Raw genomic sequence first — 72089 nt, 5'->3', positions numbered from 1 at the left:
CGCTTACATTACCATTAAAGATAGAGATGAAAACCTATTTGTGGCGTATAACGGGTGTATGTGCTCAGGGGCGTTTTTTTAAACAGTATTAATTGTATCGTGTGGGATTTTACTTGCAATTTACGAAGTAGGACGGAAATCACACTACCAGGGTTTTGGATTTTAAATATTCTGGACTGAAACATCTTCACAGAAAAAAATTATTGCGCATTTGACGGAACAACGAAGCAACAAAGCCAATGTATTTTAAAATCTAAAAACGCATATTCATCAGTTTGTATAACAACTGCAAAACTCATGAGAAAACATCAAAAAAATTAAGAAAAACAACATGTCTATCATATGTAATGAAATCACTAATATTTTCATAGACGGCACAGTTAATTATTCGATACAAGGGTGTAAAACTGTAACGACATTCCTCTTGTGTTTGCGTTACTTCCACTTTTTATCAAAATGTGGGATCTACGTATTGATGTGAGCACTCCCGAAGACAAACTCTCCAGGCCGCGGTAGATTATACTGACTTTGAATGTGCACTGCATACTGCTGTTATAAAGATTTCATGCTGCTACAATCCGTTGTTGCAGGTTTCATTATTTGCTCGAAAAAGTAACTATTTATTTTTTCCGGAATCGTTCTATTTTCTCGGGAAAAAAAGGTATTTATTTTCGGAAACGTAGACTTTTTTTGCGGATACGTAATTTTTTCCCGGAAAAGTAATGCCATTTGTGGAAACGTAAATCGCCGTAAAATTGTGTAACATTAGAGTACAAACATAAAAGTTATTGTTACGTATCATTTATTTGTTAAGAAATTTTATATCATTAATATGATCAAATGTAAAATTTAACTTAATTCTACAGATTATCGTGCATAGTTATACTTCATTAAACAGGAGATCGTGTACTGTTATTTTTTATTCTACATATGATAGAGGTTCGATATTACTGATATTCAAATGTAGGAATTTGTGCTTTTGTTTTGTTTTGTTTTTTTTTATTTTTTATTCTATTTTTTTTTTTTTTTCTGTATAAATCTTCTAAATAGATGTCATAACAAAAAAGAAAACGATATATATTTGTTATAAATTCAAAGCTAAAAAATTAAAGTCTAAATTAAAAAAAACCAATAGAACCAATCTCATTGAAATTTCCAACTCAGGTTATAAATTACATGACACATCAAAAGGACATAGTTATTTCGAAATGCACTTTGGTCCGAATAAATCAAAAGAATTTGACATTTTGATGACAATGATTATTTTATATATTCTGTATGATGTAAAATATTTAGATATAGGAAGATGTGGTATGAGTGCCAATGAGACAACTCTCTATCCAAATTACAATTTATAAAAGTAAACCATTATAGATCAAGGTACGGCATTCAACATGGAGTCTTGGCTCACACCGAACAGCAAGCTATAAAGAGCCCCAAAAACTACTAGTGTTAAACCATTCAAACGTGTAAAACCAACGGTCTAAACTATATATATATATATATCTGTTATAATACCGTGGTAACTAAGAACGGGTCAAATCGTCAAAAGAACAAGAGACGCTAAACGAAATATGCCAACTAATAATCTTAACACCATTTATAGAATTTATTGGGCATCTTTTATGTCTTAATCACAGTTATAATAATACAAAGAACCGTTGGTGGTAGGGCACGATTAACATCAATTAACTCATAACCTGCATTTTTATTGAAACTATCTTAAATCGTTTAAATTCGGTATATATAGAATCTGCTTATACATTTTCAAAAATTAGAAAAGGCAACCTATCATACGTAGATCACCCTCCCTTAGAGTACAAACAAGAAAGATATTGTTACTTTACATCTATGTGTGAAGGAATTAGATATCATTTTAGTTTGTTACCCCGATTTTGTTTTTTGTCCATGGATTTATGAGTTTGAACAGCGGTATACTACTGTTGCCTTTATTCATGTATTTGATCGGAGCGCAAAATGTATAATTATACTTCATTCTACAGATTATCTTAGATATGTATAATCTGTTCTACAAAAGATCATCAGATATTTTATATTCTAATATGACGTGCTTCTTTCGCTTTGTAAACAACACCGTGATAAAATTCTCGATATATCTATACTTAGCGCAGACTCCAAGATGTACACAAATGGCTGTTTAAATATGCCTCCCACGTAAATCCACATGTATCGTTACCTATGTGTAAACGGTTGTGGATTTCGTTGTATTAACAGTTACAATTGAATAAAACCCTACAGAACATTTATTCTGATTCTGACGCATAACAAAAAGAATTTACACATTAGAGAACGGAAAAATGGACCAAAACAAAATAAATTAAAATTCCGCGAAATTCCAGTAATGATTTTGGCGCATTAACGTCATTTCAAAACATGACGTCATACGTATGAAAACGTCAAAGCTGTAGGTTTTTCTATTGCGTTTACCTTCTAAACTCGGATACAATTGCATTAAAATAAATTATTGAGGTAGGTGTTGCTTGTTTTCTGTTCTATTGCATTATTCGCACATTTACTGATTTCAGCAAGTCAACATGGCGGCTCCTTGGTTACAACATGTCAACAGTGAATTTGACGGTAGCTTACGATAAAAAATGTAAATTTAAAATTGCAAATGTTTGGTTTACTGAGAAGTAACAAAAGGAATCACATTTTTTTTCTAGCGGTTAGTTAAGAAATCATTCATGCAGGTTTATTACATTTGTTTTACATTTATCGAACAGTGGGTAAAATAGAACAGCCACACACACGGTGTATACCCACCATCGCTTCAGGTTTTTAATGATCGTATTTGTCCTATTAGAATCGAAATAATTCATGGAAGCCATAGATTTGTTGTAAATTTACACATGGCCTGGGCCGTGATATTCGTTAATTTTATCCCTCGCTAACGCTCAGGATAAAATTCGAATATCACGGCCCAGGCCATGTGTAAATTTCCAACAAATCTATGGCTTCAATGAATTATTTCTTAAATATACTTAATTCTACAGATGATAGAGGTTCGAAATTTGAAAGTCAAATTGTGTGCTTTTGTTTGGTTTTTTTTTTTTCTTGTATATATCTTCTGAAAAGATGTCAAAAAGAAATGAAAAAACGATAAATTTGTCATAAAGTAAAAGCTTAGAATTCTTAAAATATAAATACAAAAACAATAGAAGCAATATCTTTGAAATTACCAACTCTGGTTATAAATTACATTACACATCAAAAGGGCCAGGTTCTCTCCAAATATACTTTGATCAGAATAAGTTTAATTTGACATTTTGAAGACAATGATTATTTTATATATTGTGTATAGTGTAAAATATATCTGTCATTATATCGTGGTGACCAAGCTCGGGTCAAATCGTTAAAAGATCACAAGACACTAAACGAAATATCCCCACTAATAAACTTGACATTCTGTATTATTAGGCATCTATTTTTGCCTTAATGACAGTTATAATGATAAATAGAACCGTTGGCGGTAGGGCACCATTAGTGTCCATTAACTCAAAACCTGCAATTTCTTGAAAATTATCTTGGTATATATGGAATCTGCTTATAAATGTTTAAAAATTTAAAAAAAGGCATACTCTTCTTATTCAGATCACCCTACCTTAGAGTACAAACATCAAAGAAATTGTTGCTTTACATCTGTATGTGAAGTATTTGATATCATTTATAAGATCGCAGCGTCAAATGTATAATTATACTTATTTCTACAGATTATCGCTCTGTTTTAGTTTATTCTATAGAAGATCATGTATACTTTTATACAAATTGTGAAAAGATGTCACAAATAAAAGAAAACGATATATTTCAAGCTTTTATAAATTCAAAGCTTTAAAATTATTATACAGATAAAAAAAAAACATTAGAAACAATATCATTGAAATTTCAAACTGCAGTTATAAATTACATGACACATCAAAAGGACAAAGTTCTTTCCAAATGTACTTTGATCAAAATAATGTTAAGCAATTTGACATTTTGATGATAATGATTTTTTTTTATTTCTTCTATATGATGTAAAATATGTATCTGTTCTATTACTGTGATGACAAAGCCCGGGTCTAATCGTTATAAGAACACGAGACACTAAACGAAATATGCCAACCAATAATCATGACACCATTTATTGAATTTATTGGGCTACTTTTATATCTTAAACAGTTATCTATGACAGTTATAATAATACAAAGAAAGGTTAGCGGTAAGGCACGATTAGTGCCCATTAACTTAATACAGGCTATTTCTTGAAAATCATTTAAATTGTTTTACTTCGGTATATATATTTGTTATTTAATCACCTTATAAAGTTTGATATCTTTTCAGAAGATACATATAAGAAAAAGTAGAACTGATACAAAAGCACAAAACCTGACTTTTAAATTTCGAACCTCTATCATCTGTAGATTAAATATAATTATAAATGATCTTCTGTAGAATTAAGTAAAACTATGAGCGATAATTAGATGTGGAAGTCACCGATTACCTATCGAGACGGGAAGGTGGAATAGCATATCAAGAAATAAAAGGTTGTGCCATCTTTGCGAATCAAGAGACGTAGGTGATGAATATCTTTATGTTATGTCATGTAATGCTTTAAATCAAGAAAGAAAGAGGTTGTTACCATACTATTGTACTCTTCGTCCAAATATTTATAAATATCAACAATTGATGAGCTGTAATAATTATATTGTTCTTGAAAAACTTCGTAGATTTATAAAAATTATAAATGTGAGGGTCACTCCTTCTGGTTAGTTTGTAATTTAATGTTTATGTTTGTATTGTTCACATGTGCTTCAATATTTAATGTAATTGTTTATATATTCTCTGCAACTATGTAATTTGTAGTTTATGAGAAATAAAATTCATTCATTCATAATCTGTGAAACTTAATATAATTATACATTTGACGCTCCGATCATATAAATGATATCAAATTTCTTCACAATTAGATGTAAGGTAACACATTTTTCATGTTTGTACTCTAAGGTAAAACGATCTAAATATGATAGGTATGCCTATTTCTAATTTTTCAAAATTGATGGTCAGATTCCTTAAACTAATCAATTAGAATACACCGGAAGTTAAACAATTTGAAATAATTTCCAAGAGAAGATAAAATTGAGAAAGGAAATGGGGAATGTGTCAAAGCGAAGAGCAGGTTTTAAGTTAATGGGCAGTAATCTTGTCCTACCTCTAAAAGTTCTTTGTATTATAATCACTGTCATAAAGACATAAGAGGTGTCCAATAAATCAATAAATATTGTAAGGATTATTAGTTGGCATATTTCGTTTAGTGTGTTGTGTTCTTTTGTCCAATGACCCGAGCTTGGACGGTCATCACGATATTATAACAGATAAATATTTTACATCATACAGAATAAATAAAACAACCATTGTTGTCAAAAAGTCAAATTCTTTAACATTATTGTGATCAAAGTGGCATTTGGAATTTGGAAAGAACTTTTTTTCCTTTTGATGTGTCATGTAATTTATAACTGGAGTTTGTAATTTCAATGATATTCATTCTATTGGTGTTTTTTTTTATTGAGATGATAAATTTATAGCTTTGAATTTATAACAAATATACCGGGTTTTTTTTATTTTGATAACTTTTCAGAAGATACTTAAAAACCTGAAACAAAAGCACACAACCTGACTTTTAAATATCGAACCTCTATCATCAAAAGCTCCAGTAAATCAAATTTTATCTAGGATGGGAGAGGACTTGTTATCTGAAAGACAGAAAAAACACAAAATCCTTCAACATGATTTTTTTTATATCAATGTCATGATTCAGGAACTTTTCAATATTCCCAACTATAGCATCCGACAAACGAACGAAACAGTTTTTCGGGTTTTTTTTAGTGAGAACAACATTTTATCAAATCACATTTATATTTTTAATATAAAAATAAGGAGATGTGATATGATTGTCAAAGTTCAAAAAATAAATGGATTTAAGCAATCATAGTCGGCTATAAAAGGTCCCGACATGAAAAATAAGAATCAATACCTTTCGAAATTAGCTGACGGTATAATTCATAATAAAACAATTTACTAAAACATATATGACAGACATGAACCAACGACAACCACTGAACTACGGGCTCTTGACTTGGAACAGATACATAAAGAAATTGGCAGGGTTAAAAAGTATTTGTGCGCTCATTTCTACCTAAAACTAGCACTGCACAAGAACAAACTACAAAAAATTATGTTGAATGATCGGATCATCATTTAATACTATCATTGACGATATCAGACCAGGTGCGGATCCCCGCCTTTCTGAAAAAAAGGGGGAGTCCAAACCACGGAACACAATGAAACGTCCACAAAATTCAAAAAAATCGAAAAATATGGGGGTTTCAACCACCAAAACTCCCTCTCCCCGCATACCGGATACGCTAATGCAGGCTGCATCCATTCAAATAAAAGCTTCAAACATCAGTAACACTTTTGAGTGTGTAATTTAGGTTATAAAAAAATTGATAACAATACCAAATAACTAACTGTAAGTTATTAAATCGTAACAGAAAAAGGAGAGAAAAATCATGCCAGACATATATTGTATTGGATTGCAGTAGTTTTAATAAATATGTATATGACAAAAGTATCATGGAAAACAGAAACTGATCATAAATGTGGCAGAAAAGATAGTAGTAAGCATTATCTACTTAAGAGTTATAATTAGTCATATGCCACTAGAAACTATTACAGCAAAATGCAATGAGTGTGTAGGTAAAGGTAATACCTTTGACTAGCTTGCTTGTTAGCTGGACCGTGAAGTCATTACAAGTTTAAGTAGGTTACTTTCTTAGTAGTCTATTTGTCCAAACGGTTAAAAGAAAAGCTCCAAGCGATTGTACAGAAGGGCTCCGAGTGATATTACAGTAAACTTGCAAGCGATTGTACAGTCAATAAAAATATCCGACATGGCCAAAATGAATATATTTGAATTTCTACTAAGACAATGGCTTTGAAACTTTCAGACAGGTAAGACTATATATCAGAAAAGGTACATGTGAAAATTCAGGTAGCAAACATTGATTTTTCGATGTTTATTTGACATTTTTGATCGGTGTTGTGTGACAATTTTGATTGATTTACACGGAGCTCCACCATTCTAATGAAAACGTTTGGATGCATATATCTTTCTTATTATTTTATTGGTTCATATTTACATAAAGAATGTTTTAGCTATCAAAACATGAAACAGAAACGTTTTATAGTAGCATAACAGTTCATCAAAGTTTCCATCAAGCAACTTGTTATTTTGCAAATGTCGGAGCCCCGCTTGACAGTCTCCCGAATGACCAAATTATTAGAAAACCGTACAGTTCCCTTCCCACACTGTGACCACAGTATTATAACAAATACATATTTTACATCAAGCAGAATATATAAAATAATCATTGTCCACCAAATGTCAAATTCTTTTAAACTATTCTGATCAAAGTACATTTAGAAAGAACTTTGTCCTTTTGATGTCATGTAATTTATAATCTGAATTGGGACTTCACTGATATTGAATCTATTGGTTTTTTTTTAATTTAGATTATAGTTTTATAGCTTTGAAATTATGACAAATATATCGGTTTTTTGGGGGTTTTTTTTAAATCTTTTCAGAAGAAAACAAAACAAAAAATAAACGAAATAAAACAAAGAGACAATCTGACTTTTAAATTTAAAACCTCTATCATCTGTAGAATTAATTATAATTATAAATGATCTTCTGTAGAATTAAGTACAACTATGGGCTATAATCAGTAGAAATAAGTATGATTATACATTTGACGCTTCAATCATATTAATAATATCAAATTCCTTCACAAATAGATGTAAGGTAACAATGTCTTTTATGTTTGTACTCTAAGGTAACACGATCTTATTATGATAGGCATATAACCCTGAATTATGTATTCTGCATGATGTAAGATATGTATCATCTGAAGACCGTGATGACAAAGTCCAGGTCAAATCGTTAAAAGAACACGAGACGCTCAACAAAATACGCCAACCAATAATCAAATACAAAAGAAGATGTGGTATGATTGCCAATAAACAACTCTCTACAAGAGACAAAATGACACTGAATTTACAGCTACAGGTTACCATGTGGCCTTCAACAATGAGCAAAGCCAATACCGCATCGTCAGAAATAAAAAGCCCCGAAATCACAAATGTAAAACAACTCAAACGAGAAAACTAACGGCCTAATTAATGAATAATAACAAATAATGAACACAGCAAACAACGACAACCACTGAATTACAGGCTTCTGACGTGAGACAGGAACATTCATACAGAATGTGGTGGGATTAAACATGTTAGCGGGTTCCCAACCATACCCTAACCTGGGACAGTGGTGTTACAGTAAAACATAATAACAAACTATTAAAATCAGTTGAAAAAAAGCTTAACTCATCAGATTGATACGAATAGAAACACATACTACAAACACACGTGGATGTGACCGGGAACTTGTACAAGCCAACAACAAAAGGACACTAAGTACAGATCTGAGAGTACTGGCAGTTGCTGACAGCTAGTTCAAAGCAAAAAATAACAAATATAAAATCATGCATCTAAAACTAAATGATAACATGACAACATTTATTGAATTTATTAGACAACTTTGTTTGTCTTACAGACAGTTATATGGGGACTACGTCCCCAATTACGATAGAAAAATCAATAAAAAAAAAAATAATTAAAAAGTCGGGAAAATTTTCCCGAATTTGTCATTCTACTAATGAACTCAAAATCGTTAACTTTTTTTTCAGATCTACTTCCTGTTCCGGTTGTGTTGCTTCCTGTTCCGCTCTTGTTTGCATGAGACTTTGAATAAAATGTATATTTATCAACATATCAACACATAAAGGAAGGAATTCAACATCCAATCATTTTTAATAATTGTTTGATATGAAAAAAAAACGGTACCTGATAACAGCGTTTCTTTTTTTACATTGGATATGACGTCATAACTTAAATAACGTCACAACTAAATCCCTAACAACAGAACCAATATCGGAAATGTTACGGTATTTCCGTTTCTTTTATCAATATGTTTGAATAAAAAAAAATATTTATATAGACTTCGTCCCCATTCACAGGTAATGCCTGCCTCATATTAATAATAATACAAAGAACGGCAAGCAGTTCGGCAAGATTAGTGCCCATTAACCTTAAACCTGTTGTTTGTGGGAAATTGTTAAGTTCGGTGAATGTAACTTCATTATGAAATTTCCTGATTTTTCCCCAACATACGATAAGACGTTGGCAATTCAATGAACAAAATAGTTTTCTGGATTTGCGGCCTCCCGAGAAAATCGCCATACGACATCAGACAATTTACCACTATCGGGTCGATACAACAATTTATTGACCACAACAACAGATTATAATGAGATACATGTACTTATAAGGTACTATAATATAAGTACAAAAAAGATTTATTGATAGAAAGAAATTATCTCTCTGAAAATATTTGGCCAAATTCTTTAATTTTGACAGGTATGATATACAGGAAGTTAGTATTTGTTATCTTATTATTTAAGTGTAAAAAGGCTTGCAGACAAAAGTAATTCTTGTCAATAACAGGTCATTTTGGAAAATTTCTTTTCCTCTGAATATATATAATGGCCATTTCGAGTCAAACTCAGAAAATACAGTAATTGTTTTCTTTAATAAGCTTGAAATCATTTGAAGAAATGTAATCCTCGTGTATAGCTATATTACTTTTCCGAGATTTAATTTTCTTTTGATGCTTTTTTTTGTTTTATCACATTTGTCAACGTTTGAATTGAGTTTTGGCCTCGAGGACCGGTGATCAGACATAAATTGTCAAAATGTTAGTCGGGTGTTATAAAATGCGGATTAAACATTACTGAATGACTGAAATTGACACTATATAAGTCTGAAGATCACCATAACGGATTGATTGAACGATACGATGTGTCCTTGTCCCGCCTGATTATCGACATTTTTGTCAATTTTGAAGTGACCATGCTCTTAAGTTGGCTTATCTCTAATTTTGAGATTGTCACATTTTTTCTGGGTTTAAATTTGCATGGCTGATGAGGCATAAATATCAGGAGACGCTTACCATGTCGACGAATCTTGTCTTTTATTCCATCAGGTTTAGTTTGTTTCTTTTTTTGTATTTTCTTGTCGATTAACGAATGAAAACAAACAAAAAAAACATTTGTTAGATGTGTTTGAGATTTTGATTTTATTATTTTCTGAATGACTTTCCGTTTTGAATTTTCTTTCGAGTTCGCGATCGGTATTTTTGTTTTACTTTTTTCTTTTTCTTTTAAGACCTGTATTGACCAACGAAAGAATAATACTTCATTTATCAAATAGTGAAGAATGTACAGAAAGAAGGCTAATGCAAAGTTTTAACGCAGACATAAACTTTCATCACATTTATTTAGAATTCTCCCAACAGTAGAAAGTCCTGAAATGTAACAAATATGCATTATACATGTATGTATTACCAATGCTATTTCAACTGATCGGACGGAGTTTACGTTGTAATTTACATAAGTACAGTCGATGGCCGTTATAACTATACGCGAACCGGTTAAACCCCGCCCAGTCAGGTGAAATAAATCAAGTAATACTTAGGTGCAAAGACGTATCCAATTGTGAATGAAATTGTGAGTTAAGTCAAATATTTAACTGCAAGTAATTACTAAAGATAAGTTGTCTTAAAAGTCATAATTCATTTTTTACAAATTACCGGTATGGCAATAGTTTTTGCAACTATGATTCATATTTTACATCATGTAAGGGACAAATCAAACATTGCTTATAATAAATTTTCTTACTGTCCAAAACGAGTCATTCATTATAAAGTTGTTTACGTTATTAATGTTTCCTTGATTTTGTCCCAAAATACAACGTTGCCTTGTTCATCGTTAGGATATTCAATTTAAGATTGTTTTTGAACCAGTTCTAACATCACCAGAGGGAGTTCATTCGGACGAATCTGTTCAAGGAACATGCGAAATATGATGTTTTGACCTCCTCTCGAATAAATACTCTCCATTCTGGCCATATTAAATTCAAACATACAATAATACGAATCCAGAAATGATCTTGTTATTATTCAAACAGTTTTTCTACTTTCGTGTATTGTATTAGTGATATTTTGTGTAATGTCTTCTCACGGAAAGAAATCTCTTTGATGAATACATAACTTAAGACTCTGCTTTTGTTCGAGATGTTGTATTATGTTTCCAATTATAAAATCCTTTTCCTCGTCCCAGTAAGAAATGAAAGCGTCGAATATATCGTGGTCATCGTCTTTGATTGGTCTATATCGCTTGTAATTACTTCAGGTCATATGATATATGTGTCGATGTCTCCATCGATAACGATATACTAATCCACATACCAGAACAACGCGGCCCACAGCAAAGCCAGAAGAAATACACGGAATTAAAATAGTATACGATGCACATTCCTTTTCAAGCTGCAATGCAATTTGTTGCAACGGATATGTCACAAATACAGAACTATGCATCCAATTACATCTGTATGTTTGAATGCCTATAAAATGTTTTGACCTCCTCTTGAATAAATACTCTCCATTCTTGCCATATTTAATTCAAACATACAATAATACGAATCCAGAAAGGATCTTGTTATTATGTAAACAGTTTTTCTACTTTCGTGTATTGCATTTGTAATATTTTGTGTAATGTCTACTCCTGGAAGGAAATCTCTCTGATGAATGCATAACTTAAGACTCTTCGTTTGTTCCAGGTTTGGAATAATATCTTTAAATAAAAAATCCTGTTCTTCGTCGGAATAGGATATGAGAGCATCAAATGTATAGTGACCATCGTCCAGAATCGGCTTGTATCGCTTGTATTTTCTTCTGGTCATATGGTATATGTACCGCAGTCTCCATCGATATCGATATGCTACCCCTCCGACCAAAACAACTCAGGCTAAAGCTATACCAGAAGTAATACATGCAATTAAAATGGTACATGAAGCACATTCCTTTTGAAGTTGCAAAACAATTGGTCTCAATGGAAATATCATTATTACAGAATTATTCATCCAGTTACATCTGTATGTGTAAATGCCAATAAAGATATGACGATTTTCAAGCATCCACTTAATAAAAGGGAGCTTATTGCAATCACATTGTAAGTCATTTTTTGAAAGATCGATTTTTAGACCGGAGCTCCTTGCAATATTTGAGATGTTATTCGTCCATTCTTTTGATAACACTTGTATATTGTTGTATGAAATGTCTAACATTTGTAATGTTGGTAATTTTGACATATCAAACATGATGTCAGATAATATATTGTGACTGAGATTTATTGTTTGAAGCTTCGGATGTTCACGAAATATTTACAAATGAAGTTGGTGAATTACATTAAACGATAAATCTACATATTCAAGCCTTTTCGCTAATTGCTTTGAATATCTATGCGTAGCTAAAAATTTACCTAGACCATTATTTTGTTATTTCAGTTCCATTAAATTAAGCATTTCGAACTGAAATTTGTTCAAGTTATTGAATGATAAATCAAAACTCTCGAGTGTATGTGGTAGAGGGTATTTCCCTATAACATTTACAAAACTGTTGTATCCCATTTATTATTCTTTTATACCAGATTTGGTGAAATATTGAAAACATTTCGATTGCAAATTAACTGCTTTTTGTCATAATAAATTTCTGAATTGGTGCAGATTTTTTGAAGTTTTTTACAATTGAAAATATTTTATTCATGGTGAAATTAATGCATGAAATATTTAGTACTTTCAAACCAGTTGTTTATTACAAGTGATATCCAGCACCTAGATATATAAATGAATTGCAGATGTTTCATAAAATTGAGAATGGAAATGGGGAATGTACCAAAGAGACAACAACCCGACCATAGAAACGGCAGAAGGTCACCAACAGGTCTTCAATGTAGCGAGAAATTCCCGTACCCGAAGGCTTCCTTCAGCTGGCATGTTCATAAATGTTATTCCACTGAAAAGAGAGATATTACAGTAGCCTGATATAAGTGATTTAAGATTAGTTAATTTGGAAAATCCATCAAATATATTTTCGCGATCTGGTGACTCATCAGTATATATTTCAATAATTTGCAGTTGCGTAAGGTCTGTGACGACATTATTACAAGCCAAAAATCCGTCCCAGTCGATATATTTTGCATTCAAATGTGTTAAGGATTTTAAAGGGACAAAAATTCCTGGTGGAAATGATTACCATTGAAGTGATAAGTTGTTGTGTTCTAATATCAATTTCTGCAGATTGACAGAATCTGTAAATAAAGGCAACAGTAGTATACTTAGCCGTACTTGGCACAACCTTTTGGAATTTTGGATCCTCAATGCTCTTCAACTTTGTTATTGTTTGGCTTTATAAATATTTTGATATGATCGTCACTGATGAGTCTTATGTAGACGAAACGCGCGTCTGGCGTACTAAATTATAATCTTGGTACCTTTGATAACTATTTACACCACTGGGTCGATGCCACTGCTGGTGGACGTTTCGTCCCCGATGGTATCACCAGCCCAGTAGTCAACACTTCGGTGTTGACATGAATATCAATAATGTGGTCATTTTTTATAAATTTCCTGTTAACAAAAGTTTAAATGTTTCGAAAAACTAAGAATTTTTTTTATTCCAGGCATAGATTTCCTTAGCCGTATTTGGCACAACTTTTTGAAATTTTGGATCCTCAATGCTCTTCAACTTTGTAATTGTTTGGCTTTATAAATATTTTGATATGAGCGTCACTGATGAGTCTTATGTAGACGAAACGTGCGTCTGGCGTACTAAATTATAATCCTGGTACCTTTGATAACTATATATACCGCTGTTCAAAACTCGTAAATCCATGGACAAAAAACAAAATCGGGGTAACAAACTAAAACTGAGGAAAACGCATTAAATATAAGAGGAGAACAACGACACAACATTAAAATGTAACACACACAGAAACGGACTAAGCATTAGACAAAATCCGATGAAAATAACAAATATAACATATAGACCAAATACATGAATTTTGGATAGAAAAGTACCGTGACACGTCTTATAGTAATGTGAATTCACACTCAAATACATGTTCCATTCGCTCCAGTTTATTCCACGACAAATCCAATTCTAGCAGGTGATTAAGATTGTGGAAACTACCATTCGATCATAGAATGATCCGATTTGACTTCAGATTCAGGAAATTTATATTCGACGGCAGATTTGGGATTGTTGAAATATTGTTATTTGATCAATTTACGTATTGCCCATCTGTTATATTAAATCAAATACACCGTCTATCAAAATGGCAGCGCAGTGGTGTTGTATCGTATGCATATACAGTATTGAACAGCATACAGCATAATATTAAGGTTATCATGGTTCTAAATAGTTGAAGTTAAAGTTAATCCACACTTTAAACAAGTAACTTAAAAGATATTAGGCAAGGCAATATGACAATAACCTGAATGTTCTGCATTATATATGTAGTGAGCAACTGACTGCATCATCAGGACACTGTCTTATTTTCAACTGGCAAAAAACTGTGTTGTACCTATATGTATATATAGTAAATGTATTGTTAATATATGTGTTAAAAGAAATACTTTCTACAGAATATTTTTTTCATTTTCTCATTCATTGATCTTCAATAGACATGTCAATTCGGTGAATATTATCAATGTAGTATCAAGCGATACTCGAGTACTCTCTGGGCAAAATATCTTCAAAATTGAAATCAAAACTACATACTACATGTTTTTTTGGTTCTTAGATAATTAACGTTTTACCCTCTCCATTTTTATCTTGTGACCTACCGAATTAGACTATTTACCGGGTTTGTAATAACATGAGCAACACGACGGGTTCCACATTTGGAACAAGATCTGATTATCCTTTCGGAGCACCTGAGATCACCCCGAGTTTTTGGTTGGGTTTGTGTTTGTGTTGCTTAGTCTTGAGTTTTCTATGTTGTGTCTTGTGTATTATTATTTAGATATAGGGAGATGTGGTATGATTGCGAATGAGACAACTCTCCATCCAAGTCACAATTTATAAAAGAAAACCATTATAGGTCAAGGTACGTTGTACAACACAGAGCATTGGCTCACATCGAACAGCGATCTATATAAAGGGCCCAAACAAAAATAACTAGTGTAAAACCATTCAAACGGGAAAAACAACGGTCTAATCCATTTAAAAAAACGAGAAACGAAAAACACTAATGAACCACATCAACAAACTAATAAACATCAGATTCCTGACTTAGGAAATGTGCAAACAATTCCAGCGGGATTAACATGGTACCAAACCTTCTCCCTTATCTGAAACAAAAGTGTAACATCACAACATAAAAGACACACTGGAATGGATTAGTTCAATCAAATCTGTTTGTCTTTTTCTTTTTAAGCTATGGTGTTGTCGGTTGTTCTGTGGTGTTTTTTTTTAGATCTATGAGTTTGGTTGTCCCTCTGGTATTGTTCGCCCCTCTTTTGTGATGGATCATTATAGTCGTAGAAACTATCTATAATAATTAATAGTTCAATCACTACATGTTGCTTAATTTCCTGAATGTATATTGTTATGTTAATTTAAATGAAGTGACTATAGTCCCAATGGAAGGGATGTTTTTATAATGATTGGATTTGAAACTAAATGTTTTTGTTATTCAAAAAACAACATGTCACTATAAAACACAATATACAAGATTAAACAACAGTAATAAACTTTACGACAACACATTAACAAAGGGGTCTGAATGGCTGTATTAACATTGTTGGTTTCCGGATCAATATTTCGATTTCGTTAGGTGCAGATTTCGAAAGCAGCTTACTATATGCGATATGGACTTTGCTCATTGTTGAAGGCCGTATAGTGACCTATAGCTGTTAATTTCTGTGTCATTTGGTCTTTTGTGGAGAGTTGTCTCATTGGCGATCATACCACATGTTCTTTTTTGTATTTATGACAATTTTGTACATTGACAAGTCATTGTCAAACAAACAAAAGTGAGAAGTTAAATTGTTTAATTGAAATGAAGATTGGAAGAATAAAATGTACATAAATAATACATGTAAAAATCAGCAGCTCATTTTAAATGTTGTAAATGTTAAAATACTTACTATAAGCTGCCTCTCGTTTCGATATCAATTACAAAATATTAAACTTTATGTTACTGTACTTTGGCTGTTAGGTTTTGTATAAGGCAAAAGTCCATGAGAAAATTTGTTTTATTTTCTTTTCTAGAATGAGGTACTTATGAAAAATATATATGCATGAGAAAATGCTATCTATATGTATTTCATATTGATCCAATAATTAAAAAAATATAATTTATATATATAAGAACGTTTGAAAAAGTTTGTATAGTCATGCATTATTACTTACAGCTTCGACATGTGTGTGAAGAAGTTAAAATTTTAAAAATAATTAGGTGTAGGGTAAAAACAAATACGATACAGCATGACACGGTCTTTATCACCCTGTGTCTAGAATACCCTAAACGGAGAATAACAGTAATGTCATCCATACAAAAATCATTGAAGTATTAACGAGTATTGAAAATCGGAACTGTGTTTTGGTTATTTGGTTTATCGACTGAACTAGTAGCTCTGCACCGTGATGCAAAGCAAAAACATAAAATATTTGACCAGCACCACTTTGGCAGCGACTTGATTTTTATTCTGTGTAGTGTGTTGTAGACTGTTTCGTCGCTTTTCTGTTTGATCATGATGTGTGGGATTTTTAGGAGTTTTTTATTTGTGTTTTAGTCAAAATAGTGTAAAGTTATTTTATATGGATTATTGAGGCAAAAAAATGTTATTCTGTTCTCTATGTCAGGTTTAGGTAACAAATAAATCCAATTCAATGCTATATTTCATTTTGAGTTTAATCGATATAAAAAATTAAAGGAGGTGTTTGTCAGATAGAAAATTAAATCATAGATAATAATTACACACATGCGCTTGAATACATCCTCGGTCGGGTCATGGTGTCATGGTAGCCTTGAGTGTAGGGTTTGATTGGATCAATTCAAATCCAGGTCTAAAGACTGGACAATTTTTTTATGTTCATTCTCCTCTAAGCACACGTCATTTAAAAGTAAGAAGTAATTTTATTGAAATAAAGTTCAGACATTGGACTATTATCAAATGAACATATACATAAATTTGTTTACACAATTGAACAAAATATTAAGGAACAATATATTGAACAGAAAAATTGACACTGATTCCACGGCTGGATATGCCCTGAATCAGAATAGTCTGTCAAAGTACGGTCATATGTCTTTTCTTTATTTTTTATTCCTTAATTTTATAAACCATAGATTATTGAAAACAGTCAATTCATACATTTAATTGTGAAATTAAAAATACACCTTTTCAAATACACTATGGATTTAATATGAAAAGGGTAATGCTTATCGAAGATTTCGAATCACAGTTAGGCAAACATTGGAAAGAGACAACTAAAACTTACTTGAAATAAGTTTTAAAATGGATTATCTTAAGGATGTACTTAGGTGAGGTTTTGGAATTTGTGTCAAATGTTCGGACTCCTTGGTGTTTTTTCATACAAAACAATGTAAAATATTTTGCCCCATAACACCCATTTATTTTTTCATATAAGACTTAATAGCTCATGAAAGGTCTATTACCAAAATTTTAGAAGATTTTTAATTTTCGTTCTTTTGTTTTGAGACCTTATAATACCAATGCAAATATAAGGTAAAAGTCCGAGTCAGCCTTTTCCCGCCATATTTTAAATCTCAAATATCTCGAAAAGGAGGTCCATGACCTATCAATATTTTTTGCTTATTTTTATCCTTAATTGATGCTCTACCAGATAATGGTATTAATTTTAACTTCTTAATTTATTAATTTTTACCTAACCTCACCTAAGTACATCCTTAATATTTTAATTTCAAGTTATTTTTTATTAAGGATGAACACCTCTAAGTAGCCAAAAATTTCTAGAATTAAACTTTTTTTGTAAACCTGATTTTTGAGTTTATAACACTATAAAAAAATAATTGGTGAAGAAAACTCATAGGTTGGTGCACTTCTTTTTTTGCTACGGCCCTTTGAAAGTACCCAATTTTGATGATTTTCCCATTTTTCATCTAATTTTACCAGTTTTGGGGCTTTTGTCGTGAAAAAATCGCAGTTCTACAATTAAAATATTTTTCATACTTTTAATAAAGAGTCAAATTTACAATTCTGTAAATTTTGTAAATTTGTGATTTTTCTGTTTTAAGAACAAAATGCATATTATTTTAACTTCTTTGTTATAAATGAATGAAAAAATACATATTTAAGAAATATGGAAAGAAAAAGTGATATGGGATGTACATGTTTCTGGTTAAATCATTTCGTGTGTCCCTCACCCATTCAAAATTTTTAAAATTTATTACTCATAAACTACTTATTGTAAATACACAATTTTTTCACAGAGTTAAGTTTGATTATAACATTTTTGAAATTTATTTCTATTTTCCACTTGTATCGCATGTTTTGGAAATAATTCTAGAACGAGACTGACACGTCAGAATAATACATCCTAAAACAAAGCTTTTAAATACAAATACAATACTTTAAATCAAATAGCGAGGCTGGTTTTGTGCTATGAAGCGGACGACAAATCGAACGCAGCTAACATTCAATTTTTTAAATGTTCAATAAGAGAATATTCCTATTTATAATTCTAAACTGTTTATGTTTTTAAAGTCTCCTTGATTTTGTCCCAAAATACAACGTTGCCTTGTTCATCGTTAGGATATTCAATATAAGATTGTTTTTGAACTAGTTCTAACATAACTAGAGGGAGTTCACTTGGACGAATTTGTTCAAGGAACACGAGAAATAGAATGTTTTGACCTCCTCTCGAATAAATGCTTTCCATTCTTGCCATATTAAATTCAAACATACAATAATACGAATCCAGAAATGATCTTGTTATAATGCAAACAGTTTTTCTACTTTCGTGTATTGCATTTGTAATATTTTGTGTAATGTCTTCTCCTGGAAGGAAATCTCTCTGGTGAATGCATAACTTAAGACTCTCCTTTTGTTCGAGGTTTCGAATAACGTCTTTGAATAAGAAATCCTGTTCCTCGTCGGAATAGGAAATGAAAGCATCAAATGTATAGTGACCATCATTCAGAATCGGCCTATATCGCTTATATTTACTTCTGGTCATATGGTATATGTATCGCAGTCTCCATCGATATCGATATCCTAATCCACCGACCAGAACAACGCAGGCAAAAGCTATACCGGATGTTATACATGCAATTAAAACAGTATACGATGCACATTCCTTTTCAAGCTGCAAAACAATTGGTCTTAACGGATATATCGTTATTACAGAATTATTCATCCAATTACATCTGTATGTTTCAATTCCGATAAAGATATGACGATTTTCAAACATCCACTGAATAAAAGGGAGCTTATTGCAACTACATTGTACGTCATTTTTGGAAAGGTCAACTTTTAGGTCAGAACCTTTTACAATGTTTGAGATGGAATTCATCGACTCTTCAGAGAACGCTTGTATATTGTTGTGTGAAAGGTTTAACATTTCCAACGTTGGGAGTGTGGAGATATCAAACGAGATGTCCGATAATATATTGTGACTAAGGCTTATCGTTTTAAGCTTCGGATGATTATGAAATATTGAAAAATGTAAACTTTGAATTTGATTAAACGATAAATCGACATATTCAAGACGTTTGGCTGACTGTTTTGAATATCTATTTGAAGCTAAAAATTTACAAAGACCATTATTTTGTAATTTCAATTGCATTAAGTTTGGCATTTCAAACTGGAATTTGTTCAAATTGTTGTATGATAAGTCAAAAATCTCAAGTGTTGGTGGTAGAAAGTATTTCCCTATAACATAAACAAAACTGTTGCCTCCCATTTGTAATTCTTTAATACCAGAATTTTTTAAACAATTAAAAAAATCATCCCATTCCAAACTAACTGTGTCTCTTAATGTATAAGTCATAACCAGTTTCTGAATCGGTGTAGATCGGAAATTTTCTACCATTTTAGATATATCATATATATCGAAATTAATATGTGAAATGTTAAGTACTTTTAACTGTTTTTGGTCCCTAAAACTGCCGTGATGTACCTCTGATATGCTACACCTAGATATATCAATGAATTGCAAATATTTCATGTTCTCAAATGTGTATGAAGCCAAATAAGTGAAATCACAGTAGCCTGTTCTAAATGATTTCAGATTAGTTAATTTGGAAAACCCTTTATCTATATTTGGGCAATCTGGTGATTCGTCAACATCTATTTCCAGCTTTTCTAATTGTTTAAGGTTAGTGATAACATTTGTACAAGCCAAAAATCCGTCCCTGTCATTATGTTTTGCATTCAAATGTCGTAACGTCTTCAAAGGTGCAAAAACTCCTAAAGGAAATGATTTCCACTTTAACGATAAGTTGTTGTGTTCTAGTTTCAGTTTCTGTAGATTCGAAAGTCCAGTAAATGAACCAAGTTCCAATCGCTTTAGTTTATTCCAAGATAAATCCAACTCTAACAGGTGCTTAAGATTCTTAAAACTACCATTTGATAATAAAATTATCCGATTGTACTTCAGGTTCAGAACATTAACAGTCGATGGCAGACTCGGTGCTGATGTTAAATTGGTATATGAACAGTTAACGTATTGCAAATCCGCTTTGATATAACAAAGACATCGTCGATCAAAAACACAATGTATTGATGTCGTATTTTTGACAAATAGAATAGTAATAGTTAGTAGTATGCAGAAAAATAATATGTTTACCATTATTCAACGGGAGAATTTGAACTCAACTGGGATCACAACAGTATTGAATTGTACAGAAACGGTGAACTTTCAAAGTTTTAGGCCAGACAATTTGACGCTAAAACAAAATTGTTCAAATTGTCACGGTCTGCAATGGTAGTGGTCAGCCTCTTACTGCAACAATGGCAAGTTGTGGTATATCGCAATATATATCACTTACGTCATGTGTATACACTGTATTAACCTGTATATAAAGAGTACAATTGATATTGGTTATACAATTGAAAATATTTGTTATTACGGTGACAAACATTAATACTCTTGCTGTCCTTTGGCACATCGACACACATAATCGTGAAAATATAAGTTATCATGGTTATGGCGTTCAAGTATTGCGATTGTAGCGTGGTGAAGGATCTTATCGAAATGACATCTGCAAAGTGCAGGATGCTTAATATTGCAATTCCATACAATATTTAAACAACACAGATTGTTAATTTCATACTATGACTGGAATATTAAATTCGTTTTTTAAATTATTTTTATTTATTTTTTATTAGTCCCTCGAAAATTATTGTGCAGCTACTTCTTAACAATGCTCGTAAAAAGCGAATTATTTATCTAAATTTTACATTTCTGATAATTCTTTATTTCCGTAAACTCATTATAGAAACCAGGCTTAGTATTTAGAACACCAGACGGGCGTTTCGTCTATAAAAGAGTCATAAATACCAGTGATGCTTGCATAAAAATATGAGTAAAGGCAACATAAAGAACATGTTAACTTACAAATACCATTAAAACACCAAACTAAGTTTACAAATACCATTAAAACACCAAACTAAGTTTACAAATACCATTAAAACACCAAACTAAGTTTACAAATACCATTAAAACACCAAACTAAGTTAGCAAACTAAGTCTGTAATTTAAACTAGACTATATACTGGATGTTCTTCATTTTTTAATGTTCCGTTTTGGTAAGAAACAATATGGAATAATTAAAGTTATATGCACAAGAAAAAAAAACATATTCATATTTTCATAAATTCCCTGCAAGGAGAAACGATACTCTTTCAACTAAAATTCTGCTAACAAAACAACCTGGAGGTATTCATGTTATTGGTGTTTAAAAGGAAATTCTAACAGAATGGACAAAAAGTCATCTACCATGAGATTTGATATCTAAGAATATGCAAATGCAAGGCAAGGGATTTTCTTATTTTTTATGTATCAAGATCTTATCAAAGATTATCAGGTTTGTTAATTTGGAACGCGCGTTTCGTCTACAAAAGCTACTGGAGATGTGTAAAGTCTAGCGCTTGAGATGTAAAGTCTAGCGCTAGAGATGTAAAGTCTAGCGCTGGAGATGTAAAGTCCAGCGCTGAAGATGTAAAGTCTAGCGCTGGAGATGTAAAGTCTAGCGCTAGAGATGTAAAGTCAAGCGCTGAAGATGTAAACTCTAGCGCTGGGGATGTAAAGTCTAGCACTGGAGATGTGTAAAATCTAGCACTGGATATATGCAAAGTCTAGCGCTGGAGATGTAAAGTCAAGCGCTGGAGATGTAAAATCAAGCGCTGGAGCTGTAAAGTCTAGCACTGAAGATGTAAAATCAAGCGCTGGAGATGTAAAGTATGGCGCTAAAGATGTAAAGGCAAGCGCTGAAGATGTCAAGTCAAGCGCTGGAGATGTAAAGACAAGCGCTAGAAATGTAAATTCTAGCGCTGAAGATGTAGTCAAGCGCTGGAGATGTAAAGTCTAGCGCTGGAGATGTAAAATCAAGCGCTGGAGATATAAATTTTGACGCTGTATATGTAAAGTCAAGCGCTGGAGATGTAAAGTCGTCGTCATCCTCTGAAACCACTGGACCAATTGGAACCAAACTTGGCCATGACAATCCTTAGGGTCTCTACTTTCAAAATTGTATCCGATTAACCCGCCGACCAACCAACATGGCCGCCGTTACTATAAATAGAACAATGAATGGGGTAAAAATTTCTATAAAATCATTTAATGGATCAATTGCTACCAAAATTGGGGTAAATGATGCACTTATGATTCCCCTTAAGAATTGTTGTTGATGACCCCAACCGCTTTCAAACATGGCCGCTGTCGTAACTAAAAATAGAAAATTTGACAATTAAAAAAAAACAATTTCAAAAATCTTCTCCTCTGAAACCACTGGGTCAATTGGAACCAAACCTGTGTTCGTTGAACTCGACCAATTTCTAAGATGGCCGTCACCACGAGACATAGCTTAACATAGAATCCAATGGGAAATACATATAATAAACAAGTTATTTTCCGAAGCCTTTTTAAGCAATGAATTGATATTATGCATGAATGATCAGATATTGGTTCTACATGAAAAATATGTTTTTGGCATCTATCCAACATCCAGAATGTCTGCTATGGCGGAACATAATTTAACATTGGACCCTTACGGAAAATATATAAACAGCTTCTCCCCAGATACCAATTACCATTACAGAGATTGAACTGGTATTATGTATGAATGATCCTATGATGGTCCTTCACAAAATTTAACATTTTTGTGTCAATCCGAAAAATCCAAGACGGTCGCCGTAGCGGAACACATTTTAACATTGGACACTATTCCAAAAACATATTAACAGGGTTTTTTTCTCAGAAACGGCTACACAGATTGAATCAACATTATACATGAATGAACCTATGATGGTCCTTCACAATGGTATGACGGCCACCTTGGCGGAACATAATTTAACATTGTGCTTTTGCCATCACTTGGCATCCGTCATCTGTTGTCAGTCTATCCTCCGTCTGTAAAAATTTCACATTTTTAATCTTTTACTTCAAAATTGCTTGGTCAATTGGAACCAAATTTTGCAGGAATGTGTATGGAGGGTCCTCTAAACAGATTCCATAGTTTGTGCCGATTGATTTTCAAACATGGCCACAAAGGGCAATACTTGTTTCTTATTTGTCGAAATAAACCCAAAAAAATCCTCTGAAACTACAAGGCCTATGGAACTGTTACTTTGTAGGAATGAAATATGGGAGGTTCTCTACAAAGATTTCACATTTTGTGCAATCAAACATGGCAGCAAATAATGACATGGGCAATTCTTTTTTCGAAATTCATCTCCTGTCAAAGTATATTCAGTAACTGTAACTTAATTGGTAGGAATGATGTATTGAAGTCCTGTACCAATATTTCTTGTTGATTCAACTTCAAACATAGCCACCATTACCGTGACCATGGGCAGTACCTGTCTCTGATTAGTCGAAATCAAAAAATGTTTTTCTTTGAAACTACAATTCCCATTAAACTGTAACTTGGTGGGAATGGTGTATGAGGGGTCCTATACAAAGATTCCTCATTTTATGCAGATTTGATTTCAAAAATGGTCGCCATGGGAAATTCTTGCTTCTGATTGATAGAAATAAAACTAAAGTCTTGTCCTCTGAAACTACAAGGCCTAGTGTTTAAACCTTGAAAAGACAGTCCACTCTCGTTATCTCGAACACATGTAACGTATTCCTCATATTAAGCACCCCTGCCACTAATGACTATAAGCACCCCCTACCTAGTTTTCCAACAAAAAATTAATAAGAGCCCTCTAAAATAACCAAAAAGTATCGTTTTTTTGCGTAGAAATGTCAGTGTGTTTCTGTTTGTGGCATGAGCGCTTAATACGAGGAATACGGTAAGTCGAATTATCGGATAACTCGAACAGAATGTTTGGACCACTTTTAGTAATATTCAAGTAAATTTACTCCTGATTACTCGAATTTTTGGTTAAGTAGAAATAAATTCATCGGTCCCTTCTAGTTCCACATAACGAGAGTCAACTGTATCATAATAGGAACGATGAATAAAGGGTCATCTACAATATCTCCTCGTATCCAATGTGGCTTTCATGTGCTATGCATTGGGACCAGGATCGGGTTACAGGATTAGCGACACAGGCTATTGTGCACCCCTGAGATCCAAGTTACACCATACCGTTAAACAAATTTGCCAAAACAAACAATTTATTTTGTTCAAACTTTGCAATCTGTACTGACCAATTTGTGGTGCCAATTTTTAGAAATCAAAGATAGCTTCCGCGGCCAAACATAGTTTTGCGTAGAAAATACCAATAAGTTCATTTAGACCAGGTGAACGACTACAGACTCTAGAGCTTCTGGTTTATCAGACTTGGATAAATTTATATATAGGTCACAGTATAATAGCTGAAGTGAATTCAAAGATGAGTTTTGTAAATAAATTTTTGTAGGAATTATGCATCTTGATAACTTTGAAAGCACTGGGTACTGTTTCACTAAAGGTCGTAAGAGTTACGACTGGCTGTAACTCATACGACCTTTAGTGAAACGGTACCCTTGAGTCCTGGTTTTTAAATCTTCAACACTTGACTCTACATCTCCAGCGCAGGACTTTACATCTCCAGCGCTGGACTTTGCATCTCCAAGGCTTGACTTTACATCTCCAGCGCTTGACTTTACATCTTCAGCGCTAGACTTTACATCTCCAGCGCTTGACTTTACATCTCCAGCGCTTGACTTTACATCTCCAGCGCTTGACTTTACATCTTCAGTGCTAGACTTTACATCTCCAGCGCTTGACTTTACATCTCCAGCGCTTGACTTTACATCTCCAGTGCTTGACTTTACATCTCCAGCGCTAGTCTTAACATCTTCGGCGCTTGATTTTACATCTCCAGCGCTGGACTTTACATCTCCAGCTCTAGACTTTGCATATCTCCAGCGCTAGATTTTACACATCTCCAGCGCTAGACTTTACATCCCCAGCGCTAGACTTTACATCTTCAGCGCTTGACTTAACATCTCCAGCGCAAGACTTTACATCTCTAGACCTAGACTTTACATCTCAAGCGCTAAACTTTACACATTTTCAGCACAGGACTTTAAAAGATACTTTATAATCTGTGTGAGACCAATTTACGAAGGGATGATTTCAACTTCACCATTTGGAACGCTTGGTTTAATAGCTTCCTTGTGAGCAGCAACCTTCTATCAAGACAATCATGATAGGAAATGCAAGCACGGGAATATCTTATCAATTAGGAGATATATACCCCGTATGCAGGTGCTGCTGGAATGTTGCTACTTAGAAATGGAAAGTTCACAATTGGAAAGCTGAAATCATCTCTTTTGTCGTAAAGTTTTGTTTTCAACCGACCCTCATTGTCAATTTTTAGATGTAAGTCAAGAAATGAGGCCGACTTAACTATTCTGTAGTTTATAAATTGTTTTCTACTCTTGATTTTTCCACTGGCATTTAAGATTTTTACAGGATCTGCTTAACCATCCGAAGTACCTAAGATCACCCCAAGTTTTTGGTTGGATTCCTGTTGCTTAGTCTTTTGTTTTTCAATGCAGTGTCTTGTGTGCTATTGTTTTTCTGAATTTATCTTTTATAGCCATGGCGTTGTCAGTTTATTTTCGCTCTATGAATTTGAATGTCCCTCTAGTATCTATAGGACTTGTTTCATATACATACACATATATAACTTAATGTATGGTATATCTTTTGAACTTCATCGACGCCCGAACGGTGACCTATACAAACTATAGTTGTTTATTTCTACGTCAGTTGGACTTTTGCAGAGAGCTGTTTCATTGGCAATAATCAGACATAATCTTTTGTATTCATGTAGTTCATATTTGATGATGTGGTTGTAAATTGTAAAAGAGATGTATTACTACGATCATTATTATGATAACAGTTCCATATGATTGTAGTTGTTTGTGTATCTTTGTTTTACTGTTTTACGAATTATACAAAAGACAGTGTATTTAGTATTACTTTAAACATGTTCAAGGGGGAAGTATTCAACATTGTGTGAAAAAAACTGTATTTAAACATGAAAGAAACTTTAAAAAAAAATGCCAAAAATATATTGATATTGATGTTTAGCTACGGTATTTTTTTCGTCATTTATTGTGCTTACCTGTTTCCATTGCATAACATAAAAGTGCATATTCCAAGCCAAACAGAAGTACTTTTTGTATTCGTGTTCTCACCATTTTGTGATCAAATGTACGTATATTTTATGAATGAACTAAATCGTACACATAGGGAAGTAAATACAAGGACTGAACTCTTACTATTTATTTATGTATTAATATATAATTTCCGCTTGTCATATAAAATCACGATAGGTACAATGTCCGGTTTGGATCCTGATTTTCGAGCTTTGCCATGTTTTTTCCCCAATTGAATATGGTTAAATGTTAACAAAGGGACTTCTTTTCTGAAAAGACGTGACTGAAAATACACAAGTTAAAAATTTATTGTTTGTGACCCTAATGTTTTATCATCATTATCAATTATATATCAAGTTGAATTTTGCAATCAAATGGTTTTATTTCATAATATAAAAAAACTATTGCATTTAACAATACTTAGTTTAATAATATCATAATGGCACATTTTATAAATAAATTGCATTGACTGTTATATAGTTATTTGTGTTATCTAATGAATTGCATGGATAACGACAAAGATTGTTCATATCAAACAAGTTCACTGCATACCATAAAAGCCGATTTGCGTTTGTTCCGGTCGATCCAAAATGTTCACACTAGTGAAAACATGTTGAAATAATCATGATTTCATAACCCTGGTAATTTAACAATTGTAGTATCTGGTGCATCTTAAACATGGAATAAAATATGATAATCTATGTTTTCAGTATTTTTGTGAAACAATGTGTTCTGTTTGATTTAATGTGTATTCCGAATTTAAACAACTATCTGAATGTAAAAGAATAACATTAACAGTACAAAATTTTCTGCATCGGATGCGCATTTCGACAATTAATGTCTCTTCAGTGAACTCGAAAAATATTTGAAATTGAAATGCTTATTGAAAAGATGAAGAGCTATAATCCAAAAAGGTATACAAAGAATAGCTAAAGCCGACCAAGGAACCAGAGCTTTGCATGAGGGAGATACATTCCTTAATTTAAAATCATTTCTAACATTTTGAAACAGCAGAATTTAATAACAAAAAAATCAAAAATGCATCTGTTTTGAATCAGTGCACAGGAAGGAAGAACGACATCATGCTTATCCACTCAACGTTAAATGCAGGTGAAATCGAATTAATCATAGTGAATCCCATTATACTATCTCAGATCTATAGATCAGATGTCATTATATAACACACAATTTCAAATGTTTATTGCAAATGGTCGTTCATTTAAAATACTTCAAATTCATACATGAAAATATAGTTAACAGACAGGAGCCTCCTTTTTTAATATACTTCCAAATACTTGCGACATTTATATACCACGAGTAACACCACAACAAGGTGTCAATAGTAGAGCAGGATCGATATACTCTTCTAGAGCAGCTGAGATCGTTCGCGGTGTTTGATGTAATTCGTGTTTCGTGGTCTTTAGAATAATATGTAGTTTTGTGTGAGTGTCCTTCCGTCGTCATTCGTTTTTGGCATGGCATTTTCAGTTTATCTCTACTGATGTGAGTTTGTATTTCCCTTTGGCATCTTCTGCCTCTTTTATCCTAAATTCCTGATAATCTATCGAATATACAGAGACATCATGCGTTTCTATCACATGTTATTGTGAGTTATATAAATAAAAATATGTATTAATATGTCTAGTTCAGATATTCAATATCATTTACAATTATCTCGGATTCAATTGTATCATCCGCAAATTCCGATTGATCCATTAGTAACGAGTGTATCTTTCTTCGCCATTTGTTCATTTTTTTCCATTAAAAAAACATTTAGCTACAAAATTATGCTAAAACACAACTGTCATTCGAAACATATATACCGAGAAAAATTATCACAAAATAAGTAATGGTACTCAAGTATTGAGATTGAAATGTGAGGGAACAGGGATAGGATCGTGAATTAAATCTTATCGAGAGGATTCATACAAGGAAAAAAAATATCTAAACTAAATGAGTTTCAATGAAAAATGTCGGAAGAATAAAACTGTTCGTAAGAATATTTCAATATCAGGATCAGTACCTGAGAAATTTCAAGATTTGAAAATACACCTTTTTTACAATACATTTTGTATAACAAAAGTTATATTCTTGTCAAGATCAACAATCATCAGAGAAAAATACGACATGACAGACACGGAACTATTTTGCACACAAAATGAACCGTGAGACATTACGTTTGTGTGTATCAATGGGATTAGTAAGTATTATGATTATTTTGGCATTTTAAATATCAATTTCTATTTTTCTTTTTTTTTTCAATCCGATTACACTCAATTCAACAACAAATCATTATATCTTTATCGAGATAATCAGTGTACACATTTATACCTTTGATAATCTATAATAGCAAAACGAAATTCGTACCAACATCATAAATAAACAGCTGCACCATAAGCGCATGATACGCCCGACGTCTTGTGTGGAAGTTTTATGCAATAATCATAAATAATTTCTCAGAAAGTTTTAAGCAATTACCATCTTTTGAGACACGGCGGGACATGTGAACCCCCCCCCCCCCCCCCAACCCTTGTTTTTTTTTTACAAATATCACTAAAATAAAATTTTGAATCAAACCAAAAAGTATACAGATCTTTAGATTAATATAACAAAGAAGTGTGTACAGTTTCAAGCAATAATCATAAATTGTTTTTGAGATACGGCGCGACATGTAAAAAAAACCTGCCCTTTTTTTACAAAATACTCAATAACTCAAAAATGACATATTGAATCATCACCAAAAAGTATACAGATATTAAGATTAATATAACTAAGAAGTGTGTAAAGTTTTAAGCAATAATCAAGAATCGTTTTTGAGATACGGTGCGACATGTGAAAAAAACACACCCCTGTTTTAGTTAAAAAGTGCCGTAACTCAAAAAGTTTAAATCTTATTTTCACCAAAAAGAATACAGATCATTTGACCATCATAAAAAACAACTATATTAAGTTTCATGAAATTTAGATAAGTCGTTCTCAAGTTACGGTGCGACATGTTTACGCCGGACAGTCAGACGGACAGACGGACGGACAGACAGACGGACGGACACCGGACATTTGTATACCATAATACGTCAAAATTTTGACGGGCGTATAAAAACACAAACATATGTTATAAGTTTAATTGCTAACTTTATTTTATGGTTTTCCTCATTTTGAAGGACGTATGATGTCATATATTTTCTCATATGTACGCCATTTGAATTCTTTTACTAGTTGTCTCATTTAATCTACCATTTCTCTTTATTTTCATTTAAAATATGATTAACCCTAAAAACAAAGAAATCGTTAAATGATATTGAAAAAAAATTACGAGTCCCCACTTCCCTTTTCTAACGACCGTATTTAATGATTAATTTGAAAGTAAATTTACTGTATCTTACTACTGTAAATAAAGGCAATAGTAGTATACCGCTGTTCTAAAGTCATAAATCGATTAAGAGAAACAAATCCGGGATACAAACTAAACAAAGGTAGACACATTAAAAGACAGAAAACAACGAAACAACAGAAACACTGAAGTGAACAAAAAAAAACGACAATGCAACACACACACAGAAACGCACTATACGATAATAACTGTCATTTTCCTGACTTGGTACAGGACATTTAAAGAAAACAATGGTGGGTTGAACCTGGTTTTGCTGCTAGCCAGTTTGAACATTACATTTTAAAGGTTAGGTTTATGTACAAAGTAAATGTTTTGTTGTCTCTTTCTGTCATTTGCTAAGTAATTGCACTGTTATGAAATCAAGTACGTCAATCAGTTTGAATGCAAAGAAACAACACTTATCAACAATTATTTTATTAATGCCACCCGGATTTTTTTACATATATAGAACTTAACATATCTTTGCTTATGTTTATCATTGTTTGTCCTGAATAGCGCAATGCTCATATGCATTATCGCTTGTAACATTTCGTTTTCCGTTGCTTGCAACATCATATACTCCGTCAAATGTTCGACTATAAACAACAATGTTTTCTGTCTCGTTGTAACCGTTATATTTTGTGGATTCGTTCATTTTAGTTGTATCATACTCAGAACAATCATTCGACTTATTAGATACATTAATGTCGTTAGAGCGATCATCTTTGACAACTGTATCCAGTGGTTTTGCCAGATCATATCGAAAGGCACCCCCAGGGTCAGACGTAAGAGGCTTTGCTAATTCATATCTAAAAATGTTTTCCTTATTTTTTGTTCGATCAGAACATGAAGAGTCTTTACTTAAATCAATGTCTACATATTCATGAACAGCCAATCCAACTGTTTGTTGTGTACTCCTTACCTCATTTGTTTTACTGATATTCATACTGTCAGTTTTGTTACTTATTTTATCGGTGTTTAGTGTTCGTTGTTTCTCTGTTTTTCTGTAAATAAATGAGAAAAAATATTAAATTAATTCATTTTTGTTTATACGCTGTTACAAGGCTTAGTGTATTTTGGTGGAGATGACATATGACTTTACAAAAACCGGCAGAAGATATTAAAAAGAAATATCATACCTTACGAGTGCAAGAAAACACAACAAAACCGCATTGTAAAAAAACACTTACAAAAAGACGAACAATTCTATACTCAAAGAGTACAAACGAGTGAGAAACTATAGGGGACTTTAGTGATTACGTGCCCACAGAGGATAATCAGATCCACAGGTGACTACCACTATTACAAATGCTTTTGTTATTGATCAATCGTATTCCAAGAATAGACAATCGAGAAAAAAAGGATGGGATTGCGGATATGTAATTTGGATCATATCCGTAACTATTTGTGATATAAATATTCCGTAACGGTCAATTGAATTCTGTCGCCGAATATACAAATTTGCTAATACACTCGATTTACGCTTTGAATAGTTTTCGTGTAAGAACGAACATCTTACATCGGATAGTTGGATAACGGGGCTATATCAAACGTCTAGTCTGATACACTTAGTGTTGTTCATTATTTCGTGGGTTTAATATATTATTTGAAGAGCTAACCAATTCTTTCGAATTATTGTGTTTATTCATGACGATATTCATGAAATAAATAACTATTATTATGTAATTGGTCGATTTTACAAAACAAACGATTAACGTGTTGTTTTCTGTCAAAAGGTATGCCAATTAAGTCCTTCGAAACATTATTTATTTCAGTCAAGCACATAGCTATATACAAGAGAGAGATGTGGTGTATTTGTTTCATTTCAGGAAACTACGCAATGAATGTCGTATCTTATTATGGATTTTTCAATGGTTGAAAATTGTAACTTTTGTGAAGACTTGCAGCTATCAGGAATCGTGATATTATGTATTATAATGACGAGTTCACCATGTCAGTATTTGACACTTTTCAGGTGTAAACTGTGTCCGTTTCTTTTATCTTCATTTTTCATTTGTACTACATTGGTGATTGATTAAACGTCAAGACATTCAATTTTGTAATGTTTATATTCAATTTTATGTCCACAACAATATCGTCTTCAAAAATTATTGTCCAAACAAAACAAAATCCACTAGCTCTTCACGTGCGATATGCTATTTTAGAATTTTGATTTCAACAGTACTGTTTTTTTAAGTTAATTGCCCTTAATGAGTTCATCGTAAGATACTCGAGGCATTGTAAAAGATTGATTTAATAATAGACCAGGTTTACTTAAAATATTGCATTTACCGTTTAAATACGCATATACCAGCAATGATAAGACAGACGACCAATCCACCACAAGTAACAATGGCCACCGCTAGACCTGTCATGTCTGTAAAAAAACTTAAATGTAAACTGCTAGACAGACTTTTATATCGTTTGGTGGAATCTTTTATATGCTTTTTACAATATTCCAAATTTCCCTAAACTTAAAGTGTAACGCGGGACAAGGAAATAATATTAAAAAATGAAGGTTTAATTGATTTTTACTTAATGAAAAAAGTCTGTTACATATACAAAATTGCAATATTCTGAAAATAGAATTTAAAAGCTTTAAAATGATATATAACACTTTAGAAGATCACTTTTAATGTTTATTAATTAATGACTTGAATGTGTCTTGTCCGCGATTTCACTAAAATAACACCAGTATCGTGCGACGTTTCAATATATATAAGAAATATTTTCTCTTACTGATTTTTTTATTTTTATATTACAATTTTGACTTAGACGATTGAAATATTTTTAATTTGACGCACGAACTCAATACAGCTTTTTTTGCCATTTTTTTTTTAATTATATATAATCTCACAAAACAATTGCATTTTTGTGCCTGTCCCAAATCAGGAGCATCTGGCCTTTGTTAGTTTCCTTGTTTAATCTTAGTTTATTTATATGTTAAGGTGGCTCTTTGGTCGGGTTGATATCTTTTTGACATTTTCCCCATTTCCATTCTAAATGGTCATGTTGAAAAGATTAAAAAAAATGATTACAATTAGAACTGACATCGGGTTTCATTAAATTGTGTTTTTGTAACAATCAATATTACTTTACAGTTTTGTCTAGATGAAGGTGAATGTCCGTAAAATATTAAAAAACAATTATGATAACAAGTAAAATTATAAAAATACTAAGCTCGAAGGAAAATTCAAAATCGGAAAGTCACTAAAAATCAAAATCAAAAGCTCAAACAAATTAAAAACGAAAGGATAACACCTGTCATATTCCTGATTTGGTACAGTCATTTTCTAATGTAGAAAATGGTGGATAGAACCTGGCCTGACAGCCATTCAAACGTCTCACTTGTGTGACAGTCGCATCAAAATTAATTATATTGACAATAATGCGTGGAAAAAAAACTGACAAAAAAGGCAAAAATACAAAAAAAAACAGGGGTACAGCTGTTAACACTGTGTCACAATGTTAATTACTAAAATAACAAACTAATGTGTAACAAAGAAGCACAAAAGGGCATACAAACAAAGCATATTAGCAAACATTTAAGACAAGAATACAGAAATTAACCACAGTACACAAACACAATAATGAAATGTATAAGTACAGAGCCATATATTATGTTGCCAATGTTACTTTAATAAAATTGAGAATGGAAATGGGCTAAACACGTCACTGATGCGTCTTTTGTCGACAAATCATACGTCTGCCGTTCGTAATTTTAATTCAGGTATCTATAATGATTTCATCTACAATGTAAAGCTATTTTATACTTACCAAATGTTTCCTCCGTATTATATGGGACAGTGCTGTAATCATTTATTGATGGTAATTCTACAATAAATACAATTTTTTTATTCCACACCCGACAAACAAAAACCGTCTAAAATTACATGTCATAAGACTGTTCTAAAATGCATTTATTTCAGTTTACATATAAGGTTCAGATTTGTGATTATTTGATTATCCTGCCTTTCATCGATACATGTGGATTTCGACTCATCCAATGTTGACTCATCAGGAGTCATAATACATACATTTGTATGGAACAAAGCTCGGGACCACGGAAAACTTAAACTCATCAGAAATTTCGAGTCAACAGACTTCGAGACAACGAGAGTTATCTGTATTATCTTTGTCTTAATATTAGTACTTTGTACAATCTACCGTGCCAAACTCTCGCGGGAGTCGAGGTCGTTAAAGTACTTGTACAAGTCGAAATGCCTCCAAATTATATTTTTCTGATTGAAATTTATTGTAGTAATATGAACCATCTCTGCACTCTTCGCGTGCTAACAAATCTTTTCAATTGCATATATATCAAAATACATGTTCTATCGATATCGTAAAGGGTGTTGGCGCAAATCGAATGTGTCCAGTCCACGGCAGTGTCAATCACTTTCAACTGCTTGCTTGTACTATTTTTATGATACAAATGACTTAGATTATACAGATATTTACTTTTTTTTTTAATATGAGAGTAACGGTTAAAGGCAACTTGTAAAGCTATTTTATACTTACCAAATGTTTCCTCCGTATTATATGGGACAGTGCTGTAATCATTTATTGATGGTAATTCTACAAAAAATATAATTTTTTTATTCCACATCCGACAAACAAAATCCGTCTAAAATTTCGACTCATCCAATTTTGACTTATCAGGAGAACAAAGCTCGGGACCACGGAAAACTTCAACTCATCAGAAATTTCGAGTCAACAGACTTCGAGACAACGAGAGTTATCTGTATTATCTTTGCTTTAATATTAGTACTTTGTACAATCTACCGTGCGAAACACTCTCGGGAGTCGAGGTCGTTAAAGTACTTGTACTAGTCGAAATGCCTCCAAATTATATTTTTCTGATTGAAATTTATTGTAGTAATATGAACCATCTCTGCACTCTTCGCGAGCTCACAAATCTTTTCAATTGCATATATATCAACATTAATGTTCTATCGATATCGTAAAGGGCGTTGGCGCAAATCGAATGTGTCCAGTCCACGGCAGTGTCAATCACTTTCAACTGCTTGTTTGTACTATTTTTATGATACAAATGACTTAGACGATATAGATATTTACTTTTTTTTTAATATGAGAGTAACGGTTAAAGGCAACTTGTAAAGCTATTTTATACTTACCAAATGTTTCCTCCGTATTATATGGGACAGTGCTGTAATCATTTATTGATGGTAATTCTACAATAAATATAATTTTTTTATTCCACATCCGACAAACAAAAACCGTCTAAAATTACATGTCATAAGACTGTTCTAAAATGCATTTATTTCAGTTTACATAAAGGTTCAGATTTGTGATTATTTGATTATCCTGTCTTTCATCGACACATGTGCATTTCGACTCATCCAATTTTGACTCATCAGGAGTCATAATACATACATTTGTATGGAACAAAGCTCGGACCACGGACAATTTCGACTCATCCGAAATTTCGAGTCAAGCGACTTGGAGATAACAAGAATCAACTGTATTATCTTTGCTTTAATATTAGTACTTTGTGCAATATATCGTGCGAAACACTCGCGGGAGTCGATGTCGTTTCAGTATTTGTGGTAGTCAAAATGCCTTCAAATAATAGTTTTCAGTTTGAAATACATTGTAATAATATCAACCATCTCTGCACTATGCGCGTGCTCACAAATCTTTTCGATTGCATATATATCAAAATACATGTTCTATCGATATCGTAAAGGGCGTTGGCGCAAATCGAATGTGTCCAGTCTACGGCAGTGTCAATCACTTACAACTTTTTGAATGTACTATTATTATGATACAAATGACTAAGACGATTTAGATGTTTACATTTTGTTTAATTTACGGGTTACGGTTAAAGGCAACCCGCTTCTGATGCACGAACTCAGTACAGTATTATTTTCCATTCTTTTTTTTTCGAATTATATACAATCTCACAAAACATGTTTAACCCAGCCGCAATTTTGCGCGTGTCCCAAGACAGTAGCTTCTGGCCTTTGTTAGTCTTGTTTTTAAATTTTAGTTCATGTTTATGTTTTTGAGTTCAGTGTGACGTCTATTGTAACTAAACAGTTATTTAGAGGCCAGCTGAGGACCACCTCCGGGTGCTGGATTTTCTCGCTGCGTTGAAAACCCATTGGTGGCCTTCGACTGTTGTCTGCCCTTTGGTCAGGTTGTTGTCTCTTTGATATATTCTTAGCATGAATTAAAGACAAGAATACAGAATGAATCACAGTACACTAACATAATGACGAGATGTATAAGTACAGATATACATATTCAGTTGCCTATGTTACTGTAAACACGTCACTGATGAGTCTTTTGTCGACAAAGTTCACATCTGCATTCACAATTTTAAGTATCTATAATGATTTCATCTACAATGTAAAGCTTTTTTCATACTTACCAAATGTTTCTGCCGTATTATATGGGACAGTACTGTAATCATTTATTGATGGTAATTCTACAATAAATACATTTTTTTTTATTCCACATCCAAAAAACAACAACCGTCTAAATTTACATGTCAGAAGACTGTTCTCGATCAATTATTTTTGCTTACATAAGGGTTCAGATTTGTGATTATTTGATTGTCCTGTCTTTTATCGGTACATGTGTATTTCGACTCGCCCAATGTCGTCTCATCAGGAGTCATAATACATACATTTGTATGAAACAAAGCTCGGGACCACGGAAAGCTTTGACTCAGCCGAAATTCCGAGTCAACCGAATTTGAGAAAACGAGGTTACTGTATTCATATTTGCTATACTATTAGTACTTTGTACAATCTACCGTGCGAAACACTCGCGGGAGTCAAAGTTTTACACCCATCGCTGCAACGGTGCAAAGGGTATATTGTTTCAACCTGTTAATCCTATAGTCCATCAGTCTATCTGAAGATAAGTAAGTCCGTCTGATATTCCTGTTCTGGTCATATCAACATTCCTCGACAACAACAAAAAAACAATTTCGTGAATCCATGAAAATAGGAAAAATCCACTATGTTCAGCTACTGTGGTGACATATTGAAAGTGGATAATGAAAAATATTATTGTTGCTGGGTTTTTCCCTTTTGAACTTATAATTTTGGCACAGATATTCTTCTGCAACTCGTCTGAAACTACACAACAGAATTTCATAAAAATCTGTAGCTAGGACATACCGTATAGGTGTGCATATCGACAGTAATTTGTGATTCATAGTAAAAAAAAAATTCTAGTAGTTATTTCTTTTTGAACTTATTAATTTGCCATGACTACTGTTACAGTAATAGTTTGTCAGCGCAACTTCTGTTAAACAACAAATTAAGTTGATGTGCACATTCCCAACAACATTTTATCTGTTCTTTATTTAGTTATGAACATGATAGTTGTTTTCATTCATTACATATGATAGAACTTTTGATTTTGACATGTAATAACTCCTGTCCGTTTTGAATTAATCTTTAAAATTCGGTATTTTATGCACTGTTACTCTTCATTGGAATGTGCGATCGATAATGTGTTTTTAAAAAAATTAGGGATGTCAAAAGATCTGAAATTTAATACTCGGATACTCGGTCATGATACTCGAGTACTCGCGAGTACTCGGATGCATCTTTTACGTCTTTTAGTGGAAGATATTAGCAAGCAAAATCGAGGGAATTGTGCAAATGGTGATACAAGCATGAAAATTACTACAAAGCATCATTATTATATACTTTTTAAGAAATAACTGCTGGCCATTAAAAAAATATTTTTTTCAAGATGGCCACGGCCTTTTTCTAAAATGGCTGTTTTCTTCAGTTTGAAAATATTGATTTTTCTGGAAAACTTTCTATTACCTTCTTTTAGTAAAAACCAATCATCAGGTTTGGCGGCTACCTTCCTTACATCATATATTTATTAAAAATGAATATTTGACATATCCAGTATTTGCGCATGCGCGAAAATGTTACAAAATTCTTTCAAAATCATTTGAACTATTTACACTATATTTAGTGTTTTTGGATTTCTAATGATATTATGATATGGTTTAATAACATTTTTCAAGGTTATGATACACAGGTGTTTAACACTTTTGCACATGTGCAAACTATTTATAGACATCAATAGCGATTTGTATGCACTGCCAGGCAATTCTCATGTATTCGATGGATAAGGCGAAAATGTGGTGAATCTAGCGGAAACATCAATTGTAACTGCAGATCAGCCACTTTTGGAAATACCTAAGCAAATTCACGGGGAATGGCCTGATTTGTACGGAAAAGATAAGTTTATCGGCATGTTTGGTCGATCGCACATTGAAATGACTTATTATAAAACTCTGGGTGATATATTGCGTGATAGGGGATGGACATGTTGTCTTACTAAAGCCAATATGCAACACCAAGAACGGCATATTCTTTTTATGTATGTTTAAATGTACATAGGACTAGACAGGCGCATCAGACAACTGCATGTCTTTTGCTTAAACTGTTAAATTCGATTATATATGAAAGCTTAACTCAGAATATATATAATAATGTCATGACTCTGTGACGTTCAATGATTTTAAAGACTGGTGTGAAGAAAAAGAGTCATCTCGATCACAGTTTCATTCCTGGCGTTCAATTATAAAATAAGAACTTGTTCTGATTTTGGTATTATTCTCATTTCATGAGTGAAATTTCGTACTTTACAAACAGTCCATATAAGGCATGATAGGGTATTGATTTAGGTCTTGATCAAGTAAATTATGCTCGATCGTTACCGATCCATTTCCAAGATATGACTTCCCTTCCCGAACATCACCCAAAGGTGGCAATGGAATTTGAAAATGATACTTGCACTGTACGTAAGACCAGCGAATTTCTTTCTTATAACACAATTGATCAGGCACAAAAACAGAATAATGCAATTGTGAAGGGCGATATTGGTGCTCTAGGATTAACCGAAGATCCCATTTAGACAAATGGATGGATGGAGTCAGTATACTATAGCTAGAAGATGAATTTGAAAGATCTTGTGGTTTGGTTCATTCTATGAACGACCTAATAAGACTCTACAAAAAACACAAAAAGGTGTCCTTAAACAGCTTTGAAGGCTTTGTAAAGTGATGAACAAGTTTAGAAATTCATTTCTAGTAGAGTCGTCAGATTTGTAAAAAACAATACTCCATTTAGGAAATTGTTGAACAGGTCAGATATGTTAATAAACTCCAAGATATTGGTCCAAACAATACGAAGATCTTTTGAAGCAAATGCAAAACGAAGGAGAACCTGCAGCTTTTAATAACCAAATAAAAAATAACAACTTCCTAGTTTGGCCTCAAAATGAAACTGGAAACGTCTTTGTCAAAAACATAGCTAGAGAACCTTAAAAGTGATTGGGAAAGTTTTCTATACTTTTCATTTCTTGTCACAGTAGACACTTTTACTTGGAATATTTCTTTATTCCTAAAAACCAAACCTCACCTCCGTCTTTACCGCAGGATGTTTCTTGAAATAGTGGTATTAAATCGCTGCAAATGGGTTTACTTGAAACATTCTGCGATTTGCTGATCCACATTCGGACGTATTTATCGTCGGTGGGGCAGCAATGGTTCATTCCAGGTCACAAAGTTGCGCAAACATAGTTGATGATTATGCAAATAATGTCATACTGCTTTACATATAATCTTGCATCGATAAGTATTCAAGAGTAGACATTGTATTTGATGTTTACTAAATGAACAATTTAAAGGCCGTGACAAGACAAAGGCAAAGTTTTTGTGCAAGATTGAAATGTGTTGGGTCTGGTAGAACACCAAGGGTTTGGAGTAGTTTTCTCTGTGAAGATGACAACGAAACGAAATTTTTCAAGTTTCTTAGGAGACTAATAAAAATGTGTATGTTACTCATGGTGAAAATATTCTTTGCAATTTCAATAAGGATACGTCCTATTTACCCCTTGTCATCATGAAGAAGCAGATTCACGAATGTTTGTCCATGTTCAGCATGATTATGAGAAGTGTTGTAAAATTTAATTTTAGGTAGTACTGAAATAGTAATAGTATCAAGAATTGCAGCAATCGCAAAACTAGTAAAACACATTGTGGATAGGTTATGAAAGGAATAAAGACTTTTGATGGCTTCCTGTACGTGACATATCAAATGCGTTTGGTCCTTGTGTAGTTGCTATTCCTTTCGTCCATGCATTCAGTGGATATGACACTTTGTCGAATTGGCATGGGAAAGGGAAGAGGTCACCTTGGCTAACAATGGAAGGTTTTCCAGATGTAAAGGACTTTTTTTTTGGCTTAAGTATGAAGTGAGGCATGATGTGAATTGTTTGCCAGGAAGTAGCGGCATGGTAAATCAATTTCGCCTACAAAAGGTTCTTCCCCAGAGCCATCAAAAGAGAAGTAAATCAAGAGGGAGTTGTTTGGGCTCAGCCTGATGACAGGTAAATGCACCAAGTCATAAACACTGGGGTTGGATGAAAGAATGAACCAATGACAGTTGGCAACAGAAATGGACTTCTTTGACTGCCGTTGCATCCTCGTGTCATGAACTTTTGAAATGCGGAGGCAAATATCCAGCTGTGTTTGTGACTGTAAATGCTACCGTTCTGGCCTTCCTTGTATGGGTTGTTGTATAGGCAACTGTCAGATAATTATAAGACGAACAACCTGTCTTTCTAACCAAACTAGGCATTTAAACTTAACAAAGAGTGCTATTACTTGTTAAGTTGATGAAAATTATTAAAATATTTTCTACTTATTTGCCTCCAATTTGGAACCGGAAATCACTATTTTTCTTCATTTATTTGTTGTTTTGTCGTACTAAGGAGCTGTTTTAACGTTTTATCATAACTTTCATCGGATTTTACCTATAACACATCTTTTAAGGATTTACATCCCTTGTGAAATTGCTTGAAAGTATAAAAATCAAAATTTTTGACTTTTTTGCCGGCATTTTGAAACCGGAAGTCACCTAAAGTTTCATTAATGTTTGTCTAGTCGTAATTTATGAACTGTCATTTGCTTTTTATCAAATCTAACATTGGATTTTACATTTAACACATCTTTCAAAGGATTAACAAATAATGGCTAATTTGTAATGACGCCATTTCCAAAATGTGTGGTGGCCATCTTGAAAAATTGATTTTTTTTCTGGCCAGCAGCGGCTTTTTCATTAGAATCATTTAGTTAACCTTTATACCAAATGTCATGCTTGTATCACGATTTGCACAATTATGTCCATAATATCTCCCACTATTTTGAGCAGTTTAGATTTTAGGTGGGATGTAGTGTTTTTATATAAATTTTCATAAACATATTAACGAAAGACAAACGTACTACAAAAATAGCTTGATCCTCTGTTTTTTGTTTCAATTTAACAATGAATTACCAACCGCCTTTTCTACAAATAACCTATCATAATAGCAATTCATGTTTTTGCATTTGTTCATGAACCGAATTCCAATGAACTCATAAATATTTTCATATAAGGTTCGAAAAGGTATACAATATATATGTATCAATTGTTCATGAGTAGTTGGTATTTTTCATAATACGACTTGTCCATTAATTTGTCAACAACAATATTGGACTTCAAATAGCTTGTGCCTTTTCGTGTTTCTCAGTCTTACTTTTTCTGTGTGTTTTTTTTTTTTGCACTATCGTTTGCCTTGTTTTCTTTTTTTGTTTTAGCCATTACATTGTCAGTTAATTTTCGATTTTTGGGTTTGAATGTCGCTCTCGTACTTTAAATTGTAAATTAAATAAGTATAGAAATAAAGTTTCAAATGCAGAGTAATTTGATTAATTTAAATGTACATCTCATACCAATCATGTTTACATAGAATTCTTAATTAACAAACAGAGGTAAGTTTTTACGGCTTGTGATGAGTTAATTATTAATACATGAAAGTGTTGATCCGTGTACAAACACCGTTAAAAATGTCAGTTGTGTAGGGTTCAGCGCATGTCACTTTGTTTTTGTTCTTGTTTAGAAATATGATCTGGTCAACAATTTCAGACGAAAGACTGTTTGACTGTCTATTTTTTGTTACAAGTAGTGCACATGAAAACATTCCCTCGGAAGAAAAAGACGTTGCTGGTACTACTATTACAAATAGTAGCCTGAGGATAAACATATTTATGTTGTTAATTGATTTTATTTAGTTTTACGAAGGGGATATTTCAACTGAACTAAAGAGTGGAAATGTGAAGGGAAATATCTCAAGATGTATAACAGGCAAACGAGTATCCGAGTACTTAATATGTACTCGAGTACTCAGCCTTCCGATCGAGTACCCGATTACGCGAGTACTCGTTGCCATCCCTAGTTTTTTTTCTTAATTTCCGAATACAAATTAATTTTATTTATATGCAGGTTTGTCCAGTCCTTCTTTTGAAATAAACAACAGAGAATTTATCAATATTTATAAGCACAGATTCACATTATACAATTATATGAAATATGAAAGCAAATATTAAAGAATGTGCTAATAAATATCTTTAAATCGTCATATAAAACATAATGTAACGTAAATACGGAACTAACCACTACAATTTCCTTCAAATGTATTAATGTCATCAAGTCCAATGTATTCAGTAAATTTTGCCACAACCGTTCCACGAAAAATAATTCTGTAAGGCCCAGTTCCTGGCAGATCAACAGTTTCTCGAATCCAAATGTCTTCTGTACTTTTTATATACTCTCTCAGTTGAATAGGCATACCCGTTTCATTTATTTGGTATAGTTCTAGTGTTGAACCCTGTACACTGTTCATGTTATACCAAAAGGATATACATTTTGATCTGTTGGACGATTCAAAATCAGTAGAAAGTTCAGCATGTATTTTATTGATAGTGCTCATAGCGCCATCTATAGCAATGTAATAGCCTGAACCTTGATAAAAAATAATAAACAAGGACATTAACATATTGAAGCGTTAGTGAGATGATAAACAAGTGATTTGATATACTCGCACTCTTTACATTGAAGCGGCTTGTTTAAATCACTTGCTCCCTTTATCATTTTATTTTGATATATTACAAAAACGTCAAGCAAAGAGAAGTCACTGTATCATTTGTATGCATCCTAAATGGCTATCACGTGTTGGTTTTTTAGACATTGTCATTCAATTATCTCTAAAACCACTGTACATATAAAATGTAGCTGACATTTTATTAAACATATAAAAATGTCCTTCCCTTAATTTATATTCTAAGAATTGTTTATGTTACTTTTCAGTTCTGATGATAGATACATGTTACCACAAACTATATGTAAAAAGAAACGTATTCCTTCCGCCGTTTGAATCAATATTTGGAAAATTTAATTTAATTAATAGGTAACAAATTAAACTGATGACTCACCGACACTTCATGGTTAAGTATATCTTCTTAACTATTTTTCTTGTGACATTTTGCGCCAAAATAAATTTATATGAAACTGACATCATTCACCATCTATGTGTTCTATAAATGTTGTACACATACCTATCCTAAATGGCGCTTCGTCAATGAACTAATATAAGACATAACCAAAAGTAAAATTGAGATCAGGAATGTTAGCATGTTTATTATATCCGGTTATTTTCTACTAGCAGTAGATGATGACTCTTGATAGTCGGGCTTAATGTAGCAATAATCCCGGCCCCAAATGCTTTTTATGAGCTTAATGGTAGAAGAATAAAAGAAAAATTTAATTAAACTCTGCACAATTATTTTGAAATACGATCATTTGAAAATATTATAATATCATTTCAAATACAAGTAGTAAAAACTATTGTGTAACAGCTGCATGATTTATTTTAAAAAGCATGAGCAAGAAAAGGGTGAACATGCTGTATATTATACTAGTAAATGGGTTTTTTATTACTTAGTTACAATATATGTTTTTTTATCGTGATTGCGAAACGTGTATATATGACGGATTTCAGAATAAAATGCACGTATTGGTTCAATATTTTCTTTAACATTGTTATCACCATGAAGTGATTTCATAGGGATCGTAACAATATATTTCAAATTTAAAAAAAAAAATCTTAAATAAATATATATGGTTTTGTTTTAACGCGTTTTTATTTCATCCTGATTTCTTTATCTATGAAATTCGTTTTCAAAATTGTTAACCTGATATTCATGTTGTCTTACATGTATCCTTGACCAAGAAAGACCATTGTGTATTGGGAAAAGTTGTAAACAATTCAAAATGATATAAAGGGCACATATAATTTTCTGCGATGGTTGTAGCTACGTCAAAGTCGAGAACTCTTACAAGAAGTTCCATGTCTAAAAAAGTAAAGAGAACATACTGTAGCAACGAATCGAGGCAGTTTGTAAATCCTTACCGGTTGTGTGATCTTTAAAAGTCCTTATTCGTGTCCAATTAAATGCACTTGTGTTAATTTCTGGTAACCAATTGCAGAAGTCCTGTTCAAAATTGCAGGCATAACTTTCTTGTTCTAAGAAGAAAAGAAAATTTAACATCACAATGATTTCGTGATCGTTTTAAAATAAGTTATAAGTACTAGTGGTATCAAAATTCTTGATGAAGGGAGATACCAGTTAAAATGGCTAAAACATATATACTATGAGTTTCATTAAATGCAAAACCTTTTGTACACTTCTATGAAATTTCAGAGACTGTAAGTTACCCGTTGAGTAATAATTTTTGGAGCATTCTTTGGTTTTCGAATTATCCCCGAAAATGACGCATAGCTATTATGTGGTATATAAAAAAAAGTCTCACTAAACTTTCACTGATTTGAAGAAGAAAGCACTGACTATATATATATCTGTACAACATATACTAGGCATACCACACACTAAATACACCTTTTCCAGTCGTAAACTTAACGGACGTCACCAATATCCTGTATCCTTTTCCATTGTTTTAACGTTTTGTGATCAACATCACGAGTTTGTTAACTGTAATAGAATTTCTGTTCCGCGATGTCGACAAAATTAATCAAATTTGAGTTACTAATCACCAAGATTGTAATTACATGATCCGAGAACACAGTTGCTGTTACTGATTTTCGGTATATCCCAACTCTGAACAGTGTGTTAGTTGCAATTTTTGTATACCCTTTCTAGATTTATCTCTTCGTGTTTTTGTCGCCAATAAAGCATTGGCTGAAATTACACTAACAGAAACTCGGTAATGAATTGTAAAGTAATGATTTGGTCCAGCTGCAAATGGTTAAAAATTAGCATGTTTCGCAGCTTTCAGAAGAATTCAAGACCGTCTTAACATAACATTTTCTGTAATTTGAGCAAGTGCTGACGAAATTGTCTAAGCTTTAAATATAATTTGTCCACCACACTGTAGAAATATTATTGAGAAAGCTCAGTAGATTTTTTTTTACATTTAACGTATTGTTTTGTATTGTATGCACAACAGAATAACTGTGATTTCTTTTTTAGTCTAATATTTATCATTGCCATAAAAACGCGAGGTTTGGTTAGCTGCAAAATCAGATTCAACCTATCATATATTTTTTTCTTAAAATGTCCTGTACCAAGTCAGAAAAATGGCAGTTGTTATCTTATAATTTGTTTGTGTGTGTGTGTTGCATTGTCGTTTTGGTTTTATGTTGCACCTCAGTGTTTCTGTTGTTGCGTTGTTTTCCTCTTATAGTTGATGTGTTCCCTACATTTTGGTTTGTAACCCAGATTTGTTTTCTCTCAATCGATTTATGACTTACAAACAGCGGTAAACTTCTGTCGCCTTTATTTATCGGGACAATATGAAAAAAACGACTGGTGATATATCTTTTTGGTGAAGTTCGTGTTGCTCAATTTTTAAATGTCTTCATTGTGTTTAGTTGGCAGTAACTGTTGCTTGTCGTTTTTCGTCTATCGTCATGGTGTTGTCAATTTTTTAGCCGACCATGTTTTGATATTTCTTTGGTATCTCCAGCATTTAGTGATAAAAACAATAATACACAATTTTAGTATCAAATGGTGACCAAAAAATGCATTAAAATCGAATGCGACTTTTACTTGCATTTACAATTTCTTCTTAACTGGTAAGAAAAAAGTAGGGGACTAACTCTGCACCTCTTATTGCGGACCTGTGTCTGTATTGTCATGAATAACTATTTACGACTAAAATCAGCGAAGACCCATCGAAACAACATCTGATTCAAAATTTAATAACACTTTTAGATACTTATATGATATATTGGCTCTCAATAATGACGACAATATTTACACTAAGGAGATGTATCCTTTCGAACTGACTTTATATTATAATGATACTAACAATGAACACTGCCCTTTCCTTGATTTTGATTTCTATATCGTTAACGGGAAGCTTAGTACCTTTATGTATGATAAAAGAGATGATTTTTTATATCCTATTGTTAATTATCCATTTTCAGATGGTGACGTTCCCTTGTCACCAGCTTACGGTGTTTATAAATCTCAATCAGTTCGATATGCTCGTGTATGTTACAACGTATGTAATTTTAACGAAAGAAATCTCTGTAATACTGGAAAATAATTACACCCGGGTTTTCGATATCACAAACTAGTCAAAACACTTACTTAATCTTATCATCGGTGCAAGGACATAATTCGTAAATATAAATCAACATGCAAACATCTTATACGTTCAGGTACTGGGGATTCATTAATATTCGTTGATTACATTTTTTCGTGGGTACAGGGGACCCAAAGATTTAAATGTTCAACGAATTACAAATTGTCTAAAGAAATGTATGCAGACTATGCCAAAACCACGAAATTAAAAGTTTTCCTCAAACCACGAAAATGTATACCCACGAAATTAAATGAATCCACAGTACATGCAGTATTTCACATCCAATATGTTATGGTAATATTAATTACAAAGCACAAGAAATATTGGTATTCACTTCAAAAGCTAACTAATTCTTTAAACAGACTTATTCGGAAAGGGTACAGTTACGATACTGTTGTCAAATTATTAACGATTGCATATTTTGGTATTCATATTGATTCACTCATAGAGTCTTTGGTCGGAAATAAACACATTTATTCTAAAACCTGTGGTTAGCATGATACGGGTTCGGTTATTCCAATATATTTTATGATGGTATGATACTTAACCCTTATTGGGAGGGATTATACTAGATGTTCATATCATGAAGACATAATCTTTCAATCAGTTTAATTCATGTTCTTGCTGGCAAGGGGGTTCGAGATCTCACAAACATGTTATTTATTCGTTCATTGTGTGTGTTAATTTGCTTTCTTTATTGAGTTAAGCCTCTCAATTGATATTTTATAGTGTGTCTGTCTATGTTGTGATGTTATACTATTGTTTCAGAATAGGGAGAGGGTTTTGTACCATTAAAACGTTTAATCCCGCTGCAAATGTTTGCACCTATCCTAATTTCGAAATCTGATGTACAATGGTTTCCCCGTTTGAATTGGTTTACACTAGTAAGTTTTGGGGTCCTTTTATAGCTTACTGTTCGGTATGAGCCAAGGCTCTGTGTTGAAGGCCGTACCTTGACCTATAATGGTTTACTTTTACTTGGATGAAAGGTTGTCTCATTAAAACTCATACCTCATATTCCTATATCTATAAACCCCGCCACATTTTTTGCGTCTGTCCCAAGTCAGGAGCCTCTGACCTTAGTAAGTCTTGTATATTTTTTTCATTTTAGTTCTTTTATATTTTTTTGAGTTTAGTGTGACGTCCATTTTCACTGAACTAGTACATAATTTTATTTCGGGGCCAGCTAAGGACCACTTTCGGTGCGGTATTTTTTCTTGCTGCGTTAAATAAAGGCAACAGTAGTATACCGCTGTTCAAAACTCATAAATCCATGGACAAAAAACAAAATCGGGGTAACAAACTAAAACCGAGGGAAACGCATTAAATATAAGAGGAGAACAACGACACAACACTAAAATGTAACACACACAGAAACGGACCAAGCATCAGACAAAATCCCACAAGAATAACACATATAACATCAAAACCGAATACATGAATTTGGGATAGACAGGTACCGAAACACGTCTAATAGTACTGCAACTGACATCGAAAAAGACGCTTAGTTAACGAGTTTAATGGTCCGGAATAACACACGGCTGCAATTTGTTTTAAATGATAGAATAATATCTATATTTTAAATTCCGTCGGGTCGTAAAAAGTTTCTATGGTCACATTTTTGTATTTTATCCCTTTAATGGGGGTACCCCTCAATTTACGGTTTTGGGTAGTTACCTTAAAATCCAAAAAAATATTTTTTGGTTAGATTTTCCGCTATTTTCGTAAATATTTTCTATGCACATATCATCAAGGATCATCGGAATGATGAAGACATAAATATAATACCATCTCCAAGTAAAACTTTCAAACTTAAAGTTGGCTGTTTTTTAGATACAAATTTAACGCGTTTTTCTTTGAAAACGAGAAAACATATGATTCAAAAACAGTATTTGACATTTGAGAGGACAAAACATATTATTGTGATACTGCATGCAAATTTTATTGGGTAAATTCCAAACAATTTTGTCAAAAACTCAAAAATAAAAACATCATTTGTACCTTTTTTAATTACGGAAATTTCCTATCCGTCAATCAGCTCCACCATTTATTTTTTCCTTCACAATGAATTTAATAGTTTCGATGTGATTATGTATATTTTGTAGGAGAAGTTAATTTATTTTTGAGTGATTTGAATATATATAGAAGTTCTTTCGTGTATTTTCTGTAAATAAGTTATATTTTTGTTAAAAAAAATTTTGACTTTATATAAAAGTTAACCAAATCCTTCGGATAAGAGGTTTTTCCGGATAATGACTAGTTGACATTGTGTGAAAATACATTGTATGTCAATGTTTAACCTCTGAGCAATTAAAATGCATGCAAATGGTCGGGGAAAAGTACTTTTGAAGTTTCGCAGAGATTTGGTGTGTGACAAGGTGATGCTAAAACGAACTTCTGTTGATATTCTGCTTTCCGTGGGCGAATCATCAGTGATGTTATGAGACTTGCACCAGAAGGCAAAATTGGTGCGTCTTTAAATTAGATTGATTGATTGATTGATGGTTGCTTAACATCCAGTGGCAAATATTTCATGCATGTTCAGGACGAGAACAAGTTAACATTAAAAACAATAGGTATAGGTTTTGTCATAATAGAGGCCATTCGGGATGATGATCGGAAAAATTTAGACTGCCACTGGAAAATGATGGTATATTGGATTGGGACAGAAATTTTCCATTGCAACATGCCACCTACGGACCCCTCAAAGAGTTGATGCAAGAGTTTTTAAAGTGCAAAGAACGTGACACTCCCTTTACACGAGGTATCGGATTTAACGTCCACATTCTGACCGGACGTGACTGCGAACTTGATACATCCCACACAGCCAAGCGGACGCCCCACTTCGTTTTACTGCCGGTCGGGGGAAGACCAATTGACCATATTTCGTTTCGCAAGTCACCCTTGGGAAACTTTGAATTAGAAACAACAGAAATCCATATATGTGATCAAACTGATCGACATGTATCCTCACACCCTGACACTTTTTTACGATCTCGCGCTCAGTTTCTTCCTTATAGTTTGATATGAAAACAGGGTTTTTGTGTAAAAGAAAAACCTTTAAAAAAAACAGAAAACTACGCAAAACTCAATCCTCTATAAAGATCTCTAAACGTGTTGAGTCTTTTAAGTTGTGCTTATTAATGTGAGTAATCATTTATCCATGCATAACCAAGTACTTATTGAAGTCAACACCTGTGCAATTAAGTAAAACAGTTACTGAAAAATTAGAATTTGAACTTGCTGTCAGTTCATTAATAACGATTGTTAATGATGTGATTTGTTCTTCCATAAGAAAAAGCCTTTCTCATGTAGCACATCCTCTATATATACCGATCAATTTTACCCAAGATTGTCTCTGATGCTTACCAAACTGCCAAACTCAAGAACTAACTAGATATTGTGACACCTTACAATTCAGACACAGTGGGGCCAAGGGATATAAAATATAGAGTTTAGCTCTGAACTCAATTTAGGGGATGCCATATCTGCTGCAGGAAAATTGAAGTCTATGTTAAGACTTTCAGAATTACACCAAGGTGTGTCTGAAAATATCAAGGATACATTAAAAGAAGAACAATTACTTCACCCTGCCACCAGTGCTCTTATGAGCTATGTCCTCGTTTTGGTATTTCTATGAAAATGATGCCCGCGTAGCTTGTTAATAGATATAGGAAAATGTGGTATGAGTGCCAATGATACAACACACCATCCAAGTCATAATTTATAAAAGTAAACCAATATAGGTCACGGTCCGGTCTTCAACACGGAGCCTAGGCTCAAAAGTCCATTTGTTAGTTAATTGATGAAAAATAACACAAAGGCGCTTCTGAACCGTATATTGTCCCTAAAGATAACAAAAATGCGTAAATGTATGGCTATTACAAAATCAATCGTTTCTATTGCAACATTCGCCCCATTACATTTGGGCTTGGCAGTGCAGATACATCATGCATATGAATATGGGAATATCGGTCACGAACATTGATCGAAACTTTGTACTCACATTTCTTTTGTGTTTCCTATGCAAATGTTAGACTATATCTGACGAGTTTGACCGAATCATGACGGTATTTACGCTCCAGATAGCATTTGTACTCAAAAACTGTGTTTGCTTTGCACAAACTCTGTCCTGCGCCGAACTTGTTCTTATAAAAAAAAAGGGAAGTGTCTTGTAATGCTAATACGCGTACTGAATCCGCATATGATGACTACGAGATTGATTCATGTCCCTATTTTATGAATACTTGAGCTATTGAGTGTCGCTTTTAAAAGTTATATAAGGATCATGACTGATTTTAAATTACAACATTAGAAAATTGGCATTGCATTGTATAATTTTTCATCTTTCCCTTAAAAAATTAATGAGTTAACTTTTTTACCAGGATTATCACACTAAAAGAATGTTCATGCACCAAACTCACTTTGTTTTACACTCAATTTTTTTTTAAACCTCGCATTCGCTTCGGGTGACTTTGGTATATTTTGTGTTATAACTGCTCTGTCCAGACTTTGCAAATACACAATATGTATTTATCTATAACTAGATACTAATTTTCACAAAATACACAACCTTTAAGATGCAAAATTAAAAACAATGTTTCAGCGCTTGAATATTAGTTTTTTTCAAAGATAGAAAAAATATTGAAATAATTTGATAAACTGGTGTTTTATACTTTAGAAAATAATTCTGTAATATACTATAGTGAAATACTATACACAATATGAAAGTTTATTGATGTGAAGAGGTCAAGGCCACTTCTTCTTTTGCTATGTCTTAAATGGAAAAAAAATCAGAAGGTTCCAAACAACGCCATTTTGTAATGGCAGCTCTTCATATAAGTAGTCAAATTTGTCGTTTTAACATCGTTTATGGCATATGCTTATGATTGAATCGTTTTTGTAGCATTCTATTGAATAAATATCAGAATATTTCTCCTTTTTGTCCTTGTGGTTGAAATATTGATATTTTTTTGTCTGACCTTTGACCTCAATTTCACAAAATTGTGACCACTCTGGATTTTTACGACCCAACTTTTCTTATTGTACACGTTTTCCTCTTTCCATCGATATATAATTTAGGTGTGTGTTCTTCCGGACCATTAAAGTTTTAAAAAATGAACTCTGGTTGCAGTACTATAATCGCAATGTGAAATTACATTAAAGTCTTAGGATAGCTTCACTGAAACGGCAACAAGTTAAAGTTTGTAGGAACGGAAATTAACATTGATTTGTGACAACAACAATGGGAAACCTGGCGAACATGAGCAATGTGATGTTCACTATTATTATAGGTCAAAGTTGTATTAAAGGTGTTGGTCTCAATTGTACGGTTAGTCCTGCGAAAAAAATATCATATAACTTGTTATGAAGTTTACAAGATTTATTGATGTCTAAGGTGGCGATTTATAATTTAATGTTTACCAATCATAATTTTTAGTCGATTTATTTTCTAAACCTGAGACTCAAACTAAAATCAATGGTACACAAAATATGAGTACTATTAATGCATCGTATATTTAAGATTTTTGTTTGCAATCAAGACAGCTTAATCATTCTAATACAAAAGTCACTGTGATAGTTTCAGGTCGACTAAATATTGAAAAGCTAGTCTTCAGATTTTATACATGTAGTTGATCTTCTGTAAAATCGAGAAAAAAAATAGTAATATTTTAACGTTGAAATCATAATCTGTTCGACTAACCTGATTTTGTGACTATTATCATAGTACTTATTCCTAAATTAATAATGAAATTCCACCACATATTTGTTGCTACGATTATTTACTTTTTAAATTTGTGAACTTTACTACAAGGAAGAATATGATGAAATGGATAAAACCAATAACTTCCATAACGATATTGTGTAATACAATGCTTATTTTGACAAATTTACAATCAACAGGAAGATAAATCAACAAAAGGTTTTTGTATATACAAAGACAAACACATATGTAGCCCTCAATGGACTTGTTAAGTGAAAAAAAAACGTCACATTAAACTCTAAATAAAGGTAACAGTAGTATACAGCTCTTCGAAATTCATAAATCGATTGAGATAAAAAAATATCCGGGTTACAAACTAAAACTGAGGGAAACGTATAAATGAATTAAAATTAAAAATAATACGAGACTAATGTATTTTTATGATTTTGAATGGTAAATAGCTGTTCATATATTTATGATAAAATTGTGTCGCACTAGCGCATTTAATTTTAATAAAGATTTTTGGTAATTCTGCGGCATCCTATTAATGTACATTGTTTATAACTTGCAAAATGCAGCTTTTTTTGTGTATACCTATTAGCAATAACGAATAATGACATATACATAATGAAGGCATCTGAGCTAGTAAGACCAACATGATACCAACTTTGAATTAAAGGCTTGAAACTTTATAAGCTGAGATAATAGCGATCTTGTTTATGATACAATGACCAGCTTGTCGCTTTCGCAGCTGTATAATCAGCACAGATAATCTCGTCCTCATAGATCTGTACATCATCAAACCATTGATATATTTTATAAACATCCGTTTTCCCCACTCACACCGATAGTTAAGAAAGATTAAATAAAAATACCAAAAAAAAACACAAACGAACAAACGAACAAAAAAAACAAAAAAAACAAAAAAACCTACGAAGAATGGATATAAAAAAATTAATGTAAATCAATTACAACGATTCAAATCAGAATAATATTCTTTTTTTAAATTAAAATTCCTCAAAAATATTTTAAAAAATTATGCCAAGATTAAATACTGCAAAACTATATGTACATTTTCAATTAATTAAAGACATGCTATATCATTTACTCTAATTGCCAATATGTCAATCAAAAATAGACAGTTGATTATTTTGATGTACCTTATCATGTAATATGTTAGTTCAGTATATACAGGATACGATGACAATCTGCGTGAACGTACGTTTACTTCAGTCAGTAAACGTGCGTTTACTTTTCACAATAAAAAGAAGACGCGTAATGTTGCACGTTAACGCGAAAGTAAACGTCTGTCTACTCTACAAAATAATTTTGGAAGACCTCCTGTGCCGTTTTCGCGATAATACGGAGGTAAACTCGAAAGTGACGTTTACTTTTTATGTCTAATGAAATTTCTGAGTAATTACAGAGTTTATGTGGCGTTTATATGACGTGCGCGATAGAAACCCCTGCCGTAAATTATTCCGCTGGTCTTTACGAAATGCTTGTACATGTACATTTGTATGTAAACAAATAAACGAGTGTGTATTAGGTCTATTTCTAATCCTATGCAGCTCATATATAATGTGATGATGTCATAATTACATGATTATGTGTGCATTTATTTTTATAAGAACGAAAACAAATCTATCTGTTAGCGTTTCGTATTTCTGAACTTTCTATATAATATTGACTGCAACAAAATAACAGAAAACAAGTTTAGAAAAGCTTTATTTACATATTATACTTTTTTTCTTTACATATACTTTTAGAGATTTCCTCCAGATATAAAAAGTTGATGCAAAACAAGGAAATAAAAGAAAATTTACAAAATATACCAATTTCTTCATGCTTAAAGCACTGTTATTAATGATATTGTAACTCACCATATGTGTATTAGTTTTTATAGCTTTAACACCAATCATTAAAACGACATGTACATGTATGTACATGCATCTGATGTTCAGTAGTTTGTTGATGTAGTTTATAATTGTTTCTCGTTTATCATATGTATAAGACAGTTAGTTTTTCCTGTTTAAATGGTTTTACATAAAGTCTAGTCATTTTTGGGCCTTTCATAACTTGCTGTTCGATGTGAACCCATGTATGTGTTGAAGACCATAATGGGAATTGTACGTCAAGTTATAATGGTGAACTTTGACCAGTTAGGACTTAGATGTAGAGTTGTCTCATTAGCACTCATCTTCTTATATCTATATAAAAGAAAACAAAAGTTTTAAAAATATCACTGTTCTATAACTTTCAATCTGTTGTGTCTAATATTTCCCATTTTGTATCTTCATGTTATAGAAGAGCCATGTGAAGCAGCATGTAATTTGAGACAAACAAGACTCAAATTGAATAACTCAGCAGAGCATGGAGATTTCAGTTGCACAGTAATATGTGTAAAGTCATTTAGAAAATCGTCAACTCGGAAACAACACTGCGTCATTGGGCAACATCTTAAATATAAACAAGATAACTTGCCTGATGTTGCAAAAGACATTTTGCAAAAGAGAAGGTGCAACAATGGAAACCATATAAATTAAAGGAACCACAAGACGTGAACAAGAACGCAATTGAAACAGATGTTTTGGATGTGCCATTTAACATTACGTCTGGTAGGGCCTAAGATCAGGGGGAAAAATACGTTTCAAGGCAAAACTTAAAAATTATCTAAAACAAAATTTTGAGGAAAGTGAGAGGACAGGAAAAAAGGCAAATCCCCTTTTGTAACGAATAAAATTCGAAGTGGAAAAAAACGAAACTGTAGAAATATTTTGGCTCCCGATAATTGGCTTACAGTACTTTTAATTCTAGAACTTATACATTGTAATTATTTTTACAAAATTCTAACTTTTATGGCCAATACAAGAATATTTTTAGAAATGATCAATGCAAATTTTTAGATATCTTAAAGGGCAATCGACATTCATAAGTCTGTTGAAAATACACAACAGCATAAAATTAAGTAAAACAACAAAAATAACCAACTCCAAGAAAAGAATAGGTCCGGTAAGGGCCGGTTTTTGCCTCAAATTTCAAGTTCATCTAACGAATGATTTTGGACACTTTTTAAACACTTAATTGTCTATTTCAATTGATTCAATTATTTTTTGTGAAAAATTTTAACTGATTCACTCATTAAAAACTCTCCGATTCTAGCTTAAATATGAAAAATCTATCAAATATGCCAAAAACTGTCACTTTTCGTATGTTTTTGTCAAAAATGAAAGTGGCCGCATCCGTGTTCATCCTCAACCTTTATATATGTAATGTATTATCATTAAACACAACTTACATTTCAATATCAAGAATGAACACGAGTGCGGCCACTTTCATTCAAGACGGAAACCATCTAAAACTTAACTAAAATGCTGAAATTGTGAAGATTTCAGTCATTTAGCATGACTTAATGATGCAAGTACCCGATATATGTGCATTGTAATGCCAAAAACAGCCCATATTTATGTAGCAGAGGCATTATACTTTCCAAAAAATAAATAAAAGTTTACATTTAAACAATTTTGTAAAACTGCTATATTTTGGGGCCAAAAAGGGGTCTTACTGAACCTACTCCTTTCGAAAGTCAGTCACGTATCAAAATTGTCAATCAAAAGCTGAAACAAATAAAAAAAATGAAAAACACTGTCTGTCAAATTCCTGAATCACAGAACGTTAAAATAGATCGGCAATTAAAAATTTTAGAAACATCATTTAATAAACCAAATCAATACATGTTATTCATCTCCTTAAAGACTTATTTATAACTGTTTTAGTCTTATTCTTTTGATGATTTGTGTCTTATACTTTATACTGTAATTTGTTTCATCTTGACAAATAACCATAAAACAAATACAAATAAAAAAAAAAGTCAGAAAAACCGGCAAATGCAATCCATGAGTCCTTTTTGATATGTAAAGAAGTGTAAACTTCTGCGTTTGGGGTATTGTTGGGATATAAGGTGACCATACTTATGCGTTTACAAAATTAACTTTAGTTAATAAACAGAAGACAAATCAAATATCATACTGGTATAAAAAATCTTATTCAAGAAATACATAAATAACTCTAAAAGTAAAAGCAACAGGTCAAAAAAGAGAGTGCCTGAAAACACCATTAATCCTGAAGTGTTTAGTATTATGTCTGTCTTTAGTCGCTAAAAAGTTGTTGGTGTACATCATAATTAAGAATCTCGTTTTCCCGCTTCAGTTATTATTATATTAGCCTTCATGGTTTATTTTTTGTTGAATTCCGTACGGTGACCTACTATTGTTAACTTCTGTGTTATTTGGTTTCTGGCGGAGATTTAACTCATCATACAACTGTGATAATTGTATGAATATTTTAGAAGATGAAGCTCATGTTATTTTATCGTGTCCTTTGTATGATGATTTCAGAAAAAAAATTATTTAGTTTAAACATATTTATTTATAGTGGATTGGGAAACAAGTTTTTACAACTTATATTAATCCCTTTCCACTTTACGGGTGCGAGTGCTGCCTTGTAGCGGCATTAGCCTACTCTTTTTCGAAATCTACAAGGGTGTCTTTAACGTGCATGAGATATGGCTCTCTCTTAACACGGGCCAGCCATTTATCGTCCCCGTCCGACGGACTATCATCGTTTCCTCAAGACCATACTCGCAAATGGTGTCAAGGGAGAGCCGAAAATTGAGTTCCTGAAATTTTCATCCCAAACGGGAATCGAACCAGGAACCTTTGTGTTAGTAGTCCGATGCACTAACCACTACACCACGGCTCTCTAAATTATTTGATGAAGCAACACATTTTAATAGTGATTTTATGTCTTATGATGATAAACAGAAATTAGTGTTTTTATTTACAGATAATAATGTGATTCGTAGCTGTGCCAAAGCCTGTAATCTTATTTTAAATAGACGTAGAAATGTTTTATACTGTAAATAATGTTAATGTCAAAATGTTTTATAATAGATGCATTCTTTATATAATTTTTATAATGTTATAGTCTCTTGTAATTCTGTACAGAATGGCTCTCTTTTTATATTTATATATTTTTACATTTAATGTAATGTTGTATTATATATGATGAGAGATGAGACTTAAATAAAATATTGAATTGAAATTACAACATTTTCATATTTATATGACCTGCCATGCGAATGTTACAATCAGTAATATGGTACTATACTCTGCTTTTCTTTGAGTATTATTATTTTACCAAGGCAATCTTGCATTGTAATTCCTCGTTCGATGTGTTTGAGCCTTTGATCTTGCAAATTGAGTAGGGAATTTCCTTTTTGCATTTTATACTGCAACTAGTTGTGTTTATTTCTTAAGTATAGTAACACAGCTATATTTTGTGCAATGTCAATTTCATCATGGAACACTTTTTCCACAGTCAGGGGTTCATTTAGGGATGAAAATAAGTTTGAAATTTGTGTTACAATTTAAGTAGCTATGAATTTATTTATCTAAGCTGCAGTATAAAACAATATTAGGTTAATGTCAGAAAAATATCAACTTTTTTGTACTCGGCGCTAAACTGGAGAAGGGCTCGGTAGAACCTCGCCCTTCCACAGTTTTTCAGATTCATACAAAAAAGTTGATATTTTTCTGACATTGACCTAATATTGTATATTTCCTTGGAGTTCAGTAATTTTGTGATTTTACTTTTTATTTAATGTCAGTTCTTTGTCGACATATGAATCGGAGTATTGATAAAATATCTCATGATGTAGCAATATTTAATTGAAACGAAACCACATAGTACAAATGTTAAAAGTTGAAAAGTTAAAAATTAGGTAATGTGTATACCTTTTTTTACTTTCACTGCATTTTGAAGTGTCATTGGTACATCAATCCATGTAAATATGTTTTCAAATGAAGTTTACGTATCAAATTATTGACACAAACCATGCATGTATCCTTCTTTTTGTCACAGCTATTATACATTAGCAAAGAATGGTTTGTTTGATGTCTCGTATAAAAATAAACATTTGCATTATATCTTGAAAATAGTAGACAAGAAAAAGGACAAATCTGTTTTATTTTTAATTTTTTTTAATTTCAATTCTAAAGATTCGGATTCTGATTGCTTGAAAATATATCAGTGATATCCTCATACCTTGTTAAACATATCCAACATATCTTTGTTGATTACTACTGGCAATTTCACTCTAATAAGCATGACTGTAGTGTCCCTCGTTATCTTGTGTGATAAATATATGCTGCTTTCTCTCCGATCATCATGTTTGGGGCATTTGGTTGACCAGATGGTATGTTTCTCATGATAGATGCATCAACTACTCGCAAATGCTCGATACTAATCACCCTGGATAATTCAATTAAGCATTTAACTTTATTGTATTTGTTCAAATGTCGATGCCAAATGTTGATTTAATTCAGCGTATTTAAGTATATATACAAATTGGCACAAAGCATCCTGATTATAATCAACGATTTAATGCATTTAATTCATGTTAAAGGTTGCTTATTCCAGTCAAAGTTAACCTTACTTTGGTTTAGTTATTATCTAAACGCAATGTTGTTCATATTGCTCCTTGGGTATTTTTGGGTGTTATACATCCTTGTTTTTCAATTGATTTGGTTTGTTGGACAGTAGATTAGGCTATACATTGAAATAAAAACTGTATGAATTTTGATAGTTTAAACTTTAAGATGATGCTACAATGAAAAAGTAAAATCACAGAAATACTGAACTCAAAGGAAAATCAAATCGGAAAGTCCATAATCACATGGCAAAATCAAATGACAAAACACATAAAAAAAAAACGAAAGGACAACCACTGTCATATTCGTATTACCGTGTTATAGTTACTAGTATATACGTATGTATATTAATAAAAGATACCTCAACCGTGGAGCTGTCATGTGCTGATCCTATTCTACATGTTCCAACAATATGAGCTGCTCAGTTTAAGAAATGTCTACCGATACACTTCCAGTAGTTATCAGAATCAAAGATACTGTCATCACAATATCCGGGTGCATCGTTTCTTACCAAACAAGCACCGATGGATTGCAAGGCTTCAGTTTGTTCTAAGGACCGCAAAAATCTCACACCTAAATTTAAGTGATTACAGAAAATATCTTAGCAAATAGCAAAATCAAAAACACATAAAAAGATTTGTAAAGAACTGGCATATTTCTGACTTAGCACAGGCATTTCCTTATGTAGAAAATGGTAGATGAAACCTGGTTTTATAGCTAGATACCCCTCATACTTATACATTGTATAACAGTCGCATGTGATTCATTGATCCGTATTATAATCGTTATTTATTGTGATGTTTTGATTTGAGGACACTTTTTTGAGAAACCTTTTATTTATGTTTTAAATATCCCAGTGCTGAAAAAAAAACCAATTCAACGTAACTTAAAAAGACAGTCGACTTACTATACAATTAATCGCCGTAATAACTATGGAAAAACAAGAAACTGGATCTACTAATAAGTTATCATGACCAAAATCCTCAACCGACTTCTAAAACAATTTGATGACCTTGACAATGTTTAAGGAGATGTGGTATGATTTGAATGTACGCAATTATATACAGCGTTACGGCATTCAACAATGAGAAACCCCCATACCATATAGTTGGTTATAAAAGGCTCCGACATGGAAAATAAAATACAATCTTGTTCAGAAAAAACGCGAACGGCCTAGTTTATGTTACGCTATCAAATAGAACAAAAATATAAGCAGAAAAGAAGATCAACACGACATGATCAAAAAATTAGACAGCCTGGCCGAAATAAACAGTATTCATATATATATGTTGAGAGTTGATGAATATTGTGTTGATGATTACATTATATTTATTGTGAAATTTTAGCTCTGGCTAAAAACAGCTCCTAAATTGATGTAATACAAAAAATAAAAACAAACTATTTCTAAGTTGGTTAAGGAGGCACGAGGGTTCAAACATTTAACCAATTATTTAAACATATCCTTTGTTTATTATAATGTTTTCATAAGTCAATTAGATGTTACTTAATTATATTTAACAAAAATCAAATTGAATTTGGCAGTCAATTCATGTCAAAATTATACCTTATCCTGACATGTGCTGGAATATTCAACATACTTTTAATTTCATATTAGAGCGTACTGGCTCCTGGAAGTTTGATATTACAAAATCAGGTACTTCTGATCTGAACAACAGGGGAAACGTGTCCTCCTATTATAATTGTATATTTTACTTTTCTCTCATTTAAAACAAATATTCAACAAGGTTCTAAAGTGATCCTTAATCCTCAAACTTTCATTTGATACCAAAACGACCCAAATAGTTCAGCTACTGACAAAGGTACAGCTATGCATAGGAACTATTATGCTTAAAATATGTACTGCTTTCTTGTATGTTCTTTCCGACCAAGCCCAGATAAGTGCAGATATACCTTATAGAATAATCTGCATCATAAAGTTCATGTTCAGCATGTGTCTTTTTATTGGTAAAGGTGCAAGCAATCTTATATATTTGAGATCATAACAGTTGGTTAAAACGTATGGATGTCAGTATTCACCTCAAAAACTAACAAAACCTTTGAATAGATTTATTAAGAAGGGATATAGTTACGATACTGTTGTCAGGTCATTAAAGATTGCATATTTTGGCGTTCATGTTGATTCACTTATAGGGTCTTTGCATCGGAACTAAAGACATTTATTCAAAAACTGTTGTTGGCATGACACGGGTTATGTTCTTCTCATATATGTTATGATGGTATGATACTAAACCCCTAACAGGAAGGATTGTGCCTGATGTTCATGTGATGAAATCATAATCTTTCAGTCAGTTTAATTGAAGTCTGGAGCTGGCATGTCAGTTAACTGCTAGTAGTATGTTGTTATTTATGTATTATTGTCATTTTGTTTTTTTTTTCTTTGGTTACATCTTCTGACATCAGAATCGGACTTCTCTTGAACTGAATTTTAATGTGTGTATTGTTATGCGTTTACTTTTCTACATAGGCTAGAGGTATAGGGGGAGGGTTGAGATCTCACAAACATGTTTAACCCCGCCGCATTTTTGCGCCTGTCCCAAGTCAGGAGCCTCTGGCCTTTGTTAGTCTTGTATTATTTTAATTTTAGTTTCTTGTGTACAATTTGGAAATTAGTATGGCGTTTATTATCACTGAACTAGTATATATTTGTTTAGGGGCCAATTGAAGGACGCCTCTGGGTGCGGGAATTTCTCGCTACATTGAAGACCTGTTGGTGACCTTCTGCTGTTGTTTTTTTCTATGGTCGGGTTTTTGTCTCTTTGGCACATTCCCCATTTCCATTCTGAATTTTATTTGTTATTTTGTTAATCAACCTATCCAATATGGTATGAAATATTATCATGAGTCAACTGTTTATTGTAAGAAGCCATTAACAAGCATTCTATAAGACGCAAACAATACATGATCTTCCAATAACTGTTTTTCGGGGGACAAATGACATTTTTTTATTTGATCATGAAAACACGTGTACACATTTTCATTGTAGAAACGGCGTGTGTCATCATGAATGTATAATTCTGTTTAAAATTAATGTTTATGACAGAATGACTCGAAATTGCTGTTAGTAAATATAAAAAAAAACGTAAAATATTAAAACATATATCTACTGTGATAATTTACGTATGAAAAACTTATAAAAATGTTATAATTTAAGAAAATTAATCAGTTTTACCGTTTATAAACATACTGGAAAAGCGATGACATTAACTTCTGACACGTGTAAAAATTCTGGGCCTTGAGTGATAGTCAGTTTGACATGACGACATTATGTGTACCGACTGCGCTGGAATACAAGATGCTCATTATCTGCAACAGATCCTGTGTAATGGGCAAATATCGAAATATCATCAAGGTGGGTTCCAACATTTATGTCAAAATCATGAAGTCTGGAGCCTGTGAGATAACAATATCGGATAGATGTGTAAATTCACAATAAACAAACCAACTACGTATACATACAACATGAAAAAAACTACAATTTGGGGCAAAATGTGATGTAAAATAAAATTTGCGTTTATCTGTTCAATGGGATTTTTGTATACATACATAGCTATATAAAACGAGAACGAGCACCATCATTATAAGAGGTGTATAATTACTGTCAAGGTAACCGTTTTATATTGACTGCATCGTGGATAATATTAACAAAATTCTGCAGAAGTATGTGCCTTTTTTTGCTAAGCACGTCTCAATCAACATGTTTAACGCTGCCACGTTCTATATATGTGCTTGTCTCAGGTCAGGATCCTGTAATTCAGTGGTCGTCGTTTGTTGCTGTGTTACATTTAATTTTTCATTAAATATTTTGTACTTAAATTGAGCTGTTAGTTTTCTCGTATTATAATTGTCTTAATTTTCTTGGCCTCTTCTAGCTTACTATGCAGTATGGGCTGTGTTCATTGTTGAAGACTGTACGGTGATATATATAGTTGTTAATTTCTGTGTCATTTGTTTCTTATGAAGAGTTGGCTCATTGGTAATCATACCTCATCTTCTTCATAGATTACCCGTTATCCTTACATTCCACGAATGAGAGGCAAGGTACTGGCTTAAATGTTGAAATCTAGAATAAAACATTTATCAATACTGAAATTTGTAAAAACAAGTTCATGAATTTATTTCAGTTTACAGTACTGACATCGTCATGATCTTGTTCGTATTCTATTTCAATTGCTATAAAATTTTCATTTTGCAGTCAAACCCATCAATTTCACTAAATAGGCTCAGTAGTTGATTATTTTGTAGAATAACAACTTAATTGGTGATAAAATATTTAGATTTTAAAGCTATAAAACCAAGTTTGATCAATTAGGTTGTACATAAGAAATGCATGAACCAGTTCAGCAATACGACAGTTGAACTGTAGACAATCGTTTGATGTGTTTGATGTGTTTGTTGTGTTTGAGCTTTTGATTGTATCATTTGTAAAAAGCCCTTTTTAAAGTTTCCTTCGAGGTCGTTTTCTTGTCCTTTTTCACTACAAGTCTTTTCTGCGATTATTGGAACATCGACAGATACAAATCTGATTATGTGTTCTGGTGACAGTTGTTGTTTTCTAATTTGTATCAATCACGTAAAAAATATGATACGTGTATGACTACATTTTATCATGATGTGCAATTACAACCTTTATATATAAATATTCATGCATATTGAATTAAGATACTAAATGAAAAAATACAAAATAACTTACCAAATGGTATGCAAATTATCACAATTAAAGCATGTGAAATGAACATGTCTACAACAACCATTGAGGATATCAGCAATCGGAAACCCTCGTCATTTTATAAATGTATGACCAAACAAGGAAGTTGATAGTAAGCAAATTAATACATTTAGCAAAAAACTATGTATGTTTAAAACAACTTTGCTGTCATTGGGTATAAGAAAGTAAGAGAAAGCCGAGCATTTGTTTACCACATGAACAATGTCGAATAAACCTATCTGGTAACCACCATTTAAAACAAATCTCACGAATGCAATTAATGATTTGTTTTTACAAAATGATTTTATAAAAAAAACTCAAAACGTCAAATATTAACAAATGTCTATAGACCAACATCTTGAATAATTGAATATTTGCAAATCTCTTCAATTGATTTATACATGAAACATAATGAAATGTATTTTGAAGCATTGCAAATCACATTCAAAAAATTTTCACTACACTTTTCCACTAAACCAAGATAGTATTGTAGATGTTGTGTAATCTGTATCCTTTTTTTATAGTAACAAATTAAAATTTCTTTTCTAATATAAATCCAATGACATGTGGCAAGCATACAGTATAAAACGTCAAGCAAGGAGAAAACATGCACTATACACAGAACAATATATTACGAAGGAGATTTTTTTTTTACAAAATGACAAAATTACCAAAATAAATCCTAGATGTATGTTCAAAATAATCAGATGCTTTTTAATAAACAAGTACATAGCAAATTCATTTTAAACGTAACGGTCTAGTTTTTCTTTGAGTGATTTCCTTTTATTGCGAACCTAATTGAACCTTTCCATAGATTCACCTGATAACTACCTGTCCATTTAAACTTTTGGTAGTTCTATTGTCCCATTGAACAAATACAACAGGTATTGTTCTCTGTATAGTTTATTCACTCAGACCTTTAAATTTCTTCTAAGAGAAATCTATCACTCATTGATTAATCTACCAGAGTAAAAAGTTTATCTGCTAAATTGATGGAAATTACATGTTTCACATTAAAAAAAATGCCTGTGATTTGATGTTTATTAAAATAAATTAAATATTTTTTTCAATCTGTTCAAAATAAATAATAATTTAATCATAAAAAGTTTGTTTTAAAAAAAAAAGTATTGTTCGTATGAAAATTTGCATCTTTTAGTGTTTTTTTTAGTTATAGAATATGTTAAGAAGGCCTTAATATATAAACATCAACATTTTTTTTTTTTTTATCAATTTTTTTTTTCGAAATAGGAATAATGTTGATTTTTTTCAGAAACCAACTTTTATTAAAATTTGAATCAGTGTTAACATTCAACAGATTGAAAATATAATACATTCAAACTCATATACAGTTTTTTATAAATAGTAAACATGTTATTTCCATCTAATTTAGCAGTTAATTTTTTACTCGGGTAATCAATGAGTGATAGATTTCTCTTAGAAGAAATTTAAAGATCTGAGTGAATAAACTATACAGAGAACAATACCTGTTGTATTTGTTCAATAGGACAATAGAACTACCAAAAGTTTAAATGGACATGTAACTATCAGGTGAATCTATGGAAAGGTTCAATTGGGTTCGCTATAACAGGATTCACAAACGTTTAATTCCCCGTTTCAATCACTTAAAATCTTCTTTAAATCAAAGTAGGTTAAAACTCCTTTTATAAGTAAACATCATTAATTAAAAAAAATATCTGATAGGTTTGGATCAGATCTATAGTTACATTTGTATTTTTGAATAAGCGTAATTTGACAACTTCTAAATTTGACATCTACGTGTTTTCTATTTAACAATTAATATCGATTGTATGTTTTTATGTTCGACTCTTTTTTTAAAATACATAGATCAAATTGAATACATAATCTTAACAAATTCTAAAGACATTAAACAAATAAGTCAGTTAAAGCATCTTGACGTCAACGTATAGTTTAAGAGAAAAGGTGAATTGTTAATATCAATATTGATTGAAATATGATCAGATTTAACAAGTTATCATTTAGTGGTGTTTCATTTAGTTAGCTCTTTACAAGCTGAACCAAATACAGGGACAGTTCCCACTTTGTACTGGCTTTCGAAGCTGAACAAAACTCATTGTCATTGTATCATTTTGCTTACTTTTTTTGTTACCTATTCTGACATCGGACTCGGACTCCTTTTAAACTGAGTTTCACTGTGCGTATTGATATTTCTTTTATTTATTCTACATTGGCTATATATTAAGGGGATGGTTAAGATCTCACAAACTGACATGTTTACCCTGCATGTTTACCCTGCATGTGTGCGCCTGCCCAAATCAGGAGCCTCTGGTCTTTCTAAGTCTTGTATGTTTTTTTAATTTTAGTTTACTTATATGTTTTGGAGTTTAGTGTGACGTTCATTTTCACTTAACTAATACACAATTGTGTTAAGGAGACAGCCATTTGGTTCAGGATTTTCTCGCTCTGTTAAAAAAACAATTATTGGCTTTCGGCTGTTGTCTGCTCTTTGGTCTGTTTTTTTTTTTTATTTTTTTTTACATATTCTCCATTTTTATTCTCAATTACATTTGTTTTGTACACACTTAGGCCGTGTTCACATTGACCTAAACTCGGTGTTGTGTTAGTGTAACTCACACGTAAACTAAACACAATAACGTTCCTACGTAATGAACATTTAAATGACATATAGTTTACAAGTGTGAACAAATCTTATGTACAGGTAATTAAACAAGGTTTATAGAAGTGAACAAATTTAATGTGAAACCAGTGTACATTACATTAAACTAAATGTAAACATGTTTACTGTGCGTGGCGTTTGGTGTGAACACGGCCTTAGATACTTTATCATGTGTATATAATCATAAATACGATATATCTGTAAAGTTCCAGATATATTTGCAATTAAGTATTATGGCATCGTTCAAGCAACTATTCAATATTTTTATGTGTATTATTTGTTCAGCAATCATTTCAAAAACTGTATCATTGATATGGTCATAATTATAAATTAACTATTTATTTTTTTTTAGGGAAATACTGAGAATTTTTTACCTCAGGAATAGATTTCCTTAGCAGTATTTGGCAAAACGTTACGATTTTTTGTTCCTCCATGCTTGTCAACTTCGTACTTAATTTGGCCTTTTAAATTTTTGTTTTAGTCTAGCGTCACTGATGGGTCCTTTTCTAGTCGACACGTTTGTCTGGTGCAAATAAAAAATGTCAATCCTTGTATCTATGATGAGTTTATTATCAATTAATATACGGTTTAGTTCATTATTAAATTGAGTGTACTTGAAAACGAGATACAGAAAATACCAAGTTGATATTCAAATTTATTAACGAAACAAAACTGAAAACGCCCCGACAAAACAAGAATTGACATAAACATAAATCCCTCCAAAAGCCGCGGATGTTCCCAGCTTAATAATGTTAGTTTTAATTATTTTTCCCGTTTTATACATTTATGATAATATGCTTGTATAATATTGTTAGTGTTGCATAAGTCTCTAAAGGCTGGCTAGTATACTCTGAGACTACTATAACACATATAGTGTTATAGTAGTCTCAGGTATACTATACAATGAAAGATTTAATTTAATTGTGGTGTTATATTATGTATATTGTGACAAGATGCACTTATAATAAAATATATATGTGTATACACCATTAAACAATTTTTGATTCAAAACCGTTCTTTTTGTAGAAACAGCTCTTCACAGACGGAACAGTGAAAAATGTACCACTGTGGTTAGTTTAGAAAGTTCCGACCACATACTCTCTTGATGTCCATAAAGTATTCACACTGTTGATTAGTTGTTGTATTTTTACCTGGATTCATCGACATTACACCGTATTGTGTCAAAAATCATTGAACGGTATCGATTTTCCGCAAGCAAAACGTCTGTACAATTCTACATTCTCTATAGCGGTTTTTTCTGATCATTTACTACAAGACTAAACACGATTGTACATGTTAAACACGTTCACAATATCCATGCTTTTTTGTTTATTGTTGACAAACAGGTGACAATCGTTAAACTTCGGCTTCAAAACACGAACTTTAAATACCTTCCATATTTTCACAACACTGACCGATTGAAAAAAAAATGACTATGATACGAAATTTATGCGAAAAAATGATAAATAGACAATAATAGTGCATTGACTTGACATATCAACCATATAAGGATGAGGCTTAGAAACGGGGAAATGCGAGGCTGTGCCGAGCATTTTCCCCGTTTCGGGCCGAATCCTTATATCGTTGATATGTCAAGTCAATGCACTATTATTGTCTTTATACTGCAATCTAAAAAAACATTTTCAATTGTTGTTTTTTGTGTGAATGTTATTTATTTGATTTAAATATTGGGAAAAATCCCCCTTTAAAAAGGCCTCATATCACACAGACGGAGAAATATAAAACACGATGAAATGTACATCATTACCGCAATCAATGATGAACGAATTCGTTGCAGACTAAAATATCAACAATAAACATAAAACATAATGATTTATAGGTTGCAAACAAAAACATATTAATAAGTGAAATATGTTTTCCCAAAAATTGTAAAAGAAACAAGTTTGAGTCGTTAAACGCATCGTTGTTTACATTGGAAACAAGAACAGGTTGAAGAGGTCGTATGAATAATTAAATATAACTTCAACAATTTCTATTTAAATATTCATGAGGAAAAGTGATATCAGGTCAGTGACTGTATATGGCATAGAAATATACAGTCAACGCATTTTGACTTCTCAAATAGGACGAGTGCAGTATAAAATCGTGCACAGAAGACTAAGTTTATGATGTTTGTATGCATTGGTTCAAGAATCGGAATAATATTATTTTTCACCGGTCACTCGTTTCTTATGACTTTAAGTAAGTTTATGCATACCACTTAAGAATTTTACTTAACTAGGGAAGTTCTTAGTGAAATTTAAGTTTAAGGAATACTTTAAGTCATATGAAACGAGTGAGTGGAGAAAAAAATGTTTATCCAATTCTGTTACCAATGCAAGTATATATCATAGACTTAGTCCTCTGTACACGATTTTCTCATTTTTTACGTAAATATAACGTATAATCGTCATTTTTTTCTCTCTCTGTCTGTTATGATTAAACTAATATGGTTGCTCATTAAACATGCCGTGTTTTGAAGCCAAAGTTTACCGATTGTCACCTTATAGTAAACAAATAACAAAAAAGCAAGGGTATTGAGCACGTGTTTAACATGTATAATCAGAGAATTGTTTATTTTAATGACAGGTCCATGCATATTGCGACCACCGGATTTTTACGAGGAGGGTTACGCTCAGGTCACTATGCATACGGAAAATATGTCGGCGAATTGCTTCCTGGAAGGAAGCAATTAAAAATAAGTAAACTTCTTCTAAATGTGGACAAATTAAAGAATTTTCCTCAGAAAAAAGTATATGTGCATAAGTTGTATAATGAAAACTATCCATCTAGTTATAAAAAACATATCATATTTTTTTTTAATTTCAGGTTTCTTATGACTTTAAGTTAAGATGTTTTATGCATACGGCCCCTGAAATCGGTTCCCTGGACTTTATATCTTCGGTGCTTGACTTTAGATCTACACAGCTTTAAGGTTTATCACCCCTTCTGTACGCTTGTGAATTAAGAAATAGACAATAATAGTGCATTGACTTGACATATCAACGATATAAGGATGAGGCTTAGAAACGGGGAAATGCGAGGCTGTGCCGAGCATTTTCCCCGTTTCGGGCCGAATCCTTATATCGTTGATATGTCAAGTCAATGCATTATTATTGTCTTTAAACTGCAATCTAAAAAAAAAACATTTTCAATTGTTGTTTATTGTGTTAATGTTATTTATTTGATTTAAATATTGGGAAAAATCCCCCTTTAAAAAAGCCTCATATCACACAGACGGAGAAATATAAAACACGATGAAATGTACATCATTACCGCAATCAATGATGAACGAATTCGTTGCAGACTAAAATATCAACAATAAACATAAAACATAATGATTTATAGGTTGCAAACAAAAAAATATTAATAAGTGAAATATGTTTTCCCAAAAATTGTAAAAGAAACAAGTTTGAGTCGTTAAAGTGGGTCTCATTGGGGTCTAAGCGTGACGCGGGATTGCCGATTTTTGGTAAGCGTGACACGTGAAAGTCAAATTATTGTGTCGTGAAAACGGGAAATGAGGTCTTGCGGGACCCGGGAAATGACAAAAAAAGTGAAAATTGCTTACATACATAGTGTAAGCGGGATACGGGAATCTGACAAAACAGTAAGGTAGCACTCCACAGTTAGGTGTGTAGTTTCGCATTTTGGCCCCTGTGGATTTTTCAAATATGAGAGCTAGTGTGCAATAAAATTCATTTTTGGATAGCTGAGTATTAAAATAGCCTTTGTATTGGGTTTATATGAACATCAAGATTATGTAATGTATGTAATATAGGCTGTTTTCTGTATGACAGTCCGTATTTGCATGTCCCTACCATACATTGGTCCGGCAATTATTGTAATGTTTTTTTCCAACTTTTTATCGCACGAACTTTGTGATTGGATTTTACGAAAAAATGAGGCGAAAGACACCCATTTTTTATTTGATCATTAGGAAGATTTATGAAAACAGTTTCTAAAAAGGTATCACTCAAAGGCATTGAAATTCTAGTTTGATCCAAATTTTGGGGGGATATGTGACATGTCCACCCCCCTTTTTGCAATATTTTATGGTAAATAAATGCAGAATGTTGCCATGGATACACATAAAAGGAATTAATTTTCACTCTTTTAACTTTTGAAAATCAAATCTATGGAATATACTGATTACATACATATGCACATGTACAACACAAACAGTTAGGTTAATGTATTAGAAATCCAGGAATAGGAGATGATAAAACATTTTGTGGCTCATTTTTGATTTTATTTTCTAACTGTGGAGTGCTACCTTATGGCACATCAGAAAGCACAGAAATGCACTTTTTAAGATAAAATTGACCCCAAATCTTTAGTCTTTAATGTTCTTGTTTTAGTTCTGAAGGTAAAAAATCTGCTAGGAATGCAATTTATGTTTATTTTATTGTTTACTGTCCTTAGCAACCAAATATACACATTTTGGCACTTAGACATGTTGCGGTCTTAAATTTGTACTCCATTAGCTTCGCCATTGTAACCAAAGATTGCGCTTTATATGATATCCTCAGAATGTATCGCTTCATATTTTTGAATGCGAATAAGTCAAATAAACATTTTTAGTAGGATTTTATATTATAATTTGGCATTAATTAGATTTAATGATGCCAGTACTGCTAGAAATTTATACCCTGCTTGAGAGCTTCTAAACCAAGGTTAGGTATGCTATTTACAGCAAAATTGACCTATAAGTGCTTTCAAATACCTAAAAATTGTACAATTTGTCCTCTTTTAAGGTAATTTTATGATTTTAAATAAGATAATGGGAAAAGTTTTAGAAATTTACCCCAAAAATGAGACAGACTTGAAGTTTTTCACTATGATCCAGCATTTATTTTTAAATCACTTTTTGTCGCGTTTCAACATCAACTGCTAACCTTCATAAAATCTTTATTACTGAACCAATTTTAAAATCTAAGGTACCATTTTCATCGTAACAGCTAGTAGAACACAGAAAATATAATAAAAATTGAGGCAGGAGGGGAAAAATTTCACCTTAAGGTAGCACTCCACAGTTAGGTGTGTAGTTTCGCATTTTGGCCCCTGTGGATTTTTCAAATATGAGAGCTAGTGTGCAATAAAATTCATTTTTGGATAGCTGAGTATTAAAATAGCCTTTGTATTGGGTTTATATGAACATCAAGATTATGTAATGTATGTAATATAGGCTGTTTTCTGTATGACAGTCCGTATTTGCATGTCCCTACCATACATTGGTCCGGCAATTATTGTAATGTTTTTTTCCAACTTTTTATCGCACGAACTTTGTGATTGGATTTTACGAAAAAATGAGGCGAAAGACACCCATTTTTTATTTGATCATTAGGAAGATTTATGAAAACAGTTTCTAAAAAGGTATCACTCAAAGGCATTGAAATTCTAGTTTGATCCAAATTTTGGGGGGATATGTGACATGTCCACCCCCCTTTTTGCAATATTTTATGGTAAATAAATGCAGAATGTTGCCATGGATACACATAAAAGGAATTAATTTTCACTCTTTTAACTTTTGAAAATCAAATCTATGGAATATACTGATTACATACATATGCACATGTACAACACAAACAGTTAGGTTAATGTATTAGAAATCCAGGAATAGGAGATGATAAAACATTTTGTGGCTCATTTTTGATTTTATTTTCTAACTGTGGAGTGCTACCTTATGGCACATCAGAAAGCACAGAAATGCACTTTTTAAGATAAAATTGACCCCAAATCTTTAGTCTTTAATGTTCTTGTTTTAGTTCTGAAGGTAAAAAATCTGCTAGGAATGCAATTTATGTTTATTTTATTGTTTACTG

At 32.3% G+C, this 72089-nt stretch overlaps 2 protein-coding genes across 6 annotated transcripts; both read right to left on the bottom strand.

The window, feature by feature from the left end:
• Nucleotides 1-16936: 16936 nt before the first annotated feature.
• LOC139488618 (toll-like receptor 4) lies at nucleotides 16937-26877 on the bottom strand. The gene is made up of 2 exons (XM_071274348.1): nucleotides 26791-26877; nucleotides 16937-21074 (listed from the first exon to the last, which is right to left on the bottom strand). Exon 2 carries the CDS (start codon nucleotides 20849-20851, stop codon nucleotides 18752-18754), a length of 2100 nt encoding a protein of 699 aa, XP_071130449.1. The 5' UTR covers nucleotides 20852-21074; nucleotides 26791-26877; the 3' UTR covers nucleotides 16937-18751.
• A 3581-nt stretch (nucleotides 26878-30458) lies between these two features.
• Nucleotides 30459-52533, bottom strand: LOC139490372 (uncharacterized). Of its 5 annotated transcripts, XM_071277183.1 has the most exons (9): nucleotides 52392-52533; nucleotides 44490-44603; nucleotides 42695-43042; nucleotides 36592-36648; nucleotides 35333-35389; nucleotides 34716-34772; nucleotides 33972-34028; nucleotides 32487-32571; nucleotides 30459-31198 (listed from the first exon to the last, which is right to left on the bottom strand). In XM_071277183.1, exons 1-9 carry the CDS (start codon nucleotides 52450-52452, stop codon nucleotides 30691-30693), a joined length of 1344 nt encoding a protein of 447 aa, XP_071133284.1. In that variant the 5' UTR covers nucleotides 52453-52533; the 3' UTR covers nucleotides 30459-30690. The 5 variants fall into 5 exon arrangements, with proteins under 5 accessions (XP_071133284.1, XP_071133286.1, XP_071133285.1 ...); XM_071277185.1 differs by lacking the exon at nucleotides 33972-34028; XM_071277184.1 differs by lacking the exon at nucleotides 35333-35389.
• Between the last annotated feature and the right edge of the window lie 19556 nt (nucleotides 52534-72089).

Source organism: Mytilus edulis, chromosome 9, assembly GCF_963676685.1.
Source record: "Mytilus edulis chromosome 9, xbMytEdul2.2, whole genome shotgun sequence".
NCBI lineage: Eukaryota > Metazoa > Mollusca > Bivalvia > Mytilida > Mytilidae > Mytilus > Mytilus edulis.
This window is presented reverse-complemented; position numbering and strand designations above follow the sequence as displayed.

Coding starts and splice junctions, on each gene's coding strand:
- LOC139490372 (XM_071277183.1), bottom strand. CDS start 52,452: ATGTGGTGGAATTTCATTATTAATTTAGGAATAAGTACTATGATAATA. Junction 43,043..44,489: donor TTTTAAAGATCACACAACCG/GTAAGGATTTAC, acceptor TTTTTTATCAAG/GTTCAGGCTATTACATTGCT. Junction 34,773..35,332: donor TAATACGGAGGAAACATTTG/GTAAGTATAAAA, acceptor TATTTTTTGTAG/AATTACCATCAATAAATGAT.
- LOC139488618 (XM_071274348.1), bottom strand. CDS start 20,851: ATGGTAAACATATTATTTTTCTGCATACTACTAACTATTACTATTCTA.